Below are 72,089 nucleotides of genomic sequence, written 5' to 3'. Positions count from 1 at the left end.
ACACACAGTAAGTTAACATATTGGCTAAGGAGAATGTGAGGTTTTTCGTTAACCTGGGTTCAGTACCCTCGCTACTCAGGAAGGGAAGAGCAGCAATAAATACAAGCAAGAAAATCTTTTTCAAGAAAGAACACATTTAACTGCAACATAGGCACCAAATGTGCCTCTTCTGGTGTCTTTCTTATCTCACAATCATCAAATGTGAGGTACTCCACATCCCATCAAGAATTTCACGGAGACAAATGTGGTGGCTCATGCCTGTAATACCAGCTGCTCAAGACAGGAATTGGGAGGCTTGTGGTTTGAGGCAAGTTTAGGCAAAAAGTTAAGAACCTCCTATCAACCCATAGCTGGGTACAGTGGCTTCTACCTGTCACCTCAGCTATTTGAGAGGCTAATAGCCAGAGAATAGTGACTCCAGGCCAGCCCAAGAGAAAAGGTTCATGAGACTTCATCTCAACAGAAGAAGCCTGTCACCCCTGGCTGCAGACAGGAAGAATAAAATAGAAGGATCACGGTCCAGGTGCAGGCCTGGGCAAAAAACAAATCCCATCCATCAAAATGAATAGTGCAAAAAAGGGCTGAGGCATGGCTGGCTAGAAGAGCACCTAGTTAGCAAGCACAAGGCTCTGAGTTCAAAGAAAAATGTCACCAATAACACTGAAGGGTCAACAGTACCTATCCACAGACAGCACTGTGTAAGAGACCAGCCACGAGGCAGGGCGGGCAGCAGGGGGTGGGGAGGGCCTCCTCCACCCAGGAACAACAAAATCCCACGTCCACACCAAGAAATCCATACAGATGTGCAGGTCCACTTCTCAAAATTTAATCAGTATCCATTAATAATAATTGGTCACAAAACTTAGAATACATGCCTTTGTAAGACATTTTGCAAAACTGAATTTCTAAATGGCTTCTAGACACGTGGGAGAGTTTTTGTTGTCAATGCAGAAATGCAAAGTGGGCCTGCAGAGAGCTCACGGCAGGCCGAAAGGGAAGGACAGAGAAGACCACAGCCAGCAGGGAAGGAGGCGGAGAAGACCAGACTCACGCAATCTGGACGAAATGTAAATTAGTGCAATCTCTTTAACAAACTACCATCTACCAAAACAAAATATGCCTATTCTCTCTAGTGTCTGGCCAATAAAAACACAATCCATCACAAACTGTGGATAGACATATCATTTCTTGCATTATCTTAAAGCCGGAAACAATTCAAACACCTATCAACAGTAAAATAAGCAAATTATAGCCTGTTTAGACAATGGAATACTAGACAGTAATAAAAATTGTACATGAATGTTTGTTGTATAAGTTTTCCTACTTAATTTTGTAAATGGTCCCAAGCTCTAATTATATGTGTGGAGACAATGGCTGAAGAAAGACGGACTTGTTACTGTATCCTTTTACAAGCTACCGTGTTCAGGTGTCAGAATGGTCATGTGACTGTGGAGGTGAGCTGCTCTCATGGGAACTGGGGGATTGGCACAATCCAGTCTCCTGAAATATCTCAAGGATCCCTACTCTGAATGTCTCTTACTTTCCTTGTTCCATGACTTGAGTGTTCCGTAAAGGACAAAGCTATGCACTTAACCCACCGTGTCACTTGTGCAACTCAACCCTGATTTGCTGTGGCGCTGCATCAGCCCCAGGATGTCATCAGGGACGAGACACTTTCCACCTCGTCCTTGTAAGCCATCGAGTTCCAGTCCAAGGCCTTGAGTCCAAACTCTAAGGACATGAACTCGTTCCTCCTCTTGAAGCTGGCCGCACCCCTGCCGCCTCGAGGGCTCAGAGCTCTGAGCCTCATCGCCCACTCCCCTCCCACTCCTGACCTCTACAAGATGGCTTCCCAAAGCCTTGCCCTCAAGTCACCTCGGCACTCCCCGATCACCACGAGGAACAATTCCTGTGACTTTCTATCAGCAATAATGTCACCATCTCTTTGGCAGACATTGTCAAATTCAAATCTTTGACCACCTGTTGGAGTTTCCCAGCCACTGCCCGACCCAAGAAAGTCCTTCCCCAAATCCCGCAGGGCTTCTTGACTCTAAGCTCTTGCGTTAATGGCCACACCTGTCAGGATTTCTTTCCTACCATCAATACAAGTCCTCTCTGGCTCCCTTAAGCACGAAGAATCCTTGGGCAGCCATCAGTCGGGTAGCTCACCATATCCACAGAGCATGCCACGCTGGCTGGATTGAAGGAAGGTAAGACAGTTGAAACAGGCCACAGTCCAGCCAGAGCCGCAGCCACGAGCTGCTGAGGACCTGCCATGCACACCTTGCTGCACTGCCCTTGTTATTAACAGCTGCCCCTGTGGCTCACTTCTTCTTCCCAATCCTCACTGACTTAAGAACAACAAAGTGACCAGGCCAGGAAGCAGAGGTGTCTCAATAACAAAACAAATAAGGACACGGGTCTATTCAACAACCCAATATACAAATGAGCAGAGCTTTTGAATAATTTACAAGGAGATAAAAATAGCCAATAAACATATGCAAGATAGCTCCTCACTCTAACAATGCAAATTACAATAGCACACAACTACTCATCAACAAAACAGAAAGATTAAAGGTGAAATAGTACCCTAAGTTTGAGAACATGGAGGAAAAACAAGCTTGTTCCATAATATACATGATCCTTGAAAGCATGGATTGGGAACAGTCTTTTTGAAAGGTAATCCTTCATTATCTGCCAAAATTTACAATGTACATATCCTCTGCCACAAAATCCTGACTTCAAGAAATACAACCCAGGGAAATGCGTGCATCTGTCCACACAAAGACAGATGTGCACAGATGTTCTTGCAGCATTTAACTGTAATTGTACAATTGGAAACAACCTAAGGGCCCAACGTTAGAGGCCAGCTGAATAAATTATGATACAGTCATACTCTGGAAGTCCACGCAGTCATTCTGAGGAGACACACAGATCTATACACACTGCTGGGAAATCTCTCAGGTATACATTTAAGAAAAGAGTCAAGGTACAAAATAAAATTTATAATCTCATTATATATGCAATTCAAAAAAAAATAACTCTGTGGATGCAACATATAGATGTGGATCAAGAGAATAAAAAGATGTCCACAGAGTCTAGTCTCAACTGGAGATCGGGCTTCTGTGGCTTTTATTCTACCCACCTACATATGATGGGAAGCCAGGAACAGCCCAGTATTTGTTTCTGTATGACGAAGTGGAGAAGCATAAAGCTAAGTAAGTAAAGACACTGGGCTTAGTGTGAAGGGTGAGGCCGGCAAGTCCAGCCCTTCCCTGGAACTACTGCATATATGATCAAACAGAAACACAGTTTGCCGTTGATAGTGACCCGAGTTCAAATCTGCCCCCGACACTTCTTAGCTCTGTGATGACAGGAGGGAAATTACTCAGCCTCTCTGAGCTTCAGCTTTCTCATCTGCTTCTTCTTCTTCTTTTTTTTTTTGTCAGCCGTGGGGCTTGAACTCTGGGCTTGGGCTCTGTCCCTGCGCTCTTCAACTCAAAGTGAGTGCTCTACTGCTTGAGCCACAGCGCCACTTCTGGTTTTCTAGTGGTTTATTGGAAATCAGAGTCTCACGGACTTTCCTGCTTGGGTTGGCTTTGAAACATGATCCTCAGATCTCAGACTCCTGAGTAGCTAGGATTACAGGTGTGAGCCACTGGCACCCAGCCCTTTCCCATCTTCTTATAAAAATAAAAAATAAACCTATATAATAGTGGCATGGGTTAAAGAAAACATTCAACCTGAGCAGGATGCTACTCAGGAGGCTGAGATCTAAAGATTGTGGTTCAAAGCCAGCCCAGACAGAAAAGTCCAGGAGACTCTTACCTACAATTAACAACCAAAAAGCTGGAAATGAAGCTGTGGCTCAAGGGGTAGGATACCAGCCTTGAGTGAAAAGCTGAGGAACAGCACCAAGGCCTCAGTGTTAGCACACACAAAAACATCATCTCTTTTTTTACCATTTCTTTGAATCCAAAGAGTCCTACTATACAAGAAACCAGTTTTCTGGCAGGCCACCTCCCCCTCAACCCCAGCCACTGCGCACGCCCCCAGCTCCTCCCCACCCCCCCACCCCCACCACGCTCCTCCACAGCCTCTAATATTTGCTGCTTGATAATATGTAGCAAGGGGCCTTTAGCAGGAGAAAAATCTGAACAACTGGTTGAGAAAAACCATGCATGACTCGGGGAGTTCTAGGCTTTAAAAAGCCTCTTGTTTAAGAAAGAAAATACAAAATCCCAGATGCCATCGGTAGGAGGACGGTACCACAGATCCACTTACAGCCAGGATTCTCACAGCAAGGGAAGGGGGGTTGGGCGATGAGGGGGTACAAATATCCTCAGGATATCTCTAAGCCCCAACGTTATCCAGAAGAAATACAATAGGACTTGAGGTCCAATTATTGCCTTCTTCGCCGAGCCCCCTCCATTTAACATATCATTAGTATTTTTAGACAAGTCCCCTGGGCTCTCTCACTTGGGTAGGTGAGTCAGACTGCAAACGCCGTGGCAGCTATCCAAGGAAACTGATCCACCTTTTAATGCCTCTGTGTGGCTACCTGCTCTAATACAATTATCATGTACCCAAGCCATTTTCTGGAAAGCGATTTGAGAAGAAGAAGCTCTGTCATTTGGTAAACAAGAACAAACGTCGTAATTGGATCTTAATTACACAATGTTCTGAGAGGTTATTTTTATTTCTTTGTTTGTTAATGCAATTATCTAGCTTCCTTCTTTCAGCCGTGACCTTGCAGGAAGAGGGTATTTCCCAGTCAGCATAATGCTTTATCTTTGAAAGCTACAATCAATAAGGATAATTAATGATGCCTGCTGAAATGATAGCCACAGCAATGATTACCCCGCATTAATCCCTGCCATCAGGCTGGGGTCAAGGCCATCTAAATCGTTCACCCAGGGGTGGAGAAATTCAAATCATTTACCAATTTAAATCCTTGCAAAACAAATCCCACTTTATTTTCAAAGCAGTTTGAATGCTGGCTGGGTTTGCTCTGTGTATTTTCACCAGGTGGTGTGTGTGTGTGTGTGTGTGTGTGTGTGTGTGTGTGTGTGTGTGTGTGTGTGTGTGTGTGTGTGTGTGTGTGTGTGTGTGTGTGTGTGTGTGTGTGTGTGTGTGTGTGTGTGTGTGTGTGTGTGTTAACGATGGAATGTATTCTTCATCCAGCATTTGTGTTTTGATAAATTAATGTGAAAACATTCAGCACACGAGATGTTTATGGGCCTGGAGGTATGAGACAGACTTAGCATTTCGTATGCTGTTGTTCCTGGTATTTTTTTTTAAGAAGGAGGAGGGAAGAGGAGAAGGGAGGGAGGAGGATGGAGGTCAGAGTATCAGCGGGCAGCTGCAGGGCCGGCAGACACCTGCAGGAAGGAGGCTGAAAACCACGAGCCGGACCTTCTTTGAGGAAGATCTGCAGGCTCATGTAGCACTATCTGGAGGTCTGGAGGGTGGGAAACTTCACAGAGAGCTTGGAGCTCGGCCTCCGTCCAATGCACTTCTCCCTCAGCTTTGCTGCCTTTCCTCACACTGGAGTTGTATGGCTTGACGGATGCTATAGATCACAGGGCTATTAGGGAGAATCCCGCTGGGCTCCCAAATATTTTTCAAGATTTCATTTTAATTAGTGGTTTGCTATACATCATATGCCTAGTCTGAAGATAGTATCAATCTGGTGTCTGATCTCCTTGCCTCTGTGTGTGTGTGTGTGTGTGTGTGTGTGTGTGTGTGTGTGTGTGTTCTTCTAGAACCAAATCAGTGAATGAAGAAGAGTGCAAACCCCTCAGGTTACAATCAGTGTATGTTGGTAACAAACAGCCAGCTTCACCCCAGTCATCTAACTTGTGGGAAGGAATTAGTGACTAAAGTGAAGTTCTCTGTCCCAGTGATTAGATGCTGGGATATTTAGGGGAGTTTCATGGAGATGGGGGACACAGATGTGGCTTGGAAGCAGAGAGAAAGTTCTGGGTTGTGTTCACCCCATCCCTCTCCACAGAGACTGTGCCCACAGCACCTCAGGCCCTGTCAGCCTCTGCTCCTCCATTGCAAACGGCGCTGCTAAAGAGAAAGCACTTAACATTTCTGAGCACAGTTAACTACGTGCGTGCTAAGGAATTCTTTCTGATGAGATTTTACCTCGATGTTGCCATCTGCCTTTTTAAAATCCTGGCAAGGAAAACAAAAAGGCACGGAGGGTATATTCTGGGGGCCTAGAGACTGATCTGGAAGGACAAGAGAGCAAACTGAATTTATGAAGGGAATGTGAACATGGAGAAGGATGCGGGATTTCTAGGTTGGACTGTGCAATGTCATCTTTTCTTCCAGCCCTCCAGCATCTCATCTCCTGTCCTCTATCTTTGTAGGTCTGTGATTTTTCTTTCCTTCGTTGGTGCTGGGACTTGAACCGAGGGCCTTGAATGTGCTGAGTGTGCGCTCCACTGCTGAGCGGCATCCCAGCCCACACACGTGTGGCTGTCGAGAAGGAGCCCTATCTTCAGACTCTGTCCTCATCCTCTTCACTCTCTCCACCACTCCCCCCGGCCTCCACCTTGCAGCCTTCCCTTAAGCATTTTCTTCCCCTTTGTAGCATCTCTAGACAGGGATGAGTTCATCAGTGGAAGAAGCAGTGGAGATGGTATTTCAGGGCCTCGATCAAGGCAGGGAGGTGATTCTCCTCCTCCTTCCCTCTGCTACTCAGGTCTGGGAGGGGGCAGGAGGCGCCCACACACAGAGCTACCCACCCCGTACCACGGAGCGTGGGAGGAAGAGCTGCCCTGCCTCACTGGAGGCACCATGGGCTGCACACAAGCTCGGTCCTTCCCTGCCCACATCCAGGAGCCATGAGGAGTCACAGTGACAGTGGGGTATGGACACCCCAATCTCAGCAGTGTGGTCAGTTACCAGGTCTGGCAGAGTGTGGCGACAGCCAAAGCACAGGCATGGGAATGAAGGCTGGGCAGGGTGCTGGCCTCACCCCTATAATCCTTGCCACTCAGGAGGCTGAGATCTGAGGGTCCCACTTCAAAGGCAGCTGGAGCAGACACATCTGTGAGACTCTTATCTCCAATTAACCACCAGATAGCCAGAAGTGGAGGTATGGTCCAAGCTGTAGAATATCAGCCTTGAGTGGAAAAAACCAAGCAAAAGCACTAGGCCCTGAGTTCAATCCCCAATACTGACACCAAAAAAAAAAAAAAAAGAAAAAAGAAAATGAAGGCTGAGTGAGGCTGTTGTCCTATTGGAACATGAGTGTAAGGACAGATACAAACACAGCGTTGTTTATTTTTTTATTGTTGTTATAAAGGTGAGGTACAGAGGGGTAACAGGTACCTAAGTCAGGTAGTGAGTGCATTTCTTTTTGGACAATGTCTGTCCCCCCTTCCCTCACTCTCTCCCAGTCGCAACATGGTATCTAGTGAATGCCACAGCTCCATCTGTTCACGCTTTGTACAAGTACAATCTTTAGGGTTTTTCAGACGGCGGCGGTGAAGCCGTAGAGCCAAGCACAGCTCCTTGTGAGCACTGGGCCCTGGCCAGCCTCCCTCGGCCCTGGGTGCGCTCCGTGCTGCCATGTGAAGAACAGAACTCAGATGCCTGCCCTCCAGAGGGCCAGTGTCTGGTGGACACGGGCAGGTAAGGAAGGCGAGAGAACCACACTCACGGGCATGAGCATGTGACCCGCTGCACACTTACTGTGTGTCTAGGCTGAGCACCCCACATAGTGGGTCTTCCACAGAATCGTGGCAATGACCTCTGCAGATATTACCCTTAGACTTCACAGAGTGACACTGAACCTAAACAAGCCCCGGCCGGAGTAAGAATGCAGCAGCGTGGAGGCTGCCAAGCCCATGTCCCTGCCGCCTCCTGTGTCAGAGACAGTGTGCGGAGTTCTCAGAGGGGATCCAGAGGCCTCCCTGTCCCGAGGGAGCTGAGAAGGGCATCCCTACAGTGAAGACTTTTGGACAAGTTTGGAAAGGTGAGCGGGAATGTGCTCATCAGAGGAGGGATTCTCTACACGTGACTATGGAAGGAAAAAGAAAATTCAGGAGGAAGTAAGAGATACATGGCAGGGCGCACTGGGGGCGAGGGGTAAAACAGGGGTGGGAGGAGGGAGGGGGCGGCAGGGTGAGCACACCTAAGAAGTGTAGGCCCTGGGGGGCTGTGGACTTTGTGACATAGGCTGTGGGCTCTCTCATGGCTGGCTGTGGATTCTGCTCTGTGGGCTATGGGTTCTCTTGTGTCAGGCTGTGGACTTTGCTCTGTCATCTGTGGGTTCTCTCGTGTGAGGGTGTGGACTTTGCTCGGTCAGCTGTGAGTTTTCTTGTGGCAGGCTGTGGACCTTGCTATGTGAGCAGTACGTATCCTCGTGGCATGTTGATATAATCCTGTAATGAATCCTTTGAGAAACCAGGCCTGATGTATAAGAAACACAATCAAGAAAACACAAACATATTTCTGGAGACCATGGGAATGTAGGGTGAGGATTTTCAAAGGTCCTTCTTAGGCAGAGCCATTCACCCAGAGCCACTGCCAGCTCAGAGCTCCAGGAGCCACGAGGAGCGGAGTGTGAGGAGGACAGGCCCCGCATGGGGAGGCCCGGGTGATGGGAATCGCGTCCAGCAAGCATCATAGCAGTGGAGGAAAGGGGCTGGTACAAGACCTTTTGGGAAGCCTTGGTGCCGTATGATGCTCCTGCCTGGACCAGCATTTGAGATGGACTCCTATAATAGACACAGCATGGAATCTCAAAGGGTTAATGCGTTTACATTCAATCAGTGACCCCAAACTGGAATGGAGTCAAATGATGTCAGATTTAATGTTGGCTCGGCCTCTAATGAGCTCTGCAAGCCTGGGCCTCGATAGTTACTTATCTTAAAGCATTTTCCCAGTAGATGGGTGGAAGGGAATAGCAAGCATATTAGAATCCAACAGGTCTGGATTCAAACCCCAGCTCTGTTGCTTTCCAGCTGCAAGATGCGGGGCAAATGACTTTCCTTCCACATGGCTTGTCCTCTTGCTCTGCAGTAGAAGTGAAGATTTTCACTGTGAAAGCGTATTGGAATTCTGGAATGATGGAACAAAGGAGGAGCTCCCTGGATCCGGGAAGGCTGCAGAAAGCATCAGCTCCCCTTCCTTTTCCTCCTCTCCATCCTCACCTGTAGTGAGGGAAAGCAAGATGACCTCCAGACGGCCCATGTCTGCCTCATTCATCTCTGCACTCTCTAGAACCTTCCTCAGTGGTCCTCTCTGGACACATTCTAGGTGCTCGTGGCACTCTGGGTCTTGCGATGGCTGGCTGGGCCTCAGGAAGTTTACTAGAGGGGTTGGGGATGCAGTTCCCTTGCCCTCGGGGTACATGAACAGTTGCCCAGTGAGCATGAGAACCCGGCCTCAGTCCCCAGCACCACACTGGGTTACATGCTTAGCATTCTGCCATTTGTAAATGAACAGCAGTAAGAAGCACGTGTTTTCAACAAAGTACATATATGAGAAATGCTGGCCAAGGCTCCCTGTCTCAAAGCGTCTTTCCCAGTCCCTGAAAATGCCCAGAGTCAGCGCTTTGGAGATTGAATTATCAAGTGAGGAAGAAAACATCTTCAGGGATACCTGGCTGATGTGTGAAGGCTTCACTGAACCATGAGCTGAGGCCGCAGTAGGAAATCTCTAAGATACCCTAACACTTAAGCACCAGCCAAATTCTAGAACTCAAGTTTGGATTCTAGAACTTTCCAGAGGAAGCCAAGTTTTACTCTAAGGTGCATGCCTATATCCTGACCTTATTATGATTCTATTTCTAACCAGCATCCAGAACCTAAGCTCTTCACTTTCCATTCTTGAGTCCATTAAATCCCAAATAAAACTAAGACTGAGCCCACAGCTTGCTTCACCTTTCATTAAAAAAAAATCTTAATTAGTCTAAAGGCTTCTGATTGGTTTTTTCTTCCAATCATACTCTGTTCTTAAACCACGAGAATGTGGTTTAAGATGGATGGAAACTGTCTTCAGATTCAAAGGAGATGTTTAACAGGGAGTCCCCTATGTCAAGCAGTGGACAGTGAAGACAAAATTAAATGAGTCCTGGAGCTCCCTCCCGGCTCACGGCCACCGCTCTGCAGGGCTTGCTATTTGGGGATGCAGCGTGCTGACGTGTCTCCGTGGGAAATGGAGACCCCCCTCACACTGCGGTCCAAACACAAGCTCTGGGTCAGTGCCAGCCTCTCAATCACTTCCCGATGGCTCTCGATGCTGAATTGCATTTATTTGGCCTTGGGAAAGGATCAGAGGGAGGACTGGCCGCTTTCCAAGAGATGTAGAAACAGGAGAAGGGGGAGGCTGCCTCCCCTCGTGTCAAATTCTAAAGACAGCAGTTCTCCTCTAGAGGCATCCTGGCTCCTCCTTTTCATTTTTTCAGAAGCAGAGTCTGGTCTGGATGCGGTAGCGGTGGCCCTAATGTTACACACACAGTCACTTAGATGTGAGCAAATTCAGCTACAGATCAGAGAAAAACTGGAGGATTTCCCTAGGAAGGACCTGCTGCCACTCCGTGCACCTGGGGGCCGGGACAGATGGGGGGGTGTACGTCTGCCAACACTCAGCAGGCCTGTGAGCTTTCTTACTACTGTGAGCATCTCCTCCTGTTGAGCAGATTCCTACTGTTCAAAGTGGGTTTTTTCTAAAGCCCTCTCCATGGGCTGGTGGGGTGCAGGACCTGCCTAGCAAGCACAAGGCCCTGAGTTCAAACTCCTAAGACATCGAATATATGGAAATAGATATAGAAATAGAAACAATTTTATATACCTAAATATATCTCCTAACTAGAAGCAGTCTCCCTTCTTTACCTGGTGTACAAGCAAGGAAGAATTGAGCTGAGATCCTCTGTTTTGAGGGGGGAAATTCTGCCTACCCACTTTGCTCTACCTACTGCTTGCGTCTGTGAGAGTGTTATTCTCCACCCCAACCCAAGTTCTGGGCAACCTTAGTGCCATCAACTCTTAAAATAGTCGACGTGGGAAGAAATGTAGAGGGCACAAATTCTAGTTCTTATTCCTTAGCTTCACAGGCAAGACACCTTCCTTAGCTTCACAGGCAAGACACCAGGTTTGGGAAAAGGTCTGACCAAGGCCCAACTTGCAGAAGTGGGATGGATTTGGGCTCTGGTGGTTGTGCTGTATTTGAGAGAAGGAAGCACTTTGTGTTTCATTATAGGAAGCCGTCCTTCAACCCTACACGTGGCATCCGGAGTAAATTACCAACCATTATCAAATTTGGAGTGATCTCGATCAATTAGGAATAGCACATAGAAAATACATCAAGCTACTATTAGAGGTGCTGTTCCATGCAGTCTTCCCCTGCAGAAAATGAGCATTTGAGAATATAGTAGCTACACTCCAGAGAGAAAAATCAAATTTGATCAATCAATAAACAAAAATATTCTGAGCATATTGTATCTTCTATTATGTACAAGATACAGCACTGGCTGATAGGAAGAAAACAGCCATGTCAAACAAGATGTTTACTCTTTTATAGTAGAAACTGGTAACACATGTATCCATGTGTCTCCACAGATGTCCACGGGAGGTTACAGAATGGCTTTCAGAAAGCTTTGAATTTCTAAATCTTGGATGTGGTTGGCCCTCCATGCCAGAATCTACAGGTTCCAAACTTTGGATTCAACCAACCATGGGTCAAAAATATTTGGGAAAAAAGTATCCTATCTTTACTGAACAGGTACAGTCTCTTTTCCTGTTCTCTTGTTGTCATTCCCCCCAAAACAACTATGTAGCATTTACAGTGCTTATGCAGTACTGTAACTCACCTACAGGTAAATAACAGAAAGAATATGGGGAGGATTTGTGTAGTTATACGTGATGCCTGCCATTTTGTTTCAATGTGGGCATCAGAAGATTTTTATATCCATGGGAGTCCTGGGACAGATCAACTGTGGAGATTCAATATGTAAATATATTATGTACATATACATACATTTGTATATATATAGAGAGAGATAACAGGTACTTCATACAGATATATAAAATAGCAATAAATAATAGAAAGCTGTCTAAGATGAAGGCAGTAGGAAATTCAGAGGTGAAGTAATCTCTGTGGGTTATGAGATTAATATAAGGGAAGAGAGCACTCTAGTAGAGGAGGTTGGGAGGGAAGGCAAACTAGGACAGGGCAGGGCAGGGTGGGATAAAGGAAGATAGGATAGTAGGACCTAGGGTAGGAGTCAGTAGGATAAGTTAGGGAAGGGTAGGGTAAGGTAGGGACCAGTAAGGTCTCATAGGATAAGGTTTGGTAAGGTAGGATGGGTAGAATGACATAGGGTAAGAGGAAAGAAAAGAAACTGACAAGGACAGATTGAGGAGGTAAGAACACGTGTGGACAGCTGGAGAATGTGCTGTCTGGTGAAGGCACAGAGTTATGTAGGAAATGATCAAATATGAGAGTTTAAAACACCAGATGATAGGAGGGATATAACCCTAGTGGTGATTCATTTAGGGTTTATCTAACCAGGGGATGACTGGTTACTACTGTGAGTTAAGGAGATACATATGACTTCAGGGTATGGAGCTGGCTGGAAGAGGAAGAGAGGAGAAGGAACTCATTAGAAACCTCCTGCCCAAGGATTCCTGAAAGGACAGAGGATGGACTGAAGGAGGCCATGATTGTGAGGCCCAGGTGTGGACCACAGCAGTGGGGAAAACCCAGCAGACTTCAGTTCTGGTTGGGCTGTGAATGGCCAGGCAAACCCCAAACTAAAAGACAACCAGCCTGATGCCTGAAATTGGGCCGGGCAGATGAGGAACTGCCTTAAGAGACAGAGGGGGACAAACAGCCTAAATATATTCTGGGTTAGAGCCTGGTATGATGGACTAGCAGAAATAGTCTGAGTAAGTGAGAGTAAGTCAGCCCAGGCTGAGGAAACATTCAGGTTGGAATCACAGACAGACAGGTGACATCTAAACTGGGTCGTTTAAGGGTAAGCATGGACAGAGAAGGACAGACAACTTCTGACCATCCCCACCAAGTCCTAATTGTTCAATGTCTGTGCCAAACCAAGTATGCTAATGACATTAGGATCACCTGGGAGGTTTGTGACAGTACAGGTACTTGGTCCCTCCCGCAGGGCGTCTGATTTAATTACCCTGGGGTCCAGGTATTTGGAGTATTTGAAGCACTCTCTTGTGTTATAAGAGTGGAATCACCATCATTGAGAGATTAAGATGAAAATGTTGGAAACTATATGCTAGTAGGTCTGAGGTTCACTTCAAAACAATAAAGCAGGTGTCAAGAGTGAGTTAGGTATAGAGAAGACAAGGCTGGAGGTAACTTGCCATCGCTTGAACCTGACCGATAAACACACAGGGCTTAATCCATCTTTGAAATCTTTAATATTAAAATGTTTGAAAATTAAGCAATAACATCTTCTCAGGCAATTCCGCAGTAAACCTGGGAATAAAAGGCTTTCTGTAGGTTCTGCTCTCCTGAGCCCTCTCACTCCATCAACTGTCACTATCAAGCTTCCAGGTTAGAGCAAGGCTGTCTTACTTCTAATTCTTTCAACCCTTGTGAGCTCGAGCTGAGAATGTTACAGCCATTCACATGCCCATCTCAAATTCCTCAACAACAAAACTGACAGTACCAGGAGAATTGCTCCTGGAGATGGCAGAATTAATCACTGTAATCAAGCCGAATTTCCTACTCCCTGATTGCAGATAAAAGAGACCACATGCCTGACGTGTCTACTTGAAACACTTGATTGAGAACCAGGCCCTACTTAAAACTTGAGAGTGATGAATTGGGATTCTCCTATCCCAATTCACCCAGACATACTAGGAGAAAAAGCAGGACGCAATTCAAAAACAACTGAAATGTGGATAAAACCTTGGTGATGTTAATAAACAAATCCCATTCAGCTCCACATTTTCTCACCAAGTATTCATTCCTGGGACAGCATTTTCAAATAGCAAATTGAGTTTCTTATTTGCAGTAGGAGCAATAGCTTTATGAAAAATGGAGTAGAAAATATTAATGCAGTACAGATGTTACTGTTAAGTATTATTTATGTAAGTATTTGTTTTGGTAATTGTGTGTGTGCTTGTGTATGTATACTTGTTTGATGTAAGATAGTCAAGACACTTTAAAATCTGCTGTTTTTGAGCTTTATTTTTGAATGCTTTATGTTTTGAATGCCAACATCAATATCTTTTTTTTCCTTTGGAGGAGAAATTAGGGAATTCTGGAATTCAGACAGGCATGGGGTAACTGCCGAAGTTAGGACTCTGAGAAATGAATGAGATTAAAAACTTAGAAATAAGCCATCTGGACCAGGGCTGGGCCCAGAGAGTTGAGTAGAATACATCAGAATTTGAAGATATCAGGTATGGGGCTCCCAAGTTCCCACATTACAGCGACTGCAAGAATGGCTGTCTCTTTCTTTGGAAGAGGTGTTGGTGCCTTAAAGTGATGTGTGCACATTTGGACTTGGGCCTTTTTAGAGTGAGTCAAATGGTTGTGGTTGAATCATGGGCAAAATAAAGTCCACCACCAGCCCACACTACCCTGCCACCCATATGGTACCATCATCGGAACTCAAAGTGAACCCAACATCAAAGTTAATTCTGAGACACAGACTCCAGCAGCAAGGGTCCTAACTGGCCCTGGGAGACTTCACCAGCAAGAATTGTCTGAGTGAGGCCTACCGAGCACCCGAAGTAGGCCAGTAGCAATGGAGAGGAAGAGTTAATGTGGATCCAAGTCCATTACAAATGAAGAATTGGCAGGTGTTTTTTAATTCGCTAGAAGCTGGGTTTGGAGTTAAAAGAGAGGGAGTGCTACTTGGAGATGGCTGTGCAGTCTGGAGTCTGAGTTTCTCAGTGGTCTCTCCTCTGGGCAGTTCCCAGGTCACTGGTCATACTCAGATACTCACCCAGGGACAGTTGGAGTCCCTCTCCTGCAAACAACCCAGGAAGGCTCAATGGGAGTGGAGGTCTTCACTGGGAAGGCCCACGGGCTGAATCCACTTCACAGTAACCAAATTCTCTTAGGAGAGTGATGCTGCCTAAGAATAATAATAATGTCTGCCTCCTGCACATGACCAGCTATGATCTGGAACTATCCTCGGCCTATGTCCTAATGGAAGTTAATCAATGCTGGTTCCATTTACAGTGTGCACAGTGTTACTCAGAACAGACCTCATTCATTCCAAGTCTCCAAACAATCGCATTACAAGATATAAAAGGATGGTGTTAGCTCCGTTAGAGATTACATACTAAAGTTTCACCCAATGAAGTGATTCTTACAAACCCAGTAAGGAATGTGTTGACTTGGAACTTAAGTTCTCCACTTGTACCACCTTCCAGAAAACTGGCACAAGTAGTCCATGCCAACATGGAAGAACAAGGGGAAGGACTAGTACCTGAGAAAAAAGAAAGAATCCAATTGATGAATTACGATTAACTGCTCTACAGAGGGATCTGTATAAATAGTGGATTATTTAAACACTAAGCCACTGGTTAACAGCTGACAATAAACCTAGGACACAAAACCATAAAAGGAGACAATCTAAGGAAAAAATAGTCTGAAATATAATTGAAAAAATTTCAAGTACCTTATCTTTAGAGCTCACAAATACACATAAAAAAGGGGAAACTGTTGGGAGATCAGACAGCCAGCCGGAGGGGAATGGAAAAGGAGAAGAGATGGAAAGTGAATACAATCAAAGTCCATGTATTTCGTACTTTCATACATATGCATGTGTGAAAATAGCATGATGAAGCCCATTAAAAACTGCTAAAAATGGGGCAGAGATGAGAGGGAGAATAGAAAGAGAAATAGCGTGTGATCAAAGTACTTTATATACTTGTATGCAAATACCACAATGAGGTCTCATTGTACAAATAATATGCACTAATAAAAAAAAGAAATGCTATACACATATTTTATTTATATGTTTGGTATTGCATTTCCCTGTGCTCTATTTTTGCCATGTTTATAAAAATTGAGTTAGATATTTTCTATTGCTTGATGGAAAACACCTGGTACCTGGAAGGTTCTCAGTCTCCTTAGAAGAGAGACATAATAAGTAATAGGACACAAATCTTCCCTTGTGACCTTAACCTGAAAAAGAAATGAAACTAAAATATTTAAAAAAAGTGTTGTACTATATTTAACAAAGTATAGACTAAAATGACTAGTTGTTGATCCTAGATGGAAGGAGTAATCTAGCAAATGTGACCCATATGCTTAAGTTTGATAGAGCTTTTCCATCTCAACGAACAGGAAAACCACACCACTGTTCACTCTACTTGTGTCAAGGAGACCCTAGGAAAGATGGTTGTCACAAAAAGACCCAAGGCTTACTCAAGCAGAAAAACCTGAGATGCCAGCAGTTCTCCTCTGAGTGCTGGTGGTGCAGTCATGGGACCTAGCAGCCTTCCACACCACTTCCACCCATGAAATCTTGCACCTTCACCAAGATTGCTGGTGCCCCTCGGAAATCTACGTCCTTTATATTTTAATTTCATTTTCAGTTATTTGCCGTGTCATAAAATCAGCATGAACTGACACGAAAGAACATTAATGGTGTGAGCAGAGATGATAAACTCTAATATTGAACAGGGGCTCAACATATAGACAGTTGCTGTGTTGATGTTTTGTAATAACTTTTCCCCTGAAACCAAGGAAACTGAACAGTAAAAACCCCCAGTGACAGCCATCTCCTGCAATCACCATTTCTTTTACCCACAGGTGTGCGGTAGCCTGCCGCTGCGGGTTCTCAGTTGCTGATATACAAAGCATATGCCCTTCATAGACACCCATCTTTTCCCCCAGGGAAAGCCAGCAGGGGCCTGTTCAACCCCACGAGGAGGAGTCAGTCTGGTGTATTCCAAATCACACCAGAAGCACGCCCCTCACAAGTTGGCCTGGTGCCCTTCCACTCACCTCTGCAACTGGACATGGGCCCGAGGCTCCTCCCTTGGGCCTTCCCTCACACACAAACATACACTGCCGTTCTTCCCAGTGTTGCTCCTCAAAGACACAGAATTTGCCTCCTCTCTGAGCCTTGCGGAGCAGAGTGAAGAAGATAACTCACAGGAATTACAGCATCAGAGGAGCGGGAAATGTTTGTCCTGTCTGCTAGATCCACAAATAGAGAAAGTTTTGCATGATCATCTATGGAGCAGTTTAGGAAAAAGGAACACAAGGCTTGGGACAAGGCCAAGTGTATTAGGAATGCTTGCTGTTACTCTTGAAAAACAGAGACATCATTAAGTCAGAGCTGTCAGTCTAGAGGTCGGAAAGCAAATATGCGGATGAAGGTCTCCCTCTTGCTGCCGCATCAGCCAGCGTGTCTACTGTGATGCAAGGAAAGATTCTCAGCATGAATGAATCATCTTCTTTTCAGGTCAACAAAGAGAACTGTTGAAATCCTTAGGGTAATGCTTCGAAGAAGATCAAAATAATAAACCTGTGATCTCGCCAGTCACCTTCTCTGCAAAGTGCACAGAGACACCATTTACCCAGTGGAGAAACATAGTGATGGCTTAGACAGTGCTCTGGAAGTAACAGAATCTCTCACATTCACATGTTGTGCCTCTAGGAGGTTCCACAGACGTCAAAGACGTAGAAACAACAGTCCTCTCCTAGGATTGGTATATTGAGGGAAAAGTCTACTGAAGATGCGACACATACAAAACCAAGGATTAGTTCCTACATGCTAGATGACACCATGATAAGAAAAACAAGACTATGGCTATCAGTAGTAAATGGAACTAATTCTGGAAAACTTTGATGGCTTAGGAAATGTGGGAAATATAAAAGTGAGTAAGAATCTCTGTGGAGGGAAACAGCAGTCTGTAGGAACAGGTCTTTTCTGCTCAAGGACCATCTGGCTCATCAAAGGTCAGAGAGTCTGGGAAATGCAAGTGAACACATGAATACTTGATGGTTATTATCAGAGCTGCCTCATCTCACTCTTTCCATCACCAAATCTTTCTTACCTTCTTCTAACCCAGAACACATGCATTCTCTCTACTCCAGGCTCTGTCTTTCTGGGCCGTGTGGCTCTTGGTCCTGACCTGAAGAGGGTAAGTTCACATGCATACAGACCGGGACAAGGTTGGAGGTGTGTGCGAAACTTTCTTCGGATAAGGGACAAATGGCAGTCCCAAGGCAGTCCCCAAGGAGCAGTTCTAGAATCCTCTGGGCAGATCCTGAGAAGAGGGAGGCTCTTGGGTGAGGCCATTATTCTGCTCCCAAGTGCTATATTTTTTTCAGGGTTCGCTTGGCTCTTTGATTCACTGCTTCGGGGAAATTTTTCTTCTCCATTATTCTCTTTGGCCACATTAAAAATGAACTTTAAGAACTTTTAGCACTTTGGGCCTCTCAACTTTCTTCAGTGGCTTCCTACTATCAGCTTGTTTTTGAGTTCTGAATATCCAGACCGGTTTTCACTGTTGCTTTAGTTATTGGGTTCCCCAAAAACGATTGGTGTTTTTCACAGGAAAATAGGTCCCAAAGAATGTGACCACGTGTGGCTTCTTTGATCTGCTATACCTCTTTGCTTCTCACTTTCAGATCTCTTCTTTCTTTTAAATTTGTGGCTTGAACGACAAAATCACATCTTGAGGGATATTTGCTTTGAGGCATATTACTCAACCAAGAGACTTTTTCCTCTCAAAATTCTTTTTAAAACACTATTTCTTATTGTTTGCACTCTAGAAGCAGTCAACCCTTCCAAATTTCAAGACGTTGGATCTCTTTCTTTCTCCTTTCTCAGTGCTGGGGTCAAGCTCAAGGCCTTGTGGTCAACTGCTCTACTACTGCGCTACAACCTCATCGGAGACTTTGAGTGCCAAAGTCTGTTCCTCTTCTTTCTTGCTTCATAAAATGTCCACCTCCCTCCTGAGCTTGTCCCTTCCTTGTCACTTCTTGCCAAACACCATATCACACCCTGCCAAGCTCTGCTTTGTATCCCCTCCTCATAACCCTACAGAAGATGAGTGATCTGCACACCTAGCCACTAAAGCAACAGAATAATCATTTTCCAGGTTCTAGGTTTATTTCTCCACACCCACTCCTGATGACCAAGGCCATGATGTGTGTCTTAGGCTTTTCTAGAGGCAGCACCCTGTCTCCTCCACCCCCCACCCCTGCCATGGATGGCTTCTATGTTGGAACAAGAGGTCAACATGTGGTCTCAAACACATTAGCAGGATTTCCCTTCCACTGCCTACTAAGGCAGTGTCTTCCATCTGTCACCTACAGCGTGCTCAAACATGAATGAAACTGTGTAAGATGCAAGTGCTTCCCTGGCAGATCTGTGGGCCAGCCCCAACTATCAAGGGAAGAGGAGCAGCCCTGACAACACAGGCACCTTCTGTCTCGTCTCTCCAGTCCTGCGGACGCAGCCTCTGCCTTTGTACATGCATCTTCTTGTTCTTGTTGGTGGTCATAGGGCTTGAACTCAGGGCCTGGGTGCTCTCTCTTAGCTTGTTGGCTCTAGGCTAGTGCTCTACCAATGGAGCCACCCCTCCCTGCTGGGCTGTTTACTGGTTAATTGGAGAAAAGAGTCTCATGGACTTCCCTTCCCAGGCTGGGTTCACACCACAATTCTCAGATCGTGGCCTTTTGCATAGCTTGGATTACAGGTGTGAACCACAGTGACCGACTTACATGCATCCTTTGAAAGTGCAGGTTTGTAAGTTTTGTGGGTTACAGTTAGGATGACCAACTGTCCCGATTCACTTAAGACTAAGAGGCCAACTGGGCCAGTGTGGGCTCTGTGTCCTGGCAGACAAGCAGACCAAGCACAGAGGTATTCTTTCCTCTGTCTGGAAGTCACACAGGCATCATCGTCATCTTCCTTCCACTGCATACTGACACTGTCTACTTTCCTAAACAAGCCACAAGCTGGATGAACAGGCTGGCCTACATTCGTGTGTGATTCTGATTAAGGAGGAAAGCTTGGTCATGCCCTTTTAAAATGTGAAATATGTACATACCCGCTTTCCCCCAATATAAAGCATACACATGAAGTCATAACAGGATTCAAAGAAGGAACTATTAAATAGGACAGCCATAGACAAGACCTTTCTCCCCTAAAGGAGAGCAAGCCCATGATCCAGACATTGCCTAAGAGTTCACCGAGAGCCTGGAGAAAGATCCACTCAGGGCTCTGGCATTATGATGGAAGAGGTCAATTTTCAAAATAAACGTTCATTATATTTTTTGCTTTGAAGAAAAATGCTGCTTGGCCTGAAACAAATTAAGAGTGCTCAGGCTTTTTATTTGGGGCATTTTTTTCAGTTGAATATTATTAAAAATAATTACAGGCTGTGGATTTAATCTAAAACACAATCAGCACCCCCAAAGCCCCCTACAGTGAGTTAAAGCATCCTCCTTCTCAAAATTCCAAATTAAGTGGAAATTCAGATTAGTTTTGATTTATAACCACATTATGAACTATTTAATATTTTCAAGAAGTCATTCCCCGTGCCCATATTAAATTAATTTACAACAGAATATTATATAATTTATATATGCATACATATAATAAATTATAGCCCAACTATATAATTCTACATGTATAATTAATTACATTAACCGTCTACATTTCAAGCCTACAATTAGATAACCCTAAAAGACAACCCCGTTAGCATTTTTTAATAAATACTTGTGTTTGGCGCTGGTTAACAGAGCACCTGATAGCTGATGGAGCACTCTTAACATCTGTTCCATTATTTCCACAGGACATTGGTTGAACGCAATACTATTCACATAAAATATGTATTTGTTCTTAACTGTCAAGTACCTCTATTATTTTATTAAAAAGTCAAAAAAGAATATAATCAGACTTCATAATTTATGTGTGACATTTTCATTACAGAAAACTTTATGCAAAATTGAATTCTAAAATTTAATTTCCTGTGATGTTTAAATTACTTACTATCTGGCTCCTCTCCAAACATCACGATCATTGAAGGCCCCATATGAATTCTATTAAGGATACATTTCCCTTCTGCCAGAACATACGGGGTATTTTTCTAAGTAACTCTAAGAATATGCTTCTTAAATATATTTTGTGCCAGTTCAAATAGTTTTTCTCACACAGGAAAGAAAACCAGGAACTTTTCTTTCTTTTCTCTCTCTCTCCCTTTTTAAACCACAGACAGATTTTCTCTGCTTCTCTTTTTCTCACCTTGCCTCTGACCTCTTATTCCTAAGTCTTAGCTTAACCCAAAAGAAGCCAGACTGGTCCGGCCTTGTCAGTTAGGGCTCACCACATCACAGGATGATAACCAGGCTCTTTCGGCTTGCTTTTTCTTTCAGGAACTGCTGAAAAAGAGGCTTTGTCCTGAACAGAGCCCACAATGCAGAAATCTGGGGCTCTCTTTCTCTTTTTCTCCAGTTCTCTCTCTCTCTCTCTCTCTCTCTCTCTCTCTCTCTCTCTCTCTCTCTCTCTCTCTCTCTCTCTCTCTCTCTCTCTCTCTCTCTCTCTCTCTCTCTCTCTCTCTCTCCTGACCACTTAATGGGATGGTAGACAGCTCCTTCTTCCAGTCCCTGTGGCCCCCACATCAATAGAAGCCACCTGACTTAGCATCCTTCCCATGGTGCTTTGGGAGACCTGAAAATGTCATCTCATCTCACAGCTCTCACAGCTACCAGGGGAAATCGACTGCTAATAATGAGCAATAATTTAAATAATGAGCCTTTGAGGGAAGAGTTACCTTAATGTATTATCTGGGGAAGAACTGATTTCCAAAATGGCATTTAAAATGGGCAAAAACAAGGAACCCATCAGTGGTTGGAGGGAGGGAGGGAGAGGCTGAACTGTTGTCAATCAGCCAGCGCCTGGCCAGGTCCCTGTAGAGGGCTGGGCTGCAGCCAGCTAGCCCCCAACCCACAAAGGACCAGCTCCACAGTCATGCGGCACACAATGGGCTTGCAAAAGAGAGACAGAGTTGCTGCCTTAAAGTGCTGGTTGTCCAACAGAGGGTAACTCCTTCTGTTTACACAAAACTCTGCAAAGTTAACATTAAAAAAACAACAACTTATCCATGCACTGGTGACTCACGTCTGTAATCCTAGCTACTCAGGAGGCTGAGATCTGAGGATCACAGTTCAAAGCCATCCCAGGCAGGAAAGTCTGTGAGACTCTGCAATTAGTCACCAGAAAACCAGAAGTGGTGCTGTGGCACAAAAGGAGAGAGTACTAGCCTTGAGTGAAAGAGCTCAGGGACAACACCCAGGCCCTGAGTTCAAACTCCATGACCAACAAAACACACACACACAAACAAAAAAAACAAACAAACAAAAAAAAAAAACCTTGATGATTACTTCCAACAAGACAAGTGGTCCAGTGTAAAACCATCTAATGAATGGGAAAACGCAATGATTTTTCTAGGGGTCACACTATGTACTGCCCAGAGCCCAGAAAATCACCAGGGCCTGCAACTTACCATGGTTTACAAGCCCAGACCCTGGATTTGGAGGAAAAACAGCTCGCTTTACCAGCATGGATCAAATAGTCTGTCAATAAGTAAATCTTCACTATCTAATAATGACCTCAAAACTACACAAAGGTAAAATCCAGGCTCTGTGGTCACTCAACAGGATGCCATTCTTTGACCCAGGTAACTGAACTCAGGGTGTTCAGCGTGGCTTCAAGGTCGGCTTCTTCCATGGTAGCTGTGGCTAAAGGGCTTGCTGACCAGTGGGCTGGGGGTCCCTTGTGGCCTGCAGCGGGCACTCAACACTTATCAGCGCAAAAACTTTGCCTTGACTTCACAGCTCTCCTATTCTCCCGTGTGTCCACTTGGCTGTAGTCCAGCTTCTAGGAAAGGCCATCCCTGGTGTGGAGTGTAGCAGCTCCGTTTCTCATCTACCTTTCTCTCAGGTTCTCCTGAGCTGACTTCAATTAGCATCTTGCTCTCCACTAGCATGAAGCTAGGTTGTTCAGGGTCATGGATGGCCGCCATCTTGCCCAGTGCCAAAGGATTCATCCCTTCCTCTATTTCTCCCACAAACACTGGTCCCACGTTTTCCCCCTTGAACACATGTCTTTGGCCCTCTGGGATCCGTCTCTTTCCTGATTCTACCACACAGCACAGTTCCCAGGCCCCCCTCCTGCTTCCCCTTCATCTCCCCACCTTGTGGGTGTCAGAGTGCTCCCCAGCAAAAGCCCTGGACTCCTTCCCTCTCACCCCCACTGTGGCCTCATCTCATCCCATTTCTTTACACAAATCCCCTCTGGCCAGCATCCCCTCCACGTGCAAACTCCAACTTCCTATTCAACATCTTCCTTTGGAAATCTTAAGCAGCTTCTCAAATGTAACATGTCTCAAATTCAGAACACACACACACACACACACACACACACACACACACACACACAGAGTGTTTGTTTGCATTTTTTTGTTATCTCCCCTCCCTCTACAAAAAAAAAAAAAAAAACTCTCAAAAAACTGGCCCTTGCACTTGGCCAGGTACTTGAGTCAACCACACAGCAACTTCATCTAATCCATCAGCGAACCTTGGCAGCTCCACCCCTGAAACACATCCAGGGTGCAGCCACTCTTTATAACCCACCCCCCAAACCATAGGTTCCAGCAACCACCCCCCACCCCTCCTGGCTGCTCCTCTGTGGGTCAAAGCTGCCCCATCCCAGATCCTTTTATCTTCCTATATCCTCTATGTGGAAAGCATCTCCCTAAATATACACCTGATTCGTTCTCGCACATCGTTCGGGTTGGTGCTTAAATGTCATCTCTTTGGAGAGCCCTTCCTGAAATATCTAAAGCTCCACCCTCCCTGCCTGTGTCCTATACTTTGCTCTTCTTTATAACACTCACCACCACCTGACAAGTTTACTTCTTTTTCTAGCCTTATCCTCTCCTCGAGAGCACGAACTTTGCAGGTTTGTTCATTACTAACCTCCCAGCATTGAAATCAGTAAGCCTTTGAGCAAAGAATAGAAGAAAGAAATGGATGGGGAGAAAAGGAGTTGTAGTGGAGGAATCCACCTACGGGCTGCCTTCAGAATAGCGCAGGACTTGCCCCGGGCAGCCTGGGTGGGTTGTGGTGGTGGTGGTGGATGCAGTGGTTGCTCTGTTTTTAATCTTAGTATTAAACTTAGAGCTGCTCACAACTCAACCTTGCCAGGAACTATGAGTTTTCTCTGCTCATGCTGTGATCATTGTGGCGGCATCAGCCAGGAAATGAAATCTTAATCATAGCATCTGCCGCACGCCCCTCACTTACAAGCCTGGCCCGCAGTGCAGCTCCGGCGGTGCGTTCTCATGCACTAAAGATATAGTTGGGCCTGGTAACCAAGCCCGCAGCGCACATCTGCCACCCACTGCTACTTCAGCCAACAAACTCCAAGGTCTGCAGCACCCTAACCTTCAACTTAAACAGAAGAATGTGTCCTGGGCTCAGCCCCCAAGCCAGGCTGCTGTTTCCCAATGCTACTGAACCTTTGCTGTACTACTCCATCCCTTCCTTGCTGGGCTATAAGGAACAAGGTTGAGACATCCTTCTGACCCATGGCTACCCTTGCCACTGTCAGTGTACAACCTAAAGGCACTTGATGTTGATGGATAGAAAGAGGACATGAGCCACGTTGGATCGGGTTGGCCTACCCATGAACACAGGAACAGAGGTGTGCTCACCCCGGAGGGGAGATCCTTCCTCACTTCCCGGAAGACTGGGAAGGAGGCCCCATGGCTTCAGGATCCTGGTGGAATTGCCATATCAGCCTCCCTGGAGCTTCTCAGAGCTCCTGACCTGCTTCCTGTCCTGACATGTGGGGACTGCGGTGAGATTTCCAGGTACCTGACCCAGGTCAGGCAATGCGAATGTTGAGCCCCCGTGAGAAGCGATTAACATTCCAGAGCAAATGTGTTACCCACAAAACTGGCCACTTCCTGGAGCACCTGGGCCCCGAGCCAGGTGCATGCTGGTCCTCCTGACCTCCGGGGGACGGCCGACAGAACGCATGTCAGCAGGTGAGGGCGGCAGGCAGCGCCTGGGCAAGCTCATTGATGCTGAAGGGAAATATTGAATCCCCCATGTCCAGCATCTGGGTCTGAAAGAAGGAAAGGCAAAACGTTGCTTTCCTAACAGCATGTCCCTTCTCCTGTCACTTCCTGTCAGTAGATGAGGCTTCTAAGGTTTGACCGTTGTCAAGATTTGCTGGACGGATGCAACTTTCCAATCCCGTGGAACTATACCTTGGACAATAAAATGGAAAAGAGAGATGGCTGCGAGTGACAATGCTGCACAAAGCAGTTACAGGCTTTTGACACTTCAGACCCAGTCAGTTCTCAGAATTCTGGGCCCATTGATAATCAAGTGATCTAGGAAAGCCGGGAATGGTGAGAATAAAACTAAAGAGAACAGTACATTGAGGTCTGCCTCATATCTTAGCACAATTACTTCTAGCTCATAAATTTTGCAAACAGGGGCATATTAGTTTTAAGTCTCCAAGTATCATCTTCTTCTTCCTGAATTTGACATATAACATGGCTAAATATACCATGGGATTATTAAAAGGAGAAAAAAAATCCAGTCTGATAGCAGCTCTCCGTCAATACCACAGGCCGCAAAGTCTGGGGGAATGCAGACTCTCAGCCCGTCAGTGTCTGTCTGTCTGTCTGCACTGACATCGTGCAAGCTGTAACCACACTTGGGAGCCAGGTCAGCATCTGATCCACCTTGCTGTCCTGAACTGGGAGCATCTGCGCTGACTCTCTATGGGTCTTAGCCTTCCGTGGACTTCTCCAGGGCTTTGGGAGAGTACTCTAAGCCTCCAGGGCAGTCCAGTGGGCATGGTGTGCCCTAGCTCTTCCTCTGTGATTGACAACTCTTCCCCCTGCAACATTGAGAGGCAAGGGTTCTAGAAAACGGAGAACACTTCCCAGCCCCATTTACAAGATAGTAACTCTTCAACAGATCTTCCCCAGGAAGCCCACCGACATACCCATCTCTCATGACTCAGGGTGCCTGAGTGTGTGCACACTTAGAATAATATGTGAAAGATTATTTTAGGGATAAAAGGTCTAATTAGAGTATGTGGAATGACCTTAATTGCTCCAGTTCCTCCCCCTTCTTCCTCCTCCTGGGTCCTACCCAGAACCCCAGATGTTCCTTTCCAGCTCATGATCTAGATAGGTCTTGGTTTTATTTTATTTGGCTATTTGCTACAATGCCATCTTAAACACGGGAGCACATCATTTCCTGTTTAAGGGAAGAGCCAGCCCCACTCCATGCCACCCTTCTCTCTACTCCAAGTAGATTTCCCTCTCTTTTTTTCTCAGTACCTTCTTCTCCTTCAAGAAGTGACACTTCCACGTGGTCTCTTCTCCTCCTCCTGTCTCTGGGCACTTGGGGGAGGCAGTGTGATCTAAAGAGTAATCACAACTTTTGGAGACAATGTGGTGGTTCCATGATTTGCCTTGCACCAATTATTGAGAGTCAGTTTACTAAAAGGTACAATACTGTCTCTGAACGAACAGCTTTAACCCAGGAAGATCACTGCCGTGGTTAACTGAGCTAATGATACAAAAAACCTCAGGTATCAAGAGATGTTTGGTTTCTTATAAGTATGCAGAAATTCTTGTGGAACACCGCTCTGAAATGTGTAACTACAGATAGATGTGAGAGGTTGGTAGGATGCCTCTCCTCCTCAACACGTGCTTCTCTTCTTCCTGTTGTCTCTCCAGGTTGATCAGTGTAGGAACTACAGAAGGCTGTGACTGGCACGTGCATTCCTATGAGCACTAGCCCCAGATTGATCCCAACACTCAACTTTTCCACTTCGTAGGTTTGTATGGGTTTTCGTGATCCCTTCTTTAGGAACTTCCTATAGATCAATAGCAGAGGTCGTGATTCAGAGCTCAGAGACTCCTTGTTGATTTTTTTAAATTACAACTCTTTGGGATAAGGCATATAATTTATATCTCTCCTTTGACTAGTACAAGTCAACAGGTCACACTACAGGAAAACTTGTGTACGAGCCCAATCATACCTTCCGTGAACCATCATTTATCCAGATTTATCTGAGGCTTAATGTCCTAGAAACATTCCATGCTAGCAAGTTAATATATTCTATCTGTGAGTCCACAGATTCTTAGTGATATGCTGAGGAGAGGACTTTAAACCAGAGCTGGCCTCGTGCAAGTGACAAATCGCACAACAGTAGAAGCAGCTCGCCAGGCCACCCAGATCTTCAAATGCAGCCGGCATTTGATGTGCTCTGCCACAGTCTAAACACTCCTTTCCAGTTGGGGGGGTCCCCACCTCAGCGTGGGAGGCCCATGCTGCCCAAGCAGAGGGCAGAAATGGACCGCCCCCCCAACTAACCCCCCCAACACACACACTTGGTGCAAAGCTGAGGCTAATTACATATCCCTTGGCTGACTGAGTTCTATTTCAAATAGGAAGAGAGAGAAAAAGTCAGAAATCCACCATGCCCACTGATTCCAGCAGGGGCAGGACCAGGCCAGCAGTGGTCCGGCTGGGTGAAGGGTAGCCTGGGCCTAGCAGTGCTGGGAGCCTCCTCCATGCCACATAGCTTGGGAATGGCTCTTGGTTATGCAGCCTCCAACGGCGAGCCTCAGATCCTCCCCAAAGCTCTGCCAACTACCTAAGAACATTAGGAAACCCCTTTCCTACTTAGAGGACGTAATGATGACCCCACTGCCTGCAGCCAGGTACTCTGAGGGCTAGTCACGTGGTCTTGAGCAAGTAATGCACCAATGTGGCCCTGAGTTTTCTCAGCAGGTGAGAGCTTTTGGCTCAACCACCTTTAGAGTGTTTCCCAACCCCACAGGCATGTCTCTAGGTAAGACTGCTACCTGATGAATCGGTGTATCTTCCAGGGACAGTCACAGATTGCTCTTGAGAGGTCCTGAAATTTGGAAAAGAAAGCCAGAACACCCTGTGTTTCACCTCCTAGAAATGATGGTGCTTCTATGATGCCACCATTGTCCCCCACCCTCAAGAGACATGGCAAGCAATACCTTCTATCAGTTTCCATGTCACGGAGGGACCTCCAACTGTGGGGAGCAAACGAGATGGGGAAAATGGACATATTTGAATGTGCACTAAACAGGCTTTATGTTAGTGTGGCCCCGTTGTGTGCTCTGGAATTGTCAATGGCCCAGAACTAAGGATTAAATTCCTTTTACAGATGAGAAAACTGAGACTAAACCATTCAGATATCCGGCTAAGTTCATGCAAGTTTAATGTGGCTTCCGCTGCTGCCAGTTCAGGGCCTCCTTAAAACACAAGATAAAATTTGACCTAAAAGGAATCCATCTCCACCCTGATTATCAAGCGAGCTCTGTGCAAGTAAGCTTGAGCATTGAAATAATTGTCTGATTTAAAATTAAGCACAAGTTGGCTTTGCCTGAATAACTTAGAGAATGCCTAATAAGGCTCATGATGAGTCTCCCAAGGGGATAGAATCTTAGGATTTCAAAGACAGGAAGAAAAAAAAAAACAGCCCAATGCATACCCAGAATAAAAGACTCAACAAGGAAAATATACATTCTTGTTTCCTCATGCCCTCCTTTTTTAATAATCTTTCCTATTAACCCAATTCACTTACTAAAAACAGAAAACAGAATGAAAGCCTAGCTCCTAATGCATGTGATTCTCTTGCAGGAAACTACCAAATGTTTATTAAGGCCATCCCCTACATGAAAGCACAGGGGAAAGCCCAGGCCTGCTCCACATATTGTTACAAATCTGCAATGTTAGAATAAAGGGAAAACTGATTCCTACCAATTATGAAAATGTACAGGATTAAATCAATTGCTCTGCCAGGTCGGACCGGCATCTGGTCTGCAGCAGGGGCCAATAACATCTCGTTTGGGCTATTTATGAAAAGTAACTTCACGAACATAAATCAGGACTATAAAATCATCATCTGATTACTCAAACCTTGAAAAGCGTAGAAGAAAGTGTATTCAAGTGTGAAATATGGGTTTGCAGAGGGAAGAGGGCAGGCAGCTTTAGCGCACAAGAAGAAGCAAAAGTCCAACAGCAAGAAAAGGGAGGGATGAATGCATCTAACAGAAAAGTCAGCTGGCTCTTCTGGACGTGGGGCCTGGGAGGGGTTGAGGCCATCAGCCCTCTCTCTCAGCCAGTCCTGCCACCCAGCATTCCCCTGTCCCCTGATAACAAGACTTGCTGCTCTCCAGGTCTTCATAATCAGTTCCGTTTGTTTATTCTACCTGAATATGGCTGTAAGCCCGAGAAAGCCTAAACGGCCAGCTAGGAATTTAAGGATGAAAGGAAGACAATATTGGTAGGTTGAAATCTGAAAATAGAAAAGATTCCATTTGTAACACAAAAGCTAACCACAGCCTGTAGCCGGCTCGGGCCGGCTGGGCGTCTATGTCCAGATGACAGAGCCTTCTTGCTCCTCACCCTTTGTCCCACATTGGACAAAGTCAAGTCATCACAAGTCCTATTTTCTCAGCTTTAAGGAATGGCTCATTTTAGACTCAACCTAGATAGATTTCTATGGCCATATAATTTTGATTCATTTTGAAAGTCTGTATTTCCACCTCTCCCCAACTCCTACAGAGGGTTCTGAAAAGCTTTTCTTTGGCTGGCTGAAGACAAGTGAAGTCTCCCTGGTGAAGAAAATAACCACAGACTACAACTGCTTTCACTAGCTAGACACACAAGCAGCCAGGGCCAGCCTAAAACGTCTTTCTTCTCATCTTGATATGTAAAATTAAATGTAGCTATCTAGCACTGACTATACATTATACACTGCGTTACAGATGACGCACTTGAAGCACTTGAATCAGATCCCGTAGCTCACATCTTAATACCAGATATTCTAGAGATAGAGATCGGGAAGATCCCAGGTACAGGCCAGTCCCCCCCAAAAATGAGATTCCTCTCTCAATCAATACATTCATGGCCTGTGCCTGTAGTCTCATCTGCCTCAGGACAAGGGAGGAGGTTCACAGTCTGAGGCCAGCCCTGGCCAAAACTGTGAGACCCTACTTGAAAAGTAACGAGTGAAGAGGACTTAGCAGTATGGCTCAAATGGTAGAGCACCAGCCTGTAAGAGACAAGGCCCTCAGTTCAACCCCTATGGGGAGAGTCAGAGGGAAGAACCGGACAAACAGACAGACAGACAAACTAAGGAAAGGAAGGGGAAGAGAGGAGAGGGGTTGGGGGAGGGATACCATCACTACTGGTTGAGCTGGTGGAGGTCTCACACACTTCTTTGCCTGTGCTGACCTCAAACCTTGATCCTCTCAATCTCAGTCTTCTGAGTCACTGGGGCTACAGGAGTGAGCCACCACCTCCCCTAGCTTATGTTTCCCTTTTCTTATCTGCAAATTGGGAATGGTAACTTATTCCCCACAAAGAACTCAAGGGGATGGCAGGAAAGCACTCTAGTGGGGCATCTAGCTTGCTCAGTCTGCATGCCAGCTACTGGGAAAAGGCCCTGAGTCTGCACAGTTTACACCCCGTGCTCCAAAGTTCAGGGCTGGAACTCTTTTAGCAAACCTACAGAAAGCTTTGCCCTATATACACTTAAAACATTTCAGGAGATCAAAAGCTCACTTTGGGCTCCACAACCAGGCCTGCAAGCTCGGTAAGCAGCCAGTCACTGGTCAGAACCATGGCCCAAAGCCTCCCTGATCTGTTTTCTTCTTAATTTCCCTCTGCCGATCAAGATAGAAAGAATACAAACCATTGATCAGCAGCAATTGCTTTTCCATACTTGGAAAGTGATTCAATGGTCTGAAATGTTGAAAAGAGATGATTAAAAGCGGAAAAATGATAAAAACAGATGTTGAATAAAAAATACCAAAGAAATATATAATAATTTCCCACTGGAGAAAGCGGTGTTTGGACCCAAAGAATGACCTATAGAAAACATCGTTTCCTCAAGGCCTAGAGGGGTGCTCTATTCCTGCTCATTTGCCCCCTGGAAAAAAACCACCCCTTAGGGAGCCATGAATTATTCTGCTCATTCCCCTCATCTGTTACGTTCTCTACTTCTTTTCTCAAGTATATAGATTTGAAGCTTTAAATCCAGAGCATTTCTTCATGTTTAGTTCAATTTTGGTTTCTAATAAGCAGTACCATGCCTTTCATGAACTTTAACGACAACTTTGGCAAGCTGGTGTGCTACCATGTGCAAAGAACCAGGAGTGAAAGGTAACAGAAAACCTTTCTGTCATCTCAAGGAAGAGGAGCAAGTGCTCCGCTCAGCCGGCTATCCGCTGGGGCCTTGGGCAGCCCCACACCAGAAGAATCACACAGAGTTGGCCACCATTGTGCTTCTAGCAGGTTAAAAATAAATGTTAAAAGAGAATAAAAGAAAAAATGAGGAGGGGGACTAAGACCAGAGAGTTGAAATAGCAGTGTGTAATTCAAAGACAAAAAAATAAGATGTAACTATCCCCCTAAGACCAGAACAGATTCTTCATGATTGCATTATACTTTAATACTTATAAGAAACTCTTTTTGTGTGTGTGTGCCTGTCCTGGAGTTTGAACTCAGGGCCTGGACACTGATCAAGACTAATGCTTTACCGCTTAAGCCACAGATCTACTTCTGGTTTTCTGGTGGTTATTTGGAGATAAGAGTCATACAGACTTTCCTGCCTTGGCTGGTTTTGAACTTTGATCTTCAGATCTCAGCTCCCTGAGTAGCTAGGATTATAGGCATGAACCATCGATGCCCAGCTTTATAAGAAACTTGTAAACAGATTCCTCATTAACCCCTTTATCCTTCAAAATACAAAGGTGCTTTACCACTGTAGGTCATTGTGATTTATTTTTAGGATCCTGGTTAGAAAGGAGTTAAGGTATGTGGGTAAAGAGAGAGGGGGGGGAGAGACATATGACCCAGAAAAGAAATTTTAGCTCCAGTTCTAAGTTAAGCTCCTTGTTACCACAAGTTACCATTCTGAAGCACTTAGATTCCAACCAGGTATTTTTTAAAATATATTTTATTGTTATTGTAGAGATGATGTACAGAGGGGTGACAGTTATGTAAGTCAGGTAATTAGTATACTTCTTTTTGAACAGTCATCCCTTTCCTCGCTCTCTCCCAGTTTTTCCCTTCCATTTCCACGCACAAGTTGTATAGTTCACTTTCCACATAGAGTTAAGTGAGTACCACTGATGTATTTGTTCACCCTTTGTCCCTCCATTTATTTCTGTGCCCTCTCTTGCCCTACCAAAGACACATAAACTAACAACACAAAAGAAGACAACAAAAATGGCCTCAACAATAAATATCTCATTTCAATTTCTTGCTGTTCATTTTGATACACATCATATGCACATAGCTATTGAGCCTTTGTGATCCTCTCCTAAGAATATCCTTGTTTGGTCCCATTGTGTGACTGTCTACAGACCTGAATAATTGATAATGTCCCAGTGTATAATTTTTACCATCCAGTGATTTAACTTGCAGATTCATAGGCACATTCTAATTATCACAAATGAGGGAAACCATGCCACCTATGTTTCTTTAGATCTACTTACTTTGTTTAATATAATTTTTCCAAGTCTTTCTATGTCTTTATGAATGGTACAATATCATTCTTTCTGAAGGAAGAGTAGAATTCCATTGGGTATGTATGCCATATTTCCTTGATCCATTCATCCACTGAGGGACACCTGGGTTGATTCCATACCTTGGCTATGGTAAACAATGCTGCAATGAACATGGTTGTACTGGTAGCTTTAGTGTGGCCTGGTTTGTGGTCAGTTGGATAACTGCCCAGCAAAGGGATTGCTGGGTCATAGGGAAGCTCTATGTTTAGTCTCAAAAGAATGTAAACTTGTTCAACCATTCTATGTTTAGTCTCAAAAGATTAAATATAGGCTGGTTGAACAAATTTACATTCCACCAGCAGTGTAGTAGCATTCCCTTTTGGCTATACCCCTGCTAGCATCTGTTATTGTTAGTTTTCTTGATAATAGCCATTCTAACTGGGGTGAGATGGAATCTCAATGCTGTTTTGATTTGCATTTCTTTTATGGCCAGAGATGTGGAACATTTCTTCGTGTGTCTATTGGTCATTGTTACTTCTTCTGAGAAGCCTCTCTTTAAATCTTTAGCCCATTTATTGATTCTTTGAGGTTTATTTTGGAAAGGTGTTAATTCTTTTAAAGACTTTCTTTTTTTAATTTTTTTTGTCAGTTGTGGGGCCTGAACTCTGGGCCTGGGCTCTGTCCCTCAGTTCTTCGCCTCAAGGTTAGTGCTCTACCATTTGAGCCACAGCACCACTTCCAGCTTTTTCTGCTTATGTGGTGCTGAGGAATTGAACCCAGGGTGTCATGCATGCAAGGCAAGCACTGTAACACTGAGCCAACTTCCCAGCCCCAAGGGGTTAATTTCTTAGCTCTAAGTATATTTTAAATATCAGGCCCTTGTCTGAGGCATACTAGTAAAATTCTTCCATTCTGTGCATTTTCTATTTATCTTGTTAGCTATGCTCTTTGTTGTGAAGAAACTCTTCAGTTTCATGTAATCCCATTTATCTAATCTTTCTTTGCTTTGTTGTGATTGTGAATGTTTACTTAGGAAGTTTCAACCCATGCTCAGGAGTCCTAATGTTCCCCCTACCCCTTCTTATCATAGTTTCATAGTAACTGGCCTTACATTGAGAGGTCTTTGATCCATTTGGAATTGATTCTGGTGCAGGGTGATATATAAAGATCCAGCTTCAGTTTTCTGCACGTGGATAGCCAATTTTGCTAGCACCATTTCCAACCAGGTATTTTAAAACTGATTTCAAAATCAGCCATCTGCCATCTTCATTCAGAAGCCACAATCACTTGTTTACGTGTGAAATATTTTGGCCTAACTTCCAAATGCACTCTAACACTGTACTTCCTGGCTATCTTGCTCTGGGAAGAGCCAAGAATTCATTAATTCATTCTAATGAATACTAGCAATGTAGAAGTGATGAAGGCTTCTGCAAGTCCAGAAATGAGAGCAAACAAGACAGGCAACATCTTGTCCTGGACACGTGACACACAAGAGAAATCATTTTAGGTTGCTGAAGCTTGAGTTTTTGTTACAGCAGCTTAACCTAACTCAGCCTGATTAATTCACTACTTTTTGTAACTACACAAACTTTGTCCCCCTAAGAGGACTTCCCTCATCCATGGGTGCAGTTCATTCTTGCACCTTCTCTCTTCTCTACTATTAATTAAACCACAGCCTCAATTCTACCTAAAAATCTTCTGCGCTGTACCATGGCTAACGAATTTGATGTTGACGAAACACAGTAATTTATGGCCAGTATCTTAATTTATTTATTGGGCACTTTATTAACCTGTACTCTTTTTAGTGTGTGCATTTTTAATGGGCTTATAGTGGGATTACTCATTTATTCCTGTGGGTGAGATGGCACCTCCATAATTCACCTGTGGCATTTCCAGACATTAATTATCAATATCAGGTCTCACTAATAGTGAGACCACTAATTGTGAAGATAAATATATTCTCTTATATTTTGCAAAACCTTGCCATTTCTAATAGCCATGGCAGCAGTATATTTCATAAAATTTAGATGGTTTGGTTTGACTATCTAATTTAGATCATTAACTCAGATAATGTCTTACCAGCATTATTAGCACAAAATAGGAAGGAACAATATAATTATGCATAGATAAATATGCTATTCTTCCCATTTAGAGATTTATTTTTCTACAATTTTCAGTGTTCTTGGGGAGGAGGGAGGTACAAATACTTATTTGAAGTATTCCAAGCTTATTTATATATCAGAGTTTGATGATTATAAGCAACAGAATCCTCTCCAGATCTGAGTAAGCATAAGTGAAATCATTAAAACCACACAGGAATCTGACCTTCCTTTAAAGACTTGGCAAGAGATATGGCTAGCAAGACTTTGCGAGTGCTGCTGGTGAAATGAAGCCATCCAAACATGCATTGGGCCTTGCCTTGTTCCCCTCAAGATTTCAGCGCCCCAGAGAAAATCTGACCATGAAGTTTAGGCCACCTGATTATAATAGCCCACATTCAGTGCAGGGAGAAAGAATTGGGCAGAAGGAGTTTCCTAAGTTTCCTTTGGTTATAGAGTACGACCCCCAATTACTATCATCACAAAACTGCACACATAGAAGAAAGCTTATTCCCCATCAGAAAATCAGACTGCTGGTATTAGGGGAAGTACCTGCTGAATAGCTTTCTTTCAATAAGCAAATATCAATTATAATCAACACAAACACAGAAGTCTTCCTTTAACCATACCAAGGAACTTGGAGTGTATTTAGTTCTACAATGCATCAGGCAGAAGTTATTTGGTAAAAGAAACCAGTGTGGTTGTTTCAAGCAGGAAGGGATTTAATTCAGGGAATTAGAGGCCAAATGCACCTCTGATGGACCACCAGACCTTAGACATGAAGAACTGGGAACTAGGATACAGGAAGCCAAAAGCAAGTTCCAGCAGCCTGCCCCCACTGAACAGTGTAATTTTACAAGAGCACATGTCGGAGGCAGTGATACAACATCCTGTCTATCACCTGAGAGTCCTGAGCTCCACCTACACGGCCATGGAAGCCATGATGACTTCTCTGTCATGTCAGCCTTCCAAATCCCATGCGTCCCTAACTGGTGAACCCTAGCCTAGCTCCCTGCTATGATGATCCTGGGGAAGCCATTCCTGGGCTGTCAGCCCTGTAATTCAGGAGAAAACATGGAAGTGGGGTCACAGATTTTCTTGCAAAGTTAGTGGCTGCTTATTTGATTGTTTTTCTTTTATAGAACGTGTCACATGCCATAAAACTTGTGGAAAATTAGAGCTTTAACGTTCAATCCTACTCTTACTCTTCTAGCTACATATAAATACTTTAGAACTATCTTCTTCTTCCAGCTGCTTTCTTCACACATTCACTGTAAGTAGGGGATATCCACTCATCTGCTGTGTGATGACACTGAATTAAGATAGGCATTTGTGACATCATTTAAAGATCCTGGCTTTCTCCCTCAGTACCCCCAAGAGACTACATAAATCACCAAAGCTAATGTGAGTACAATGAAAACATAGGAAAAGGGAAGACTTCCAGAAAAAAAAAAAAGAAATGAGCTAGATCTAAGCTCAGGCTTGAAGACAGACAAGGCTCCCCTTCGACAGAAGACAGGGGGAGGTAGTACAAGCATTTCCCTTTTGTACAGTAGTTCTGTTGGCCTTGGCTGGCACCCAGACCTCTTTGTTTTGACTACTGTAATTTTTTAAAGTTATGTTAAGCTGAATTTTCCTTTGAACTTTTTTTTAAAATTTTATGAAGCCAGACACTAGTGTTTCACTCTTGTAATCCTCAGGAGGTGAGACCCAGTCCAAAGCTACCCTGGGCAGAAAAGTACTCCTGAGTCCATCTTCAAAGTAATCAGTGTAAAGTTTGGCTGGAAGCATGGTTCAAGTGGTAGAACACCAGCCAAGCAAATATAGATAGATATAGATACATATATATACACACATATACACACACATATATATATTCTAGTTTTCCATACTTATTTTTATACATAAATAGTAAAAATTTTATAATTTCCAAAAGAATTTTGAGTACAATTAGCATATATTTCATTAGTTGGTAAGTGTTTAGAGCCCACATAGTTAGCCATTAGATATCTAGTTAGTTATTCTGCGATACTTCATCTATATCTCTCTTTTGTTACCTTCCTTTAGTATATTTTGCCTTATTTTCCATAGGATTCTTTATCATTTAACTGTGGTAAATTCACTATAGCATCTTGGTATAAAATGTAATGTATTAATTATTCCTTGGGTATACTAGGCTCTGATATACTGACGTAGTTTTCCCTTTGTTTCAGAAACTTTCCTTCTATCATATTTCAGAACATGCTTTCTTGAACACATTTTGTGTCTTTCGATAACATCAGTTCTCTACATGCTGAGTTCCCACTCATCATTTTATTTGTAATTAGTTTGACACTTCTTCTGTAGTAAATTGTATCAGGCTATAATACTACTCAATTTTTTGGTTGATTACATTTCAGTTTATGTGGCAGATAATATTAATTTTATGTCACAATTTTCTTCCTTTTTCTTTATTTACTTAATTTATTTGCTTCATTTTTATGTTTCTTTTTACAGTCCTCAAACAGTTACCTGACCTTATTTTTTTTTATTGTGAAAATACCATACAGAGGGGTTACAATTACATGGGCAAGGTAATGAGTGCATTTCTTATCAAGCATTGTTGCCTCCTCCTTTGTTTCCCCTTACCGTCCTTTCCCATCTCCCCTCACCCCAAGCCCCCCTCCGCGCCAAAGATGTATAGTTCATTTTCCACATAAGATCTTGTACATCTCATTGGTGCAATGCGTTCACCTGTATCCCTATTTAAACAATTATGACCTTATTTTTTTAAGAAATAATTTGGGGCCAAATAAATGCAGCAGTGGTGCTCACTGGACACTATGTCGAAAATGAACCATACAATTTATGTGTGGGGATAGAAGGGAAAAACTGAGAGAAAACAAAGGAAGCGGTGACATTGTCCAAAAAGAAATGTACTCATTACCTGACTTATAGAACTGTCATCCCTTTGTACTTCACCTTTGTAATAACAATAAAAAATAAGTAAATAAAAAGAGATGATAGGGTCTGTAAGTTCACTAAATTTGGACCAATTCAAAATCTTCCATTCTTTTTTTTTCTTTTTTCTTTTTTATTGTGAAATATTGTACAGAGGGGTTACAATTACATGGGCAAGATAATGAGTACATTTCTTATCAAGCATTGTAGCCTCCTCCTTTGTTTCCCCTTCCCATCCCTTCCCAGCTTCCCCCTGCTCCCCCATCCAATCCTCCCCCCTCCCCACCAAAGTTTTAAAGTTCGTTTTCGACATGACAACTTGTACTTCTCATTGTTGCAACAGGTCCACCTGTATCCTTATTTAAACGACTTGTTTTTCCCCTTCCCCTCCACAAATTATACCAACATCAAATACAGTGAAAGCAGGGGTTATATTGTGGGGGAGGGACATACAAAGCAACAAAGAAATAATCTTATAAATGCATTAGAAACAAATGCATGAAAGACAAAAAAACATTTGAATACATATCTTAAGGTTCATTTTCCTAACATTACCTTATCTGACCTTTTCTGCTTAACTCAGACATATACTAGATATTGCAAATAAGGGAAACCATGGGACCTATGTTTCTTTGGGCCTGGCTAACTTCATTTAAGATAATTTTTTCCAAGTCTTTCCATTTCCTAACAAATGGGGCAATGTCATTCTTTCTGATGGAGGCATAGAATTCCATTATTTATATATACCATATTTTCTCGATCCATTCATCTACTGAGGGGTTCCGGGAAGATGGCGGAGGAGAAGCTGGAGGCTAAACAAGTTCCATTCTTTTCTGTGAATAATTCTTCCCGTGGCTGCACTGTTGTTCCTTTCATCCACGTTCATTCATATTTTCATAATACTCACTGCCTAATTTTGAAGGGAGCCATTGCCTGCTTGAAAAGACCATAATTTTTGGTTATTGGAAGAAACTGGGGAGTTCAGAGGCCTTGCCTGTCTTTAGGGGTGCATTGCTCAGGTATTGCTACCCCCAACTTGGCATTTCATGAAACACGTGTTCACAGCTGGCAGGTCACCTGTGGAAGCTGTCTCCACTCGGCTTTGCTCCGTGTCTTATGGAAAGAGAACGTCCTCTCTATCCTCTTCTGCCTGGAGCATGGCTGTTATGGCAACCAGAGAGCACAGTGAGGGCCAGCTAGACTAGGCAAATACCTTTCCCATCTCTACTCACATCCCACCTGCTCACCTCCCATTGGCTAAATCGAGTCACGTGACTAAACCCAGAGCCAAAACTAGGAAATGCATTCTATCACCATGAAGCCATGGAGGAGTGTGATAGGACTACAGTCACATTAGATTTCAAAAAGTCTGTAATACCACGGCTGCTTTTGACAAACTGATCTGTAAATAGTGAAGCTAAAACTGTATTTTCATTAATGTGTGCCAGGCTTTGTTTCTGTCATTCTTTGACCTTTTAAGAGTAAAGCCCTTAGTATTCTGAGCTGTGATCTCAGAGTGACTGGGTTTTCTTACCTTCTCCTTTCCCCCTTACATCTAACATTCTCTCACTCAGAAAACTTCATTCTGGGAGGCCTTAAAACCAGTCTGAGTTCTCTGACTCTCTCAACAGTGCGATGTGGGGCCTCTGAGGTACATTTTCGTTCTCTCCTCTGCTTATGTTTCTCCTGGAAGCATCTCATCCCAGCTAGCCATGGCCTCTGCGTCTGGCTTGATCCAGTGACTCACACATCTTCACAGGGCCAGCTCCCTGTCCCGGCCCAACGCCGGCACACGTGCGTGCTGCGTGCCCCTCTGCCTGGGCCTTTTGTTTGTTTCATTGAATGAAAAGGTTTTCTGTTTTATGTCTCTTCTTTCTTTCTTTTTTTAAGTTTCGGGTTGTTTTTCAGGGTCAAAATGTTTTATTTTACCATTTTCAAATGGAAGCCACAAGATTGCATACTGAATATATAATCAAATTAGAAACCCCAGGATTTAATTTTTTATACAATATTGGGTTGTGCTCAGTCATGTCATATGATACTATAGTTATATAGTCGAGGGCAGAGCTCTAAATTTATCCCTGTTAAATGATGTCTTGCTAAATTCAACCTTGTCCAAGACTCTGAAAGGTCTTAGTTCTGGCATCTGCTATGTTTACCTAGCCCTTCCCTCTCCACACCATTCATGAATTGAATCACTTTACTGCTAATGTGTTCATCCAACCACTGCTCAGATTGTTGCGTGGGGTTGGGCTAGAGGCATTCATTCCTACTCCAGCCCACCCCCACAATTTCCTCTGTCATTATGAGCTTCTTAACCTGCATTTCCCTATCTATTTCTGAAGAAAACTTAGCATGTTTTGTGAAAGATTTACTCATACACAAATACTTTTTACCTAGTGCATATTTTGATCAACTACAGTAAGAAGCTAATCCTTTTATAAGATGAAGAGAAGTGTGAAGGTAGAAATAAAAAGAAAAGGGGGCTGGGAAGGTAGCTCAGTGGTAGAGTGCTTGCCTCGCATGCAGAAGACCCTAGGTTTGATTCCTCAGCACCACATAAGCAGAAAAAGCTGGAAGTGGCACTGTGCCTCAAGTGATAGAGCACTAGCCTTGAGCTGAAGAGCTGAGGGACAGCGCCCAGGCCCAGAGTTCAGGCCCCACAACTGACAAAAATAGAAAGAAAGAAAGAAAGAAAGAAAGAAAGAAAGAAAGAAAGAAAGAAAGAAAGAAAGAAAGAAAGAAAGAAAGAGAGAGAGAGAGAGAGAGAGAAAGAAAGAAAGAAAGAAAGAAAGAAAGAAAGAAAGAAAGAAAGAAAGAAAGAAAGAGAAAGAGAGAAAGAGAGAAAGAAAGAAAGAAAGAAAGAAAGAAAGAAAGAAAGAAAGAAAGAAAGAGAGAGAGAGAGAGGGAAAGAAAGAGAAAGAAAATGGAGAGAAAAATGGGGAAGAGTAGGGAAAGGTAGAAGCAAGAAGAAACAAGAAAAAGGAGGGAGGGAAGAATACAGAAATCTTGTTTAATATTGTTTGCTTAAAAATACTTAAGAAAAAATGAAAGTAATGAGGAAATATAATTCAGCCATGCAAAAATAAAGAGAACTGAAAGATATGTTTATTCTCATTCCTAAGGAAATTTCTAAGCCAAAGTTAAACAAACCTGTCTTTTATACAATGAATATTTGGAAGTCTATCACACTGCAAAGTAAGTGTTTTAACTCCAGTATGACTCAAACAACACAGAAAATGCAGGACTTCTCAGAGCCTTTCTCAAGGAAATGAACGTTGTTAATTGAAAAGGGGGGACAACATCCCGAGCTGAACAGATGCATTTGATCAGGCAACCCTTTTTAACCTGAGTTGTCTCCCAGGCCGAGGCTACCGGAGCACATTTTATGAAATGCTGACATAACCCATCCATTTTACTGCTTGACCTACTGCAGGGCACACAGGGATTAGGGCCAAATTTATATTGATATTATGATCAGGAATTTGCTTTAACTTGATTTCTTCATTGGAAAAGAAAAATGTAAAGCAGCCCCTTGTGGCGTTCGTTCACCGCCAGAGACCAGGCAAAATGAACTCTAAAAGGAAACCAGAGCTGAGTTAGAGAACAAGTCAGGAGAAAGCAAAAAAGAATCCAACTAGAAGGCAAGCGTAGGTGCTGCTGCTTAGCACAAACTCTCCCTCTCTGTGCCTCGATTTCCCCTTCTTTAAAATGGGAATGAAATGACCCTTCCTCGCTGTGGCATGGAAGGAGATTGTGTCCCGGAGAACTCTGTCCTTGGTCGGTCAAGGGACGCCAGCAGCTGCAGCAGGGATATCTCCGTGGCTGTGCCTCTCCCCTGGAGAGTTTTGAACGAGGTCTCACTAGCCACAGCCCATACATGGGCCTGGTAAACACACTTGGGAGCTGGTGGAAGAGGAGAAGAGGAGAGGGGAGGAAAGGGGAGGGGAAGGGAGAGAGAACAAGAGCAGAGAGGGGAGGGGAGGGGAGAGAGGAGGAGAGGATAGAGGAGGGGAGAAGAGAGGGGAGGGGAGAGGGGAGCACACGCACACATTCTCAGACACAGGTGTTGCTAACAGATGACCTCGGCTAGAGAGCAGGTTCTGCACTGGGTTGTGCAAGCTCCCAGCAAGGGCGGTTCTGTGTCTACACCTGAGCCAGGGCTCACAAGGAGCCAGGATGGACTCAAAAGGCAATTTCATGTTTCAGACAAAGTACAATTTAATTCCATTCCCTCTAAATAAAAGGAATAAAGAGAATTCCGATCATCCTCATTAGAACCTTCTAGTAATTAAGTACAAGCCAACGCTCCTTCCTTCATCCCAGCAGGAGGTGCCGTTGCCTGAGGTTCTGCCTCGCTTGCAAAAAGCTAAGTGAGAAGCCTGTTAACTGTTTTTAATGTTTTATCTTATTATAGAAGCAACGGGTTTTCATTGTAGAAATGTAGGTAAGCCGCACGCGCGCACGCGCATGTGTGTGTGTGTGTGTGTGTCTGTCTGTCTGTCTGTACTAGTATGAGAGCCTGAATTCAAACTCAAGAGTCCATAACTGTCCTTGGCTTTTTTGCCCAAGGCTGATGCTCTGCCACTTGAGCCACAGTCCAGCTTTTTGTGGGTTAGCGACAAGAGTCTCACAGATTGGTTTTCTTGGGCTGGATTCATACTTTGATTCTCGGATCTCTGCCTTCTGAGTAGCAGGGATTATAGGTGTGAGCCACCAGAACCAAGCAGAGAAGTCATTGTTGTTCAACACATCATTTATCTCTTTTGTTCTCTAAGTAGATTAAGCCTTTGAAGACCGCATCTCCACAAAGAAGAAGCTGAGCAAGTGCATCTTCTCCATTCTTGCCTTCCATGTCCCTTGGGTGTCGGCTGTTCTCTGACCATTGAGAAGAGAGCATCCTGGCCAGCCTGCTCCTACAGCAGTACCTCCACTTGGTGCCGATTGCTCTAAAGAACAAACCACCACACAATTAGTGTTTACAAATAACCCCAGCCAGCTGTTGTTGACTGGGCACCGATGGGTGCTTCTTCCATCCCAGATGGTATAGGCTGTGGCTCCAGGTCTGCGCTGCTGATGAGCTCAGATGTCCACATGGCCGGTGTGCCTGCCAGTGGCCAGCCAGCCATCAGAAGCTTGAGTTGAGCAGTGGGGGAAGCCCTTTGATTCTCATCCACGTGGGCCTCTCACCTCACAGAGCCCGGGGTCCAAGTAGGAAGACTCCAGAAGGTGGGGGCCTTTGGCCAGGATAGATCATGGGTCAGCCCAAATTTAAGGTGAGGAAAATGGACAAGAGACAAGGATGAGCAGAGGGAGGTACTGCATGCTCACCTTTGTTATGCACAGGGCTGCATCTCTCCAGCAGGTGCATCCTGCTCTGCTCAGTGCTTTTAAGGACACCCCCACACACACACCATCTCCTGTGCCAAGAGACATTCTCTAAGCTCCGGAGGTCTCCTTCATCTCCCAGGTGGTCCCGTGCCTCAGCAGGACACCACATCACCTCTGCACTGCCTCCCTCCCAGGAGTCTGCAAGACAGAGCTCCTTCACAGGCCAGAGGCAGCCCTGGACAGTCCTAGAGCAGAGCTTGGAGGTGACAACAGCATGGCGAGGGGACATCACCCTGTGAGTGGCTGCAGGGTGACATGGATGATATGTAGAGTCAGGCGGGAAAGACAGGGACCAGGCTGTCAGCCACGACACTGACACTCCAGGAAAACCCTCAGGGAAAAACTGGAGATAGAAGTGGGGAACTTCTCAAGACTCCTCCAAACAAGCAGAGTCCTGCTCCAATGCATGCTCTCTCCCTCCCTCCCACCCTCTCACCCTCTCTCCCTCTATCTCTTCCTCTCTCTCTGGTGTCTTTCTGGCTCTGGCTCTGGCTCTCTCCGGCTCTGGCTCTCTCTGTGTCTTCTCCTTGTCTTTCTCTGTGTCTCTGTCTCTGTCTCTGTCTCTGTTTTTCTCTCTCTCACACACACACACACACATACACACACACAAATAGCTACACATTCACACTCAAACCCATACAGCACAAACATAAACGTACACACATATAGTCATGGAGGTGTGTGTGCTCACACATACTCATATACACACACAACTACCTTCTAAATACACACACTCATACACTCCCACAAACAGCCCTGCACACCCTCACACAGAGTCCCACCCAAGCCCAGTGTTGAGATCCCTGAGCAAATCCAGAGGGGAAGGAGGGATCATTGGCTTCCCTTGAGGTCCTTCCCTCAACATGGCAACTTTGTCACCAGGTGTAGGTAAAATGTGGCCAGCAGGATGCTCCCTGCCTGTGGTTCCCTGATAGGACACTATGAAGAAGCACGGTATGGGAATGAGGCTTTCCCCTCACGTACCTCCACACCACCTGATGGGCCCCCGACCCCGTCCTCCAGTCCCTTCTGGACATTGGGTCCCGGTGGCTGGCCCTTGCTCAATGGCCAGGCTCCTGGAGACCATTTCCGGTGGCATCATTCCCCACACAGATGCTGATCAATGATTAGATCAAGCCTGGCAGGAGCCCCAGGAGACAATGGAGTTGGGGTTTCCGTTGTGCGGCTCTCTGTTGTGGGCTTCCTGGGGAGAGGGTTGCAGATGTAGGAGGAAGAGGAGGCCAAGGTCACGGGAGGGCAATGGGATGGAGAGGGAGTCTAAACTGATCTCTTTTCTAAAGACTCACGGCCCCTACCAGGTTTTTTTTTTCTAATATTTCTTTAGTATTGTGAAAATAAAAGGGTCAAAGGGAGATAAAGGTGAACTTTTATTCAATTGAGAGTACATACTGTTTTTGTGCCTTTACACATTCATTTCATTTTAGTGTCAAAGAGAAACCCAAAAGTCGAAATCTCAGGAACACAGTTCATTTGTTTTATTGGGAAGTTGGAAGCAAAATCGGCTGAAAAGACGCCGACAACGACTTTATATCACGATGCATACGTCAACCTTTCATCTTTAAATGTAGCCTCCAAAAAAAAATCAAAGTTGATTTTCTTTCTCTTTTTCTTTTTTTTTTTTTTTTTTGGTTAAAGTGTACAATGACAAATGTACCAATTTTAGGCTCCAAAGGAAACGCTGAGCCTCACACTGACTTCTCATCACCGAGAGGTGGTAAATTAGAGACAAGGGAATGATTTTTGAGGAACAGAGGACAAGGAATCTACCCTGTCACAACCGAGTTCAGCCCAAGAGATATTTACTGCACATCTTCTGTGTGTCAGGCAGGGTGCTGGATGCCAGAGATAATCGATGGGTTACAAAACTGCCTGCCTGGAAAGCTTTGCTGCCTGGTGGGCAGGCAATGGTGCCAGCAGGCAATGAAAAAGACAGTATTAGTTAAAACTTGACGTACCCATGAAGGTTGGTGGTGGGAACCTAAGGGAGGAGCCTGGAGCCCCACCCAAGGAGCAGGAAAGAAGCAGAGGCTGAGGAACAAGGAGGAAACAGGCACATCAAGCAACAACCTAGGAAGACAACCCAGCAACTGAACCCAGCCAAGAAACACAAAATGGCCAAGTGTGCACAAAACAGGAACCCGAAGCCATCCAAGCTCTCTAGGGTATGGGATGGTGAAGGAGTAGTGGGAGATGAAGAGGAAGGGGGGGCAGGGCAGGAGAGACCCTGTCTGCTTGTAAGCAGCTCATCCTTACCCGGAAATGCCCAGAGACAGGGGACTGCATGACAAGCTTTGCATGTTAAGTGGCGTCCCTCTGGCAGCAGCGAGAGGATAGGGAGGGTGAGACCCAAGACAGGGACCAGGTGGCAGGCTAGCATGGTGGCACCAGCAAGAAATAAGACCCAGACAAGGGCAATGTTGGCAGGGATGGGGAAGGAAACGGATTCAGTAAATACTCGGGTCAAAAACTGAACAAGATGTTGCTCCTTCGGGGTGGTGTGAAGGAAAGCATGTTGGGCAATTGATTGCAATCAAGTAAGACAGGAGCTTTACGCGGGGTGCTAGTGGCTCACACCCGTCATCTTAGCTACCCAAGAGGCTGAGATCTGAGGACTGCAGTTCAAAGCCAGCCCAGGGAGAAAGTCTGTGAGACTCTTGTCTCTACTAATCACCACAAAGCTGGAAGTGGAGATGTAGCTCAAGGCCCACCATTCAAGCCCGGTACCGGCACACACAAAAAGGAGTAGTTTTCACATCAAGTTGTCATTGTAATCATTAAGCTTAATTTCCAAGCTGTGTTGGTTTGTGTGCTTCAAAATAACACCAGCTTTATTTGGGCCTGGGAGAGGGAGGAATCATGGAATCACAGTGCCTGATGATCAGGGACGCCTTCCTGGAAGGAGGTAGAGGAGGAGGAGAGAGCCAGAACAGGCCAAAATCCAGATGACAACGTGTGGTGGGTTCAAAGAGCAGTTATACAGTTTCATTCTCCTGTGATAAAATGGTGTCCAGTGGGACACCAGTGGACATAAGGGTGGCAGAGCTTAAAGCATGGCTGTGGAGTCTCACTTGGAACTGTTGTGCACATCCACCAAAGACGTCAGCAGAGTGTGCTCGGGGCGGCTGCCGTCCTGCAAGCCAGGACCTGCAAAGAGACCCATGGGTTTGGGATACACTTGACCCGTGGCTTGCACCAAGACTAACTGAACGAGCCACTGACCCATCAGCAAGAGAAAGGGCCTATCAGCCACAGAGCCACTGGGACTCCAGGATTTCCAAGGCAGAGCCCATTACCACGCTGGCTGACCGACGGCCAGTACTGGGGACGTCCCCTCTTGCTTGCGTTGGTATCCATTTACCACATCCATCAAAAACAGAAGACACACCCCAGCTCCTTGACTGTACCGAGCCCCATGCAGGATGTGTCCGAGCCTGAGCTCCATCACAATCTCCCATTCGGGTTTAATGAACTGCTCTTCTATTTGTCTAATGCCACTATTTCCCCCAACTCGGCTGTACAGTACCTGGACTGTCTAGGAAAACCCATTACCTCTATTAGTCTGCCAATAGCAAATCAGTAGAATTGCTTGTTCCTTAATTGATAGAATGCACTCCCCTCCTCCTGATAGATGACCCTGGCTAACAGCTCCAAGACCAACTCCCAAGCGTCCAACTCCCATCCGATCCAGGGCCATCAGCTGATACTTTCAGTAATAAATCCTAACCTATCAATAGATAATAGCTCTTCATAATCAACATCCACTGATTCTGTCTGGGTTCAGAAGCAATCACTGGCCCTTTTTTTTTAACATGCCTATAATTAGCAGTGGCCAGAGGAGGTTTCTGCCTCTTAGCACAATCCTCCTCCATCCGATGATAATGACATTTCATCCCTTGTCAGAGGATTGAGATATCAATGTATTTATGCATGCGTAATGTCGGGTAAATTAAAATAGTTTGACTGACCTGAACACTGTTTTGAGGACAGACAAAGAATGCCCTGCTGCTCCAGGAGGCTGGCCGTGGGCTGGAACCCTGCTACTGTCTCTTGCAGATCAGCAGAGATGGCCGGCGGAGAAGGTAATGCACATCATTTATTAAAGCTCTCTCCATCTAAGTGGGTTTTGCAAGCTTATGAAGATCTCATCTCCATCTAAGAGCCACCAGTCTTAGACCAAGATGCACAGCGCACTGACTGACATAGAACGCCAAAAAGCACACGGATGTACAGATAACCTTTGGGGGCAGAAAAACAATTTATATTCAAGAGGAGCAGTGGGTGAAAGGAATGGGCAGAGGCTGGGGAAGTCCATCCACCCAGTGCCCTTTGTGTACAAGTTCACCAACCCTCAGGGAAAGTGGGACAGGAAGGTCCCATTGCTTCTTATAAATTAAATATCACAAAAGAAAACCAGTGAGAGGAAGGAAGAAAAGGTGCCTTAAACAAGGTAATAAAACTATAAACTTAATGAGGGCCAGTTTAGCCCTTTTCAGTCTCTCTACTCTATAACAAGCCCTTATGAGCCAGCCTGTCAGGATAATGTAATTGAGAACTTGCTATAAAACGTATGTTTAGTGGAGCCAAGGGCCAAGAAAAACAGTGTGTAATTGTAATAAGCAGCCTGGTAAGTAAAATGATATCCTTTAAAGGTTAAAATAGAGTTGCTTTCAGAACTGGACCAGTCTGCTTCTTCAAATATTACTTCACTAATGATTTCTTCACTTCGGCTTACAGAACGCATCTCTGAGAAGATTTGTTATGAGCATGGTCCCTGCCGGGGAAGTAAACCGCTCACCCTGCAGAAGGCTCGAACATTTGTTCTCCAGTTTTATATAACTTGGGGAATGATGTGAAAATTGGCAAGCGCATCTGAGGCACACCAGGCCACAGGATTTTTTTTTTTAATCCACTCATTGTCCGATGCAGTTCAACTTGAAAGAGATACAACAGAGAAAAGATTGATCCTTTGTGGCCTGTTCTCTTTCCTGAAGGTAAAAGCAATTCTGGTCCCTGGAGCATAGTGCTTCCTGGGGTCAGCTCCATTCTGCTCTGGGGAATGTGTTGCTCATCAGGGCATGAATATTTTTTTTTTAAAAAAAAAAAGTAAGAAAGAAAGGAGGAACAAATGAAAACTGACTCTGGCCTGTGAAGGCCCATCCTAGTCTAAGCCTAGTGCTAACTGGCCCTGACCTCGAAGACCCTTCTTTGGGGAAGTGATGGATGAGCTTACCCAGCAGAGACCTGGGCGATGGGTGTCTCCTGGACTTGCAGACTGGCATGGGAAAGCAAAGCAAAATCGTACCAGCTCCACTGCTTGCAGTTTGTTGCCTGGTGGGTGGGAGGCCTGAGTGGGACTCCTGAGAGACCTGGGGTGGTAGCTGAGTCCCCTGGGAGGCTGGTGGCCTTGGGACCTTTGCTCCCTCTTGTCCTCACATCGTAGTCTCAGAAGCCCTGGGAATCAGTACTTGCCTAACTGGTGCTGCAGGAGAGGTGGGACAAGCTGAACTCTTAGGTTGCTTCCATCTGCAATGAACTGTGACAGAGCAGAAAAGTATATGCCAGCAACACTGCCAAAGGGCCCTCTGTTGCTGCTCTCCTTTTCCTTCTGTAGTAGCTAATCTCCTGAGATTTAGCTGAGCACCTAGCTACCCAGAAGAAAGACTACATTTCCCAGAGTTGCTTGCACTTCAGCCTGGACATGTGGCCAACTGCTGGCCAACGAGGAACAAGCAGAAGTGTCATAGGTCAACTTCCCCAGGAACTTTCCAGGAAGGACCACTTATAATTTGTGCCTTCCACATTCTCTCTACCAAGCTAGAAGATAGACTGTGGCCGGAGCTCTCATTGAGATTTTGGACTGTAAGCTTGAGGGTTTCTCCCAGAGAGAGTGGAACAGGAAATGGAAAGGGTACTGCACCCTGATTTTATCTTCCCCTTTATCAACCCTGGCCTACTACCTCCACACTCCTAAGCACAGGATAGTCTAGAAATACACTATCATATCAAAGCCCCTGTTACAGGAGGCTTTCTTACTTTCAGATGATTGGTGAATTCTATGCAATGTGTAATTATGTAATTAAATTATTCATATTATAAATATTGGTAATATATATGAACAGTAATTCGCTGGAGTGATCTTTTGCAGACACAAAATGCATTATGTCATTTCCATGCTTACAAGCATCTAGCATCTCCTATTTCCTATAGAGTAAAATCCAAACACCATGGGGCAGGGAGAAGAGGAGGAAACTGGAAGAAAGTGAAGGAAGGGGGGACGTTGCCCAAAAAGAAATGAACTCATCACCTGACTTATGAAAGGGTTAACCCTTCATCACCTTAATAATAACAATAAAGAGCAATGTTTTAAAACCCAAATGCTTGCTCTGCCCTGCAAGGTCTTCAGCCACCGAGCCCATAGCTGCACACAGCTCACACTGCATCTCTACCATAGCACCATGCTGCATCAGGCTCTTCTGGCTTTCCCGTCTATGATCTATCAGGTTCATTCTGCTTTAGGGGGTTTTGCTCTTCCAGAAACACCTTTGTCCAGTTCTTCACCAGACTAATCTGCGCTAGTCATTTTCTGCCCAAAAGTCACCCCTCAGAGAGATCGTCTCACACACACACACACACACACACACACACACACACACACACACACACACACACTTATTCTCCAGCCCACAATTTCATGTTCTTCAAACTTCAACGTTATCTTATTCCTTTACCTAATGTCTTTTCCCCTAGAGTATAAGACCCAGGAGGGCAGAGGTGTCTTCATTGTCTTTGAGATCTAGAATGGTGCCTAGTAATTAACTAAGCATATGTAGAGGACAGTATTTGAAGTAGAGGAGAAAAGGGTGGGTTAACAAATTGGTGAAAGGAGCCTGGGTCTGGTTACACAGACCCACAAACTCTTGAACAAGGGTCACCTGGTGAGGAGAATCCCTCCAGCTTTTAGAAATGTAAGTCAGCACATATGTCATAGATCCACTAGTACCTCAAGCAGAATTTGGGACCCTATCCCACAATAAAGCATCCTAATTTTTTGCACATAAAAATACAACATTCACACTACATAGGCTAGAGTCTGAAAATGGTCTTCGGTGAGCTAGTGGCCCATTTGCACACGTGCTGGTTATGTTTGATTGCCAAAAAAAATATGGAAAAGGATGAATTTCACACCATTTTGGAGATTTTGGAATTGCAAATAAGGGCCTCTGGACCCATAGGTAAAGAACCCATTGGAGAGACTCTACTAAACCTCCCTATTCCCACGGATGAAGGCCAGACAGCCCTTCAATCATGAATATTATCAACACACTGCTATCGTTCTTCTATTCAATCCAGTTTAAACATCTTCTTGTCAAATAATGTATATGTTTACACTCAAGGATGCAAAAGTGTTCAGGAATAATGTTTGTGTAACTGGTAATTCAGTAGTGGAACCACAGAGAGCACTTGAAAGGGCTAGAAGCAAGGGACTGAGTAAGGGTGGCTACGTTTTTTTGAGCATTAGCTATGTGCCAATATTTGAAGCTTTGTTCCTGTGTTTGTTTAATTTTCAGGTCAGAGTCAAGTATGTTGTTATTTTCACTTTACGGATGAGGGTACTGAGGCTGAAGAGGCTGAGTGAAGCTCATCGCTACAATGAGCCAGAACACAGGCCCAAGCCACGCACCACCAGGGCCCCGCTCCTCAAACAATTTTCCTGGCCAAGTGCTTTTGTTCAGGAATGATGAACTTAATACTAAAGTAAGTGTTCCTTACTTCTCCTCTCCAGCCCCACCATTCCTGTTCTTTTTCCACAAGAAACCCTAGTCCATGACAGACAAGGACAAAAATGGACACTACCACTTTGGAGATGGCTCCATAGGAAAATGAAGGGAAGAATGGTGGGATTCTGGAGAGAGGAAGAGGACAGGGTAGATGTGATCTACAAGGGACAACAGAGGTGGCAAAATGGGGCAGCGGGCGGAGAACTTCCAGAAGCCATTTTCTCTGGGGAAGGGCTAGCAGCCCCTTGGCTTCCTGGCCTGGGCTGCCTTGGTCTGGTTGGCTTGTCCTAGTCAGCGGCTTAGCACACCCATGGTCTAAGTGTCAGTCCCACAATCCTTTCTCTCCAAGATGGGGAACCACTACTCTGGCTCACATGTGTGCAACCTGGAACCAAGGTCCAGTGTTTACTGTGTGGGCCCTGGGACCACACAATGCTTCCCATCTCCCTGTCTCCCATGGAAGACAGACTTCTGTGCATAAAGCAACACGTCACGTTCCAGCCTTCGACTAGCTTCCAGGCCTTTCCCATAGAACAGAGCCCAGAGCTGTAAAGCCACCAGAAGGTGGACATGGAAACCACTCACTTGGGGCTCTGGGTGGGGGGTGGGTAGAGGGGCCCCATGACCCCCCAGGAGCTGTCTGTGCTGGGGAGGGTCAGGGGCTATTCCAATCTGGTCCACTGCTCCAGAGAGGCGGCAGGTCCAGCGGACCAGGCCTTCTGACTCCTCCAACAAAGCCATATGTCAGAACTGTGGACTCATCTTCCATTTAAATATTGACAGCCACTGTGATCCAGCTTCAGCACTGTACAGTTACACGAAGCCAGCATTCAGGCCACCATGTTGCCCAACACGGTACAATTGACTACCAGCCTGCTGGACGGCCCTCTGCTTCCTGCCCTCTCCCCGGAGCCATTCCTGCACACACACCCCTGCCATCCCAGAGGCCAGGACCCCCGCCTTCCCCCTCTCACACCCCACCCCTCACTCCTAACTCTCTGTCTGTTTCCTCCCAGAGAGTGTTGGTCCAAAGGTCTTTGCTATGATGTCTATAAATCCTTCATGCATTTCATCATTCCAGCCTTGCTCCATACCTGCTTTCTCACTCAGATGAGGGAAATAAAAAACTAATTTCACCGAACTCGATCCAGCTGGTTAGGGGAAAAACAAAACCGTCGAATCCGCAGGTTCGTCCTTCATAAGATGGAGCTGGTGGTTTTTCTGTGATCTCTCCCCGGCAGCAACTTTATGGCCTTGCTGAGCCAGAACTCGTCTCCTCGCAAAAAATTTATAGTTATTTTGAGGTTTTTAACTGTCTCTTCCTTACATCTCATCCCGTATTCCTTTGAAGTTAGGAGAGCCCTAACCAGATCACCTTCTAGAACTGAGATGCATTACAGTTAAAAGGTCAGCAATCACTTGTAAGCAATAAGAAAACACATATTCCAAGTAATATGTATATGTGTGTGTGCCTATATATACCACATGCATAAACCTTCCTAAGTGTTACTTCTATAAAGATTTCTTGGGGGGAAAAAAAACTTCTGTAGGTTTGTTATCAAAAATCTCAAAAGATGTTTTCATTTTTAGGAAAAGACCTTAAGCTTTTGTTGCAAAGAGATGAGACATCATAAAAACAATTGCAGATGACTAGCCAGTCTTTTGTTATATCTCTAAACATAAGACAAACAATCATGGGAAGGATTTCTTTCTTTCTTTCTTTCTTTTTTTAAAGAACTCAATATTAGTCAGAGCGAGCCTGCACATCTGGGAATAGGTGCGGGGCAGGGAGGGGCAGGAAAAGCCCACTTGCAGATTTTGAACCTTTAAAACTGAAAAAATATGTAATCCTGCTTTCCGTATATGCACATAATGTAAAATTTCATCAACCACAATATTTTAAAAGACAGAAATCATGAGATATATCACATCTAAATGGAAATACCGTCTAAGGAGGCTCCCATTTATCACCATCTCTTTGAAATGCGGGGCAGGATGTGATGGCATTATGTAGATCTCAAATATCTACGGGTGAATGAAACCGGGTAACCTTAGCAACCCCAGGTACATCCACGCAGCCATAAATCAAATGTCAGCACTCTGAGCTACACACAAAATAAAGAAATAATTCTTTGAAATATTCATAACTCCATGCAGTGTATTATTTTGTAAGTCTGTCCCCATTATGCATTTTTAAATCTAACTAAAAAAAAAGACATAACATTTGCATAACACACTACCCCCACCCCTCACCCACCCACCTCCCCACCCATCCACCCACCCACCCACATGCACACAGCCTCTAGAAACAGCTCTGCATTCTCCACTAATGGCCACAGCAGAAGTCTGGGTCCTGAGCCTGTGAAGGAAGGGAAATATATGCATAGGCAGCTTAGTCTGACAGCAACCCAAATGGTTCATGTTGATTAGTCCATTAAAAAAAAAAAACTAAATAAGAGATGAGAATTTGGGTAAGAGTGTCATGGCATGGGAACATTTTTGTATGGATGGAGGTAATATATTCAGTATTTCACTCCAAAATGGGAAGCGATTTGCTTTTAAAAAATAAATGCATTCTTACGGGCCAAGAAAACAGACTAGTCTTTCAATCAAGGGGATCTTGTCAATGGGGAATCGTAATAGGTAATACAAAATAAAGACTTATTTCCTTTACACTTAAAATTTGTTGGATAATTTATTTTATTTGGAGATACCTTTTTTAAACATAAATACAGTTGTTAGCATCTTATGTTAAAAATTGGGTTCCTGCCTGTCACCGGAACTGCCAGTTCTTGACAAACCAGTGATGGATTCCGAGTACCAAAAGCTATGACACAGCTCCCAGTTACAAGTGTAAATCACACACAGGTAAAGACGCCACCAGTCACATTTGAAAAGACAGAATGGCTATGGCTAATTGTTTTTCCCATAAAAGTTTTCTAAGCCTGCGTGGCTCAAAATATCTGGCACCACAAACAGCACCGTCATTCGGATGTATCTAAGGAGCAGCTCGCTGGTCAACAGAGCCAGGTTTTGTGCACAATTAGAGTAATCACACATGTGTCCTTTTACAGATGCGTGCTCTTCCCTTTAAATACTCCGACAGTGCCACCAAAGGGGTTTAAGCCAGCAACAAGACAGCCATTCTAAAAGAAATCACCTTGTTTCTCTTCAACCTATAATTTCTCTTTTCCAAGTTACTATCCTCCTCAAGTGTATTAATTGCTCTGGACCTATAGCACATGCTTCAATGAAAATAAATTACTTTATTTCTATCACACCGCGGCTGTGCGACTTAATTTCATTAGCTTGAACCTGTTGAGAGTATTCAGATTTCCATAGCAGGACCGCACTTAAAATGAAACGATTCTTTCCATTCTCAATTAATGGAATCGCTCTCTTTCAACTGAAATGAATGTTATTGAAACCAATTAGCATAGACTGGAAAATCTCTCGCTAATGAGGGGAGTGTGGGTGGGTAAACATGGATAAAAAGATGAAATTAGAGGAGAGCCTCTTCTTGTTGGCCTGAATAATTACATGCTTAGTTGCCTAATTGTCTGGTGAAAAGCGCTTCGGTGATAGTAACAGATTGCCATGTTCATTAGACAGCAAAAGGCCACCTGCTGCTAGCTTCATTTTCCTGCGGTCGATATACACGTGTTGATCCCTGGGGATTGATATTTGGACACAACACTAGCTGGGAAAAGCAAATGAGCTTGCCAATATGCTGCAATCTCCTGTCCTTTATGCCAAGATACAGAAGCTTAATATGTCAAATAGAATGAATAAAACCAACAGTGATGAGGCAGTTTATGAGGAAGCTGACCTTCCAGCAGGCTTGGTGTAGAACTCTAAACTGTGTCGAGTTCAACCTTTCAGTACAGATGTTCCTTTCTGGCCTGAACGGCTCCAAATTATAGAGTACAAAAGATAAATTACAACGGTTAGGGCCTCGGCGATATTTTAGACAATGGTGTAATGCAAGCATGCAATGTAACTGTTAAAATTGGAAACAAATGTTCCGTCCTGAGGCAGAGATGTGTGCGAGGAATGACACGGCTCCTCTTGCCCCGTGGTGGACCGATCAAAGAGAGGAGAGAGGCCCCTTTGTTTGGGATCTGGCCCCTCCCCACCCCCATGGCTCCAGGATGTCCATCCACAGTGCACTTCACGTGGCCAGCCCTGGCCATGGGCACGGGCAAGACAGGGCAGCTTTCCCTGGGTTTCTCTTTGGAGGCATTATTCTTTCCATCCTTGGTAATGCTGGGCCGAGCTTTGGCATCCTCCATCCTGTTCTTGATCACATGGGCCTTTTCTCACAGAGGAGTTCAGGGAACTCGGTAAGGGCCATCTTCTAGAGGAAAACAAGGGAGCGTTAAGACAGACCCCGGATTGGAAATGCAAAGCTGCAGCCTAAACTGGGCCGCACACTTGTTTGCCTTCCAGTGTTCTTAAAATCTATTTCCCTTCCTTGTCTAAGTTTAAAAACTGAAGATTTCAGACACACAGTTACATAGCGAGTTTTCCTTCACCTTCTTTCAGGCTTGTCCAGGCTGGCCCGTCACAGGAAGGGGACAGCACTACTCATGAGCTTGAAGGAGGACTCAGCCCACATGCCCCCCCCTGCCCCCCAACACGCAGATGCAGGACCAGCTGCCCTGCACGGCTGTCCTTACACCAATTTTTTGTATTAAAATGCAGTAGTTGCTAGTATCCATATTATAATCGAATGTGAAGAAAATAGGTCAAGAACAACTTGGGCGGGGGGAGGAGTGAGGAAGGTGGGGGAGGGGAGGGATAGTGGGAGAAAAACAAAGCAGGGGGTAACAATGCTTGACAAGAAATACTCATTGCCTTACTCATGTAACTGTAACCCCTCTGTACAGCATCTTTTCAATAAAATAAAATCACAAAAGAAAAAATTATTTTGGGTTGCAGAATGTGGCTCAATGATGGAGCTGTCATCTAGCATACACGTGACTCCGGGCTCCATCCCAGCACCCCACACGCATGCACATAGATGCACGTGCACGCACACACTCTCATACACACACACACGTGCACACTCAGTCACCTGACCTGGTTCATTCACTGGTACACGCCTGGCTTCTGTAGGCTCTCCTGTTTGTTATTGTGACTTTAATTCTACCTCCTGCTTTCTAAGAAAAGAAACAGAGTGGGAAGATGAGCAGGGGCTCCAACCCAGCTCTTCTATCAGCAGTCCTCCTTGAAATACAGGGCAAATGCAATCATGCTACACTGCATTCTGAGAGCCTAAAGGTCTGAATCCTAATCCCAAGAAGCACATCCAGAAGCTTGGGATGAAAGACACAGAAGGAAACAAGACAGCCCCGAGGATAGGGTATGCCATTGGAGTACTTCAACACTGTGGACATCGAAGGAGACAGGGAAGCCAGCAAGGAAGAGAACATAGTCAGGGAACAAGGAGGGAAATTGGAAATGGCTGTCCATTGAAACACTGACCATCTTAACAGAAGCAAGAGCCTCAGAATTGGCCTCTTACAGGAATCTGTCATACCAGGTACTCTGGAAAAGAGACGCTAGGGACCTAAGGCCTAAAGAAACATTCTTATGGTAAAACTGTCACAGCTCTGTTCTTGAATAAAGCCCACATCCTACGGGGACAAACACAGAAGCTCTCGCAGAGACAAAAGACCATGCTCCAGGGTACCCAGGATCCCAAATCTTAAAATTCCTTCGGACACATCAATCATCACTCACTTTGTACTTTCCAGGGTCATGAATTTGTACCAGTGTTCACAGAAGCACCCACAGGTAACATGTCAGAAAGAAAGCGCACATCTGAGTTAGAGAGGACGCCCAGCCTTGGTAATATATTCACTCCGTGTTTCCCAAATTGTTTCAGAGCTTCTGGGAGATCTTCACAAACCAGTTAAGTAAACATCATTCTGTTTAATCTTTCCAGATTTCTTATTTACACATAGGGAGCTAGATAGACAGACAGACAGACAGAGAGACTAAAGAGACAGAGAGATAGTGAAATATAGATAAGTAATAAGATATAAAGATATTATTTATAATACATATACTATTTTCTAATACATAAAATATTTATTAAAATACTTACATAAAAGTTATATATACATACATGTATATATAAATTGAACTACATAAAAATGTTAAACGTAAAAATGCTCTATTTGATCATTTTTGTTTATTTACTTATTATTGTCAGTACTCTCGAGCCTCTCACTCTCCACCTCCCAACATAATTGTTATCTATTACATAGAAAATACATACATCGTTTTAAGTCGTATCATCACTGCAAGAATAGGCTCAAAGTTTCAAACTTTACTTGTGTGTGTATATGCGCATGAATATTCTATATATATTTGATATGCAGGCTTTTCTGTTCTTAATATGAGTATAATGCAACCATTTTAAGTGCATGAATTTATAACTCTTACGTCATCTATGATGCCACCACCTTTTAATATTTTTAAATGTACCTTCTCTGTTACTATTGCTATTAAAAGGTTTTCAATTTTTAAAATAATCTGTGTGCCTATTTATGTTACAGGCCACATATCAAGAATAAAATTGTTATAGTGAAGCAAGTCAGCATATTTATCACCTCCCAGACACCTTTTGTTTGTTCTATGACAATGGCAGCTAAAATCTTTTCATTTCCCAGAAATCTTAACCACGGTACATTATTACCCATTGTCTCCATGTGGTACATTCAATCTATAAACCTGTTCCTCTTGAATATCTGCTCCCTTATGTACTCTGACCCTTATCTCTCTATCTCCTCCCTCTGCTAGTAACTAAGGTTGTACTTTCTACTCCACATGATTAACACTCATCCTCCCTATCCCTTTGGATTCCACATACTGGCAAGGTGGTGCAAAATTCATCTTTCCGAATGGCTTGTTAACCTGGCAATAGGTCCTCCAGAGTCACCCATGCTGTCACAAACAGAAGATTCTCCTTGTTTGAGGCAGATGTGTGTGTGTGTGTGTGTGTGTGTGTGTGTGTGTGTGTGTGTGTGTGAGAGAGAGAGAGAGAGAGAGAGAGAGAGAGAGAGAGAGAGAGAGAGAGAGAGTGTACACATCCATCATTCAGCCATTCAGCAGATACTTAGGTTGTTTCCATATATTGGTGATTGTGAATAATGCTTCCATGAGCATGGAAATACAGGAATCTTGATGAGGTGGTGATTTCACTTCCTGTGGGTATAAACACAGATGAGTTGATCTCTGAATTCTCTGCCAGTTCTATTTGCAAATTGTCTAGAAACTTCCTGTCTGTTTCCCATAATGACTATGACAATCACATGCACAGTGGACACATTCATTTAAAAATACAAATTTATTTATTAATTAAAATACATAATAGCAAAAACATCTAGGAGAAAATGTGGTGTTGAAGCAAAAACAACTACATTTGGCCAGAGATTTCAATCATCTGAAGGAATTTTATTATTTATTTGCACAAGATCAGATATTTAGAAAACATTAGGCCCAAAGCTATTACTGTGATTGTCCCTTCACAGGGAGAGACCTCCTAACAAGTGACACCTTGCACCAATGGGTGAGAGGCTCACATCTGGTGGTCTCCTAACACAAAGTTCTGAGTGCTTTACCACGCTATCTCATTTTTACTTTCTGTTTGAAGAGAACACTTAGTCCCTTCTCTGTCAACCTGGTTGAACACTTCTAGGAAGAGCCACTTTAGATTCTGACCGACTGGATGGGGTTCTTGCCACAACCTTCTCCCATTTCTAGGCTGTTCTAAATTCCCAATCAAACTTTCATTTTTAGGAAGAGACCCATTCTCTCTCTCTATTGGCTTAAAACTACAGGAACAGGATTTATGTTTCCGGTGACCCCACTTCATTGATTGGACAGGGTTGACTCCTGTGTGGAGTGAGCTATTCCCCTCAAGTATTGAGCGTTTGCATCAGGACAGATATTTTCTCCATTTCTTTAATTAAATGGGCAATGAATGGAATGCAAAGGAATTCTCCGATTGAAGATCCATCTTCAACTCTTCACGTAGCCTCTATATTGTTTTTCATTAGCAACGTTGTGTTAAGTGAAGTCAGGTTCAGAGAGACAGAAGTGCATGTTTACTCTTATACGTGGGAGTTAGATGTAAACTGTAAACATATAGAAGCGTATACAGGGCCATCTGCCTACACACACAGCACATTGACCAGGGCACGGTATATGTAGGGGAGGACTGCAATGGTGTCATTTCTTCAAACAAGTCCTTGCTTAATGAAATGAATACCAGGAAGCTGAAACACATACTATCCAGAGGAGGAAGAGACCTGGGGGGAGAGAGGGGGCCAGTGCAGAGAAAATAGAGAGAGGAAAGAGGTAGGCACATACAGTCATAATATTCAATACACAGATGTGAAGATGGAATGAGAGGGGAGGGGTGGGAGGGGAAAGACGGGGGGAGCAGGGAAGGGGTGACGTGATCAAGATGCACAACTACTCGCAGACAATGTAAAGGAGAGAAAGATGAGGGAGAGCAAGCTGCAGCCATGCCCCTCCCAGCTCCCCTGGGACCTCGCGTGGGTCGGATTGCAGGAGGGCACGCGGGGTGCAGAGCCATCAGCAGTGCGTTCTTCTCACCGCTCACCTTTGGGAGGCATCGGGAGCCACACACCTCTGTGCCACACACCTGAACACCTCCCCCAAGCCGCGAGTGCTGCTGGGGTCTCAAGGATGCACCCTCTGTTCTCAGGAAGGTCACCCCTGGCCTCTGAGCAGACAATGTGAAGTCTGCCACACGCCGACGGGAGGGAGAAAGAAGACACCGGCCACCACATCTGACTAATGAGCGATCAATGGTGGAGGGTCACTACCAGGTCGCCCTGAGGTCGCCCTTGCGTCCAGCTCCTGCTCCTGTCACGTCCCCCACCCCCCACCCTGGTCCTGGAAGGCTTGGTTCATTTAATGGCTGGGAGGCCGCAGAGGGCATAAAGTATGCACAGCACTCGGGGTCAGCGGTGAAGTCCACCCATCCACCCCAGCTTCTCCAAACTTCCATTTGCCATCCATCAGTGGGATGGAGGTGATGTCCTTCCTCTTAGGGCTGTTGTATAGCTCATTTAAAAACACCAGCATTGCAGGGCATGGTGGCTCACGCCTGTCATCCTAGCTACTCAGGAGGCTGAAATCTGAGGATCTCGGTTCAAAGCCAGCCCAGGCAGGAAAGGCCGTGAGACTCTTACCTCCAATTAACCACCAGGAAACCGGAAGTGGTGCTGTGGCTCAAGTGATAGAGTGCTAGCCTTGAGCTGAAGAGCTCAGGGACAGTGTCCAGGCCCAGAGTTCAAGACCCACAACAGACAAAACAAACAAACAACAACAAAAAAAAAAAAACCAGCATTATAGTGAATGGCTGGCACTGGGCACTTTATAACCCTAGCTATGACTGTGTCTCTGTAGGAAATAGGGTTGGGTTGTTGGTTTGTCCTCTCCTTTTCTTGTAGAAAGTAAATCTCCTTGGCTCTTAAGTCTATTTCTAGAGGAATGGTGGACTCTCCTCAGTAAAAAAGCCTTCTGGATGCTTGAGTTTTTCTTTTTTCTTTTTCTTTTTGCCAGCCCAAGCTACCCACGGGACAGTTATAGGAGGATCATGATCCAAGGCCAGCAGGGTAGAAAGTTATCAACCTCCTATCTCAACAATAATCGGGTCGTGGTGGTTCTCACCTATAATTCCGGCTGAGGTGAGAGTAGGAGGATCGCAGATGTAAGCTGGCCTAGGTAAACATCAGAGGCCCTATTTGAAAAATGAGCTAAAGTAGAACATTGGCTCAGGCCCTCCAGTGGGCAGGGCACTGGCTGGCCAGGGTGACCTTGAGTTCAAACCATCGTCATGCAAAAAACATTCAACCGCAGAGTGCCGTGGAAGCTCAGGTCCAGTCCACAAGGCCGGGACGCACATCCTTGAGACCATCCCAGGGCTTCCTCCCCATCTTGAAACAAGAGTGGGTCTGGGGGCCAGGACCAAGCAAAACAACATGCAGCAGGAGCAGCGCTGCTACTAAAGCACCAGCAATAAACCAGAAACGGCCACTCGGGCCAAATTGAAACTGGCTGCAGCCCAGAATTGAATCAAACTAAGATGAACTTGAATTGATTAGATCTCATCCTAATTTCTACCTAGACGTGAGTGCTGATACATCAGAATAAAATGACAATGCTAAGGCAAACTCCATGTTACCTGTTGGGGCAACACTATAAAATTAGTAAAAAAACAAAAAAAAATGTCTCTCTCTTCTGAAGCAGTGTCACTCTTTTAGCCAAACTATTCAAAATACCTATTCATTGTAGGTTAAGGACCAAATGGTTTAAGGTCCAATGAGTAAATTGAGCTCATTAATTACCAGGTCCCATTGTATTATGACTGGTGAGCAGGCTATGAGGTAATTTGTTATTTTTCCTAATGATCTACTTGCTTTATTCGAGATGTGACCATTACTGCTGCTTTGGGAAGACATAACTAAATACCGTTTCAGTACAATTTTCGTTTACAAACAAGAGCACAACTGAAAAATAATCTATGAATGTGAGCTAAATTTAAATGATAATTAATGTTTTCCTGAGTCACAGAAACAAATGACACATACAAATGCCAATGATGTAGTTTGTACTCTCTCTAAATTGATTTAAGTGGCAGGAATTTTTATTTAACATTGGGAAACTTTCAGTCTAGATATGATTCTTCTGAACATGGAGTTCTATTAAATCGAAGAGAAGGAAACTAGTCGAAGAACACTGAAATGTAAAAAAACAGAATTATCTACAGAAGTCCAATGACACGTTCTGTACAACAAAATGAACAGTAACACACCATGAGCTAAACGCCCAATACCTCACACGGGGTGTGCTAATGTCGGTGCCAACACTGCCTCACACAGTCCAAGTTTCAAAGCATTTAAAACTAACGTCAAAGCATCACCTCTCTGTCTGCAGTGGCTGGGGGTGGGAGCTACTGTGGGTTTTATCCATGACTTCAGTGTCTGCTCTTTCTTTACTCACAGCTCTGAGATCCAAACTGCATCTCTGCCCTTTGGATGAAGTTTTAAACCTGTGTTTGATTCTGGCAGGCGACAGAAACTTTCAAAGTTGAGTCTGGAAGCAAAAACACCCACCAAGTGCACAGAACTGAGGCTTTCCCAGGATTCCGAGGCTCATCCTTCAGGACCCGCAGATGAGAACACACCGAGTCCATTTGACCAGTGTGCGCCTGCTGTCGGGGGTGGGGCATTTTCCCCCCTTGGCTCTGAAGGAACTGCTGAGTGAGAAAATCAACCAAGAATGAACAGGGTTCCTCTGCTGGGTCAGATTCATGCTATGCACTCTTCAGATGGATTCTCGCATTTGGTAAGTCCCATCCTACAGGGTGCATCAGAGCAATTTCAGAGAGCTAAGGGTCAGCAAGGTGGGGCCCATTGTGCACGGACACAGGAGGTGATGGAGCTGAGACCGGCTGGAGTCCCTTCCTGTACCACCATGCTCTTTTGCTAAGGCCACAGAAGACATCTCTGAGATGGCTTTGTCTGTTGATGTACTCCAGCATCTCATCTGAAGTGCAGCTTCTGCTGCTGTATAGGTCCAATAACATTTAGACAGCCAGTCGTGGTATCTATTTGGATTAGTTTCCATCCCTATATTTTCCTATTGGGTTGAGCAGAGATCAAGACAGAAAAGAATAAACGACACAGCTCTCTTCTACTTGTGTGTGAGTCAAATCTTTCGAAGAACCAATATGAAACTACCAATAAAACAAGCCAAATAAAAGGTATTCCTGTCCAGTCGAACTGGAGATGATCATATTAAACTAGATAAGCTAAGCTCAAATACCACATGTTTTTGCTCATATGCAGAATCTAGAAAATAATAATAATAGCAACGTTATTGTAGCAGGCAACTTCTGGGGGAGAAACGGGCAGGAGTGGGAGGGAGAAAGGAGAGAGTGACAATGAATATGATAGATGTTCATTATGTGTGTGTATGCAAAAATAGCACCTGAAGCCCTCTAAAACCATTCACAGGAAGTAGATGGAGAGCTAAATAAAAGTAATACAAAGTGAATTTGACCAAAATACGTTATATGCATATAGGTAAATCGCAATTTGTACAATATCACAAATCCAACAACTTTTTACCACCTTTTTTACTTTAATTTATGCTAACAAAATTTGAAAATAAATGTACATTATAAATGTAGTAAAATAGTTTAAATATATATATATATATATATATATATATATATATATATATATATATTTCATTCCTATCCACAAAGACAAATAAAAGTTAGGGCCTCAAATTTGAAGGCCCATTGTATCTTAATATCAAACTATAAAAGTACACAAATAATACATCCTATCCAAAGGCAAGTATTTAAGACCAGTAGGTGACTCAAAGTCCCATTCTGATTTTGTACTCAGGAAAAATCATCCACCCCTTTAAATACATAATTCAATCACTTAGCCAAAAACAGTCCCCAAATCAATGTCAAGGCAGCTGTGCCTACGATTTCACACAAACACACTGAACCAAAGAGAGGAGGATAGAAAATAATCATCATCTGCCTCATCATTCATCATGCTGCTTAAACAGTATGTGCATTCTAGGAATATCCTCTGTCCTCTGAGCAAAGACCATCTGAGAAACTTGTGCTGCCTTTCCCCATCCCACCTTGCATATGAGTGTGTGTTTGCACACACAGACTGGTATGTACACATTATCTGTTAAACTTTGGTATGCATTTCCCATGGATGATATTGCCATACATAGTGGTAGCACCGTTATGAAAACCAGGAAGCGGAACCCGATTCCAGGCACTCACTTCCGGTCCTGTCCCGCCTTTGCCAGTTGTCCCAGTGTCCGTTGTAGCATTTCTCCTTTGGTTCAGGATCCACTCCAAGACAGCATCTCTCTTAGGGACCAAGACATTTTCATTTCCTTTAATTCAGTTATTTGGCCTTTCCATGTCTTTGCTGATCTTGACTTTTTTTTTTAATTTCTTTTTTTTTTTTTAATTGTATTTTATTTTATTTGAGAACATACTGTACAGAGGGGCTACAATTACATGGGCAGGATAATGCATACATTTCTTACCAAGCATTGCAGCCTCCTCCTTTGTTTACCCTTCACTTCCCTTCCCCGCCTCCCCCCTCCCCCCACCCAATTTTACCCCCTCCCCCCACCCAATTATACCCCCCTCCCCCCCACACACCGACATTGTAAAGCTGGTTTTGACATGACATTTTGTACTTCTCATTGTTGCAACAGGTCCACCTGAATCCTTAAACGACTTGTTTGTCCCCATCTCCTCCACATGTTATACTGACATCAAATATAGTGAAAGCGGGGGTTACACTGTGGGGGAGGGACATACAAAGCAACAAAGAAATCATCTTATAAATGCGTTAGAAACACATGCATGAAAGAAACGAAAACATTAAAATACATATTTAAGGGTTCATTTTCCTAACATCACATTATCTGACCTTTTCCGCTTGACTCATACCTATACTAGATATTGCAAATAAGGGAAACCATGGGACCTATGCTTCTTTGGGCCTGGCTTACTTCACTTAATATAATTTTTTCCAAACCTTTCCATTTCCTAACAAATGGGGCAATGTCATTCTTTCTGATGGAGGCATAGAATTCCATTGTGTATATATACCACATTTTCTTGATCCATTCATCTACTGAGGGGCATCTGGGTTGGTTCCATGTCTTAGCTATGGTAAATAATGCTGCAATAAACATAGTTGTGCTGGTAGCTTTAGTGTGGTCTTGTTTGTAAACATTTGGGTAAATGCCCAAAAGTGGGATTGCTGGATCATAGGGGAGATCTATGTGAAGTCTTTTGAGGAACCTCCATACTGCTTTCCAAAGTGGTTGAACAAGTTTACATTCCCACCAACAATGAAGTAAGGTTCCTTTCTGTCCACATCCCCTCCAGCATCTGTTGTTGTTAGAGTTCTTGATTTTTGCTGTTCTAACTGGAGTGAGGTGATATCTCAATGTTGTTTTGATTTGCATTTCTTTTATGGCTAGGGATGTTGAACATTTCTTCATGTGTCTATTGGCCATCCTTCTTTCTTCTTCAGAGAAGCTTCTCTTTAAGTCTTTCGCCCACTTATTTATTGGGCAGTTGTTTCTTTGAGGATTTGTTGTTGGGTGGTTTTTTTATTTCTTAAAGATCAGACAGGTTATTTTGTTGGATGGATTTCTCACAATGAGATTACTCTCACAATGAGATGAGATTGAGGTGACACATTCTGTGGCAGGAATATCACACACACACAAAATGATCGCTTTGCAGGGGTCTTATCAGGAGGCTGGTGGTGTTTCTTGATTAATGATGATGCTTCCTTTGATGACAAGGACAGGGGCCACCTGCAGTTGCCACTCCTGGGCTACTCTCATTCTTCTTAAGTAATTAATAAATAATCTGAAACATCCTCTGAAACTTCTTATATTAACACATTTTTACCTACCACTTTTAGTTTTTGTTCAAGATTTTCTCCCAGCTATCACAAGATGATGGCTTTTATGCACTTTTGGAGTCCTCATTTGTTCCATTTTATTCCAACTTTAAGAAAAAGATCTTTGGGCTGGGAATGTGGGTTAGTGGTAGAGTGCTTGCCTAGTCCTGAGTTTGATTCTTCAGCACTACATAAACAGAAAAGGCTGGAAGTGACGCTGTGGCTCAAGTGGTAGAGTGCTAGCCTTGAGCAAAAGAAGCTCAGGGATAGTGCCCAGGTCCTAAGTTCAAGCCCCAGGCCTGGCAATAAAAGAGAGAGAGAGAAAGAGAGAGAGAGAGAGAGAGAGAGAGAGAGAGAGAGAGAGAGAGAGAGAGAGAGAGAGAGAGGCAGCCTATTTATATATTATCAATACAGAAGGATAAACTCTTTTATTCAATGTGTTATAATCCATTTGTATCTTTTTTGGATGTTCACATCCACAAATCCTTTAAATATGGTACTAGAAACAAGAGCCACTTCTTGAATGTCAAGACACAAGACGGCTTTGGATGTAAAAGAAATTGCCAAGAAAGTAAACAGTTTTGTTTTTGATTTCCTGCCTTCCAAAAAGAACCAGATGTTAGTAGAGAAAGCCTAGGGAAAATGTTAAGAAAAGTATAGAATCCTCAGACAACCGGATTTTGATGAAGAAGGAACAGGATTTAGGATTCTGCTCAAGTTGGCTGCAGACTCACAGCTTCTAATCCTCTGCCTTTCCTAGTTCTGAGCTTTTTCCAGGAGGCAGAGAGGCCTCAACCACTCCAACCCCACCAATGGCTCCCACAGACAGTGGCTCCCACAGACAATGGCTCCCAAAGACAAAGACTCCACAGACAATGACTCTCACAGACAATGACTCCCACAGACAATGGTTCCCACTGACAATGGCTCCACGAACAATGGCTCCACAGACAATGGCTCCCACAGACAATGGCTCCCACAGACAATGACTCCACAGACAATGGTTCCCACTGACAATGGCTCCCACAGACAATGGCTCCTACAGACAATGGCTCCCACAGACAATGGCTCCCACAGACAATGACTCCACAGACAATGGCTCCACAGACAATGGCTCCCACAGACAATGGCTCCCACAGACAATGACTCCACAGACAATGACTCCCACAGACAATGGCTCCACAGACAATGGCTCCCACAGACAATGGCTCCCACAGACAATGACTCCACAGACAATGACTCCCACAGACAATGACTCCACAGACAATGGCTCCACAGACAATGACTCCCACAAACAATGGTTCCCACTGACAATGGCTCCACAGACAATGGCTCCCACAGACAATGACTCCACAGACAATGGCTCCACAGACAATGGCTTCCACAGACAGTGGCTCCCACAGACAATGGCTCCCACAGACATGACTCCACAGACAATGGCTCCACAGACAATGGCTCCCACAGACAATGGCTCCCACAGACAATGACTCCACAGACAATGACTTCCACAGGCAATGGCTCCACAGACAATGACTCCACAGACAATGGCTCCCACAGACAATGGCTCCACAGACAATGGCTCCACAGACAATGACTCCACAGACAATGACTCCACAGACAATGACTCCCACGGACAATGACTCCACAGACAATGGCTCCCACAGACAATGACTCCACAGACAATGGCTCCCACAGACAATGGCTCCCACAAACCAATGGCTCCCACAGACAGTGGCTCCCACAGACAATGGCTCCACAGACAATGGCTCCCACAAACCAATGGCTCCCACAGACAGTGGCTCCCACAGATAATGGCTCCCACAGACGAATGGCCACACACACTTCCTGAAATGCTAGTGAGAGCTCATAGGGGCAATCCCTGCTTACTACTTTAATTCAGAAGAGACAGACATGTGGAACTACATCCTGAGCCTCCCCCTTGAAGACAAGAAGACCCAGGGTAATCCATAGTGCATTGTTTTTCTAAATCAGTTTTTATTTGTGGACATGGGATAGCTTAAGGTTCTTTTTTTTTTTTTTTTTTTGGTCAGTCGTGGAGCTTGAACTCTGGGCCTGGGCACTGTCCCTGAGCTCTTAGCTCAAGACTAGAGCTCTACCATTGGAGCCACAGCACCACTTCCAGCTTTTTCTACTTATGTGGTGCTGAGGAATTGAACCCAGGGCCTCATATATGGGAGGCAAGCACTCTACCACTGAGCCACTTTGCCAGCCCCTTAAGCTTCGTTCTTTATGTCCTGGTCAGATGTCCTTTATTTTAGGAATCTTCTCATTATTTAACCATTAAATCCTGATTTTGAGCCTGGCACTCAGAGGAGCCTGACCTGTGCTCCTTTCTCTCCTGCACCTTCCCTCCACACACTGATACCTTTCCATCTTCTGTGCCATTGCTCCACAGTCCAACATCTTGTTTTTATTCAAGCTTTCCCTCTACCTAGAACATTCTCACCCCTGGAATGGCTTCATTTATTTTCAAAGACTCACCTGTTTAGGAAGAGCCAGGGTTTTACATTCTTATATATGAGTTTCACTAAAACTCATCATCCTCAGAGGAATAGCCTTGGTGAGATCTGCTTTCTCCTCCCAATGAATCGCAGGTGCTGTGAGTCGCATCATCTCCCTGTTCTTAGCATGAAAGCTGGCTGAGTTGTATCCCAGTCTGTAGATGCTGCAGAGGTGGAAGTCATCTCAATGTCCCCCAGTGGACTATGCTTTGGTCCAGCCTTTGGTGGAGAACTTGTCACCAGAGGAAAGTGAGGGTTCTGGGATTTGTTAACAAAAGGCAGAAAGAAGTGAGATGGAAATATCCAATGTCTACTAGATGGCATATGCAGGAACGAAGGCCCCTATGGCTATGCATGTGTTTATCACTACTGACTGATAGTGGATAATGCATTTCTACTGGTTAAGTAAGTTGAAAATACTGACTATAAATAGGTAATAGCACATTTTATAAGCCATACTTTTGTGACTTCAGATGTGGCATCTATCCATCTTTATTGATTTGGTATTTATAGAACCTCCATGGTTTTGTCTAACTACAAGAAGAATAAACAGATATGAAATGTGGTATGTAATGTATAACTTTTACTATATAAGATATTCTAACAAATGTTAGAATGCTAGTGTTAACTGCACCAAAGATTCTTCAAACAATAAATAAATGGCTAATAGGTAAAAGTGAGAGCTACTTATAATCACAAATTGCAAGTTAAAATGATGATTTGTTACTTTTTAAACTATCAACTTTGCACGGTATTTTTAAGAAAAGACCCATTCTCACTATTGGTAAGCTTTTAACCTTCTAGAGACTTTCTGGAAAATAATTTGGTTATACATATATCAAACACTTTAAAAAGTTTATACTATTTAACTCTACTCAAGGAAATCTATCAGGAGAAAATTTCTTTAAAATGTTGATGAATGAGTTGTAGTCAAGAACTTATTCATGACAATAAGAAAAAAACTAGGGAAAAACTGAATGACTAGATAATGGGAAAATAAATTACATAATATCCCTTTGGGGGAATATCTCACAATCATAAGAATAATATTTTCAAAAGCCATTTAATAGTGTGGGGAAAGATAAAAATAGAGCATAAAACTATACACTACATCCCATTTTTGTGAAAGGTGTTGGGGCAACATAACAGACCTTTTTTTTTTTCTTTATACATTTCTACTTTTTCCAAGTTTTTACAGTGACAAAGTAGTTTTGATTCTTTAAAACCCAAAATGGAAATAAAAAATGATACTTAATTGTCTTACCCCCAGTAGAAACCAAGACACAAAGACCAAACAAGTGAGTGTTTTATTTCCTCAGAGAGTGAAAATGACTGACTTCAAGAAATCTGCAGAAGGCTGCTGTAAGCTCCTATTTCAAACAAATTGTGTAGTGTTTGTAATGGCTAAATTTGAAAAGACAGCCAGTATTATTCTCATCTGTGATATATCATTTCTGCCTCTGATATGATCTTTAAAAAGGGGGGAAAACTCATTTCTTCTTCCTTTTTTATTTTAACTCCTTACGACTGTGCAGACACCATTTGATAATAGAGACAGCTTTAAAACAGTGTGCCTCATTATATCACAGCTAGTGTAACCAAAAAAAATAATAGTCTCCTTCGCTCAAGATTATAAATGATTCATTTGGGAAGTAATACCAAACTGTTAAAAGCCACTGGACGAATCTACAGCCTTGTTTGGAAATTGCTGGTTTGAGTGACAGCCAGGGAAACAGAGAGGTCAAAGCCAGTATGGACCAGACAAGTCTAGCCCAGCCCTCTTCTGCCCACTGGCTTACTTTAGTTTAAAACCAGATAAACCACAGTTCCAGGCAGAAAAGATTTGCTTTCCATTATGGAGCCATTTGAGGTGAACAGGATAATACCTTGAGAAACAAGAAGATTCTTAATTCTTCCCAATTAATATTTTATCAAACCTAAACACTTGCCACTTCTTCAGAGCCACCGGAGTACCCAGATCTCATCTATAACGTAGCATGGCTTCTGATCTAAGTAGTACAAGAATTGAGAATATTCAATTCAGTGCCAACAAGAGTTGAGCATGGGAGTACACCTCTGTAATTCCAGCACTTGGGAGATGAAGGCCAATCCAGGTACAGATTAATACCCTGCCTCAAAAAAAAAGTAAAAATGTAGTGTAAGAAAGATTATATTCGCTTTCCTACTTTTTTTTAGAATATTACTTTACTAAAGGGCACAAATATCAGAGCACACAAAACCCAAATAATAAAAAAGCCAATAATAGGAACTTGACTCTCATGAGTTCACTTTCATTAGCAACAGTTGGCCTAGGTTTGAATTTATATCCTCTCTCTCAATACTCCTTTCCTTTGGAAGACCGTATCTTTGCTCAGCTTGTAGCAAAAGATGCTAATTTGATCACACTGATTCTTCTTAATGCAAAGAGTGAATTGTTTTTAGACCTCTGGTGATTAATGTGGGTATTGATTAGCTGATCAATAAGGCCACAGTGTCTAATTATTGATAACCCCTCTCCAAATGAAAGATCGAGTGTAAAGACTTCTAGTTACAGAGTTCAAAATATTAAGTGATTCAATGTGATGCCCTGTAATTGAAAGTCAAACTAATCCCATAAATTAAATCAAAACAATCCATAGCATTTACCTGATAAATCCTTTGGAAGCTGTGTTTAACTTTCACGATACTGGCTCCCCTCCCCCCTTTTCCCACCGCCCCCCCCCCCCCCGCCTCCTTACAAAGCTCCCTGGATTAAAATACGTACTTTGTTGGAGGAAATAAAAATTGTGCTGGTGTGACTTGTCTTTGGAAAGTAGGACATCCCAAGGCACCGTCACGATGCTTTCATATTTTAAATACCGGCCTTGTCGCTGTGTTGCATCTTAGAAAGAAGAGCAGAGACAGCTCCACCAATGCCCAAGAGGGCAAAGCTCATCCCTGACACCTAGAGTCACTGCTCAGGTCATACCAGCCTCCTCTCTTTCCTGGGGACAATTCAGGGGACGTGGTGACTGTCACAGCCATCGGGCGGGTGGGACAGGCCACCAAGTCCTTTGGAGCACAGTAGGCCTCATCTTGTACTAGGGCCAAGTTGACTCATGGAGTCAACTTAGCATGTGCAAAGAACATAAAGCTTCCCATATATTCTGAGATGACAGGGCATGAATGTCCACTGGTGTTGCGGGCGAGGTGGCGAATGTGGATCACTGAGTCTCTCTTGGTCTGTGGTTAACTTGTCTCCTTGGGGCATGTACTCCCTCTGGAAAATGTCTTCTGCCTCCTCTGCCCCCTGTACCTAGGTATGCATGTGCGGGGCATGTGTGGTCCATGGGGGTGGAGAAGGGCTCATGTCTGGGTGGGCTTGAGCTGGCTTGGATTTCATGGAAATCCTCCCTAGCGGGGCAGATCTGATCCTAAGATCTGAGGTTGAGCCGTTTTAGCCTAATAGTCCTCCAAGCTTTTCCATTTTTGCATATTTTTTTTTTTGCCCAGGTTGGTGAGAACAGGGTCTCCAAGCAGGCTAGTCAACAAAACAACTCCTCTCCCTCCCACCACCTCCTCCTGTCCTGCCCCTCCCTCATCTCTATATGGGGGCTTAGAACAAAATCCTACTGTATGCACATGACCCAAGCTGCTCCTATAGAAAGGACAATTTTATAGAAATTTAGAAAAACTTTCTCTTTTACAAAAAAAGGCCTTGCTTTTGGCGAGGGGCGGGGAGGTTCTATTTTTAACTAAAATAGAGTACCCTGCATCAATCCACACTTCAAATATATATTGATAGATATAGAAATGTAATATACATCTAGATATAAAATATAACACACACACATATATGCTGTGTAAAGTCTTGTTTTTGTTTTTCAGGCAGCCGATTAAGCCATATAAGAACAAGTAAGGCATCCTAGACTTCAGAGGCCAAAATCCCAGGGAAAGGAGAAGAACCCTGCAAAGAGGCTGATGTTTTCTGTGTCTTCTGCTCACCGGTGTTGGCTGTCTGTCGTGGGGAAGGTCAGCATCCCACCAATGAGGACTGCTTGGACTCCACCCTATCCACGTGGCCAGAATCTAATCTGGGCCTTTCCCTTGGTAACACACACAGACCTCCACTCTGGGTGGATTTTTGACAAATAAACCTACAAAGCTTGTGGAAGGTGGAGAATGTGTCTTCCTGACCGTGGGGTAGGCAAGATTTTCTTTTTTAAAAAAATATACAGAAACATAATTCACAAGGGAAAAGACAGATGAATAA

This window comes from Dipodomys merriami, unplaced genomic scaffold (genome assembly GCF_024711535.1).
Source record: "Dipodomys merriami isolate MVZ:Mamm:240054 unplaced genomic scaffold, mDipMer1.0.p SCAF_154, whole genome shotgun sequence".
NCBI classification, from domain to species: Eukaryota; Metazoa; Chordata; class Mammalia; order Rodentia; family Heteromyidae; genus Dipodomys; species Dipodomys merriami.
Note: the sequence above shows the minus strand (reverse complement) of the source record.